Genomic DNA, 72089 nt, shown 5'->3' with positions numbered 1-72089 from the left:
ACTTCTCATTATTTGTGGGAAAATGTTTGATTGGTCGTGGGAAAGCTGGGTCACTTAGTTCCCCAGATCTTGCGGTCTTGCGCGAAGCCCTTTATAACGATAAAACTTATAGCTTGGGCGCTAGAGTAGCTCAACGGTTGAACCTGAACAGTTCTAAAGGTGTTGTCTATGGAGGTGTCTATGCTACTTGTCTTGCTAGACAGTTTGAGATACCTATTAGACTCGATGAGGAAGAAGAGATTCTTCTTCCCGAGAGATATCTAGATTACGATAGCATGGTTCGCCATGACTTTCTTGATAGAGATATAAATAGAAGGATGATTTATAATCTGGTATTTAGTCAGGGTACTCGTGAGACTATTACTTTGCCTGCTCCTTCTTTCTTCAATCTTCATGCAGGCAAGTACATTATTATGCCCTCGGACATCTATGCATATTGGGGCTTGGCCCAACCACAGGTGCCCGTGCCCGAGCCACCAGTCGAGTACCAGACGCCAGTTTATCAGTGGGAGTCAGAGGAGCTCACACAGCAGTGGCATCCTTAGTCCACTCCGGAGTACCCCGGAGCTGGTTATTTCCCTCCTTGGGAATAGACCAACTTAGGCCAAAAGCCTAAGCTTGGGGGAGTACGTGTTCTCACCAACTTTACATTCTTGATTATGCTTTCACTTTGTTCGTCGGTGTTCACACTTTGCCACTGTATCATCCATGCTAGTTTATTCTCTTTTTCTAGTTTTCTTTTCGTGTGTCTGTCTAGTTTGAGAAAAACCAAAAAGATTTTATTTTCTTCTTTTGCTTGTTGGGAGCTTTCCGTGTAGACAGTTTTATTTTTCTTCGGGTCAAGGTAGAATATAACGGTTACAATGTTTAGTGGCTTTTGTATGCATACCTGTTTAGCTTTCAAAGAGCCATATTACTTTGTCTTCTCCTTTGTGTTTGCCTGTAGATTCCAGATGTAGTCCAATGCACGAGCACGCTTATTATTGTTCACATCATTCGGTCGTGCAAGTGAGAGGCAATAATGACGATATATGATGAAGTGACTCAGCCTGGAAAAGCTGGTATGAACTCGATCTGTTTTGTTTTTGTAAATATGACTAGCTCATCATGCCTGATTCAGCTTTGTTGTGAGAGAAACATGTTTGCAATGACAACTTAGAGATCATAGTTGCTTATGCCATGCTTACTTAGCTAGGAGCTTATAATGGTTTGTCTTGGTTGCCAACATGAATGTTGAGACGACTATGATTTAGTATGATAGGATGGTATCCTCCTTTGAATGTTTCAAGTGGCTTGACTTGGCGCATGTTCACACATGTAGTTGAAACAAAATCAACATAGCCTCTATGATGTTCATGTTCATGGTGATTTATGTCCTACTCATGCTTGCACTCAATGTTAGTTATTCTCAATGCATTTTGATGACTGTTGTCGCTCTCTAGTTGGTCGCTTCCCAGTCTTTTGCTAGCCTTCACTTGTACTAAGCGGGAATAATGCTTGTGCATCCACTTCCATAAACCCAAAGTTGTTCCATATGAGTCCACCATACCTACCTATGTGCGGTATCTACCTGCCGTTCCAAGTAAATTTGCATGTGCCACTCTCTAAACCTTCAAGAAATAATCTTTTTTGCATGCCCGAACCGCTCATGTGGTGACAGGGGGCTATTGGTATCTTCCATGCTAGGCATGTTATCCTCGATATGTGTTTATTCACTATCATTCACGATAAAGGGGCCGGTAATTGGAATTCCCAGTTCCATGCTCAAATCGAAAAGATAATTGCAAACAAAACTCCCCCAGGATTGATGTTGGTATGGATGGTACCCGAGGATTCGGCTAGCCTTGGAGTGTGATTGATTGGTGGTGGGGGTCAAAACTTTACTTTTCTGTTTGGGAACCGCCTATAGCATGTGTAGCGTGGAAGATGTTGAGAACTCTTAGTCATTGCTTTGACAATGAAAGCATGCCACACAAAATTATTATCTCTGTTTTCAAAGCTTGAGCTCTGGCACCTCTGCAAATCAATGCTTCCCTCTGCGAAGGGCCTGTCTATTTATGTTCCTGTTGAGTCATCCTCCTCTTATAAAAGCACAAATTAAAGAGCACCTCTGTCATTTTTATGCTTTGCTTTTAACTGTGTTGAGTATGACTATGACTGGATCTTCATTGCCTTGAATTACAATGTTTAGTCAGCCCTTGGTCATTGAAGGTGCTCTGCATTTATGTTTTGCGGTCTCAGAAAGAGCTAGCGAGATACCATCTATTCGTACTGCTTCATGTTGTTTCGATTGAAGTGTTGACACTTGAGGCTTATTATTATTTGCTTGCTAGTTGATTATGCCATTGATATGAGTTTACCGTGAGACCTAGATGTCATTTGCTTTTGTGGTTTGCTTGTGATCTTGTTGAAACTCTGGATATGAGTTAGAGATAGTTGCAACAACAAGATCAAATAGAGTTCGTGAAAGTTTTTCTTTTGTCTCTTTTAGTTTGTCAACTGAATTGCTTGAGGACAAGCAAGGCTTTAAGCTTGGGGGAGTTGATACGTCTCCGTCATATCTACTTTTCCAAACTCTTTTGCCCTTGTTTTGGACTCTAATTTGCATGATTTGAATGGAACTAACCCGGACTGACGCTGTTTTCAACAAAATTGCCATGGTGTTGTTTTTGTGCAGAAATAAAAGTTCACGGAATGTCCTGAAAATTTACGGAGATTTTTTCCGGAATAAAAGAAAAATACCTAGGCAAAGATCCACCGGAGGGGGCGTGCCAGTGGGCCACAAGCCCACAGGCCGCGGCCACCCCCCTAGGTCGCGCCGTGAGGGCTTGTGGGGCCCACGTGGCACCACCGCCCCCAAACTCAGCTATATATCCGTCTCGCTCGGAAAAAAATCGGAGAGAAGGTTTCATCGCGTTTTACGATACGGAGGCGCCGCCACCTCCTGTTCTTCATCTGGAGGGCGGATCTGGAGTCCGTTTCGGGCTCCGGAGAGGGGAAATTGTCGCCATCATCATCATCAACCTTCCTCCATCGAAAATTCCATGATGATCTTCACCGTTTGTGAGTAATCTCATCGTAGGCTTGCTAGACGGTGATGAGTTGGATGAGATCTATCATGTAATCGAGTTAGTTTTTGACGGGGATTGATCCGTAGTATCCACTATGTTCTAGATTGATGTTTCTACTACTTGGCTATGCTTAATGCTTGTCACTAGGGCCCGAGTGCCATGGTTTCAGATTTGAACCTATTATGTTGTCGCCAATATATGTGTGTTTTAGATCCTATCTTGCAAGTTGTAGTCACCTACTATGTGTTATGACCCGGCAACCCCGGAGGGACAATAGCCGGAACCACTCCTGGAGATGACCATAGTATGAGGAGTTCATGTATTCACCGCATGTTAATGCATTGGTCCAGTTCTTTATTAAAAGGAGAACCTTATTATCCCGTAGTTTCCATTAAGACCCCGCTGCCACAGGAGGGATGGACAATAGATGTCATGCAAGTTCTTTTCCCTAAGCACGTATGACTACATAAGGAATACATGCCTACATTAGATTGACGAACGGGAGCTAGTTACATATCTCTCCGTGTTATAGTTGTTACATGATGAATCACATCTGTCATGTTCATCCATCACCGATCCACTGCCTACGAGTATTTTACTACTGGTCCTTGCTATGTTACTTTGTCTAGGCTTGTCCCTTGCTACAAAAGGGATTGGGCCACTTTGCTACTACTGTTGCCACTGCTGTTACTTTGCTGCTGCTGCTGCTACTGGTGTTCCTTGCTACTTCATTGTTACTTGTTGCAAGATCCTTTTCCGACACTGTTGTCGGGGAAGAATAGTTAGCCGCTCACGTGCAACCTACAGGCGCCTTTGATACAACAGTTAGGAATAGTCTGCAGTCAACAGATCGTTTCTAGCACCGTTGCCATCATACTATTTTGCTACTGATACTTTGCTTGCAGACAGTGATCTTTCAGGTGTGGTTGAATCTGACAAACTCAGCTGCTAATACTTGAGAATATTCTTTCGCTTCCCCTTTGGCGAACCAACAAATTTGGGTTGAATACTCTACCCTCGAAAACTGTTGTGATACCCTACACTTGTGGGTTATCATACCCCAAGGGCTCAAATCTTCACCTCGTTGGATATTCTGATTCTGATTATGCTAGTGACCGTGTGGAACGCAATTCAACGTCATGCACATGCCATTTCCTCGGAATATCATTAGTCTACTGGTCCTCAAAGAAGCAGAACTGTGTATCACTCTCCACTGCTGAAGCTGGATACATATTTGTTGGATCTTGCTGTGCTCAACTGCTATAGATGAAGCAAACCCTCACAGACTACGTCATCAACATGAAGAATGTGCCCCTCTACTAGGACAATGAGAGTGCAATCAAGATCGCCTACAACCCAGTACAACACTCGAAGACCAAGCACATCCAGATTCGTCATCATTTTCTTCGAGACCATGTCATCAAGGGCAATATCATCATCGACCATGTGAGGACTGATGATCAGCTAGCAGATATCTTCACAAAGCCCTTGGATGAGAGAAGGTTTTGCAAGTTTTGGTGTGAGCTAAATATCATAAAATCTTCAAATGTCTTGTAAACATGCACACAATCTAACACTTATGCAAAATTGATGACTTAGATGTGCAACACACAAAGTAACAATTTTCGTCAGTCAATGAAGAATATCACTCTAAGTGTGAAGAAATCAATAAAGAATTTGGTTCTCAGGGCCCTACGACAATTGTACGCGGCACGTGAAATCATCATTCTTATAAGGTGGGTCACGCCACCACCCAACTTGGCAATTCTTCAATCTAAGACTTTTTCAAAAATTCCTCAAAATTTTCAAAGTCTTCAAAATTTCCAAATTCTTCAAAACTTTATGTGATGATCTTTATTTGACTATATATATATATATATATATATATATTAATGAGCTTTCAATGTCCTCAACATCATTCACTTATTGCTCAGTCCTCAAGTTGGTATTCTTCTAAGTGAATGTGATCGGACCCGACTCCCCTCTATGCTAAGCTCAACCCAGTCTATTCTCAATTCTTCATATGCGTTCTGTTTGACACGTGTTCAAAATACTCACTGAGTCCTAGTCATTCGAGGACTTTGAAACAAAAATCCTCAAAATTCAAAAATTATTTTTAACGTTACCACAGTAACCTCACCCACTACTCACGAACGTATAACCACGATCTCCACCACTTCGATCGTGGGTAGCACGTGTCATGCGGAGACGAAGGGGCAAGGGCAGTTCCGTCCGAAGTTTTTGCTTCAGACCGTTTTCACCTAAGCTAAAAATAGCCCCTTACCCCACTGAGTCAAAAACTCTTCCTCCCTCTCATATTCTCCGCTCGAGCTCAAAACCTAGCGCCACCGCTAGCATCTTCGTTGTCGGTTAGTAAAAGCTTCACCGCCTTGACCTCGTCGTCGCCGGACTCACGTCGGCTGCGGAACATCTTCCTCCACCGCCGCTGTAGCTGTCTTCGGTCGCCGAGTTAGGGCACTAAAGATGTGGACTGAAGAACTTTTACTTTTACTTCCCCAGTTCATCGTGTTCTTCGCACAGGGTAATTAAAATCATATTTTACTGCCCCTGTTGATCTCTTTATTCTCTTCAAATTTGTGAAATCAGTTTTTCCTTCTCACCTGTGCACACCCATGTATAGAACACTTGATGAATTTCACTAAGATGCTAAATTCTTCACGAGATTCCTCAATTGTCTAAATTTTTGAATCTGCACAACTCTGGAACCGAAGATCAGAATGCTTAGTCAAATTCCTCAACTCACTGGTCAAATTCCTCAACTTAAGAAATTTTTCAATTTCCTCAAATATGAGAACACATATGACCTCACCAAATTCTTCGCACCTATACTCTGTTCACAGGTACAAAATGTCACGTGATGAATCACTAGGTTCTCATCAACTTAACTCATTTGCAGCATTTCTAGAAGAAACATCACCTATGCTATCAGAATCATCAAGAATACAAATTCCTGAGCAAAAACCTCAGCTAAAGAAAATGGAGGAAGACAGAAAATAGAAGGGTGGCAAGAAGCTGGAATAGAACACTGCCTTTGAAATACCTGAAGAGATATATGTTGAGTACTGCACGCCAGATGAAGAAATTCATGGCAAAGAGACTATGGCTAAACTCAAGATAAGGCTTCAAAAGATTGAACACAGATGGGTGAAGGAGTGGAAGGAATATAGATATGTCACTCCAAAATATGCCAAGAAGTTTCCCCTCAAACCTCCGTGCAAAAGGTTGCCACAGGGAGATCAACAAGCAGCACATCCCTCAAGTGTAGCCACAATGGAGGATTATCCTAATGAAAAAGACAACTACTTGTCAAAGCTGAAGAAAAAGGCTAAAGCCGTTGTCACAAAATTCAATGAGGACTCTCCTGCTGCAGCTATAGCTGCCACTTCTTCTATTGTTGAGGCTTCTGCTACAGAAAAACCTCAGAAGAAGGCTCTGTTGAAGAAACAAAGTCTCAAACCAAAAGCCTCATCAGCAGTATCATAAGACCAAATTCCTCAGAAAATTGCAATAACTGCCAAGTCTTCACCTCCTCTGCAGTCACATCAGACTGAGAATCTAGGTTTCTCTGTACCATCAGCCACAGGCTCAGCTTCAAAATCTTCACCTGGGCTGTTGAAGACTAAGATGACTACTGGTAGAGGTACCAGGCCAAGTCCAAGCAAAGTCGTCAACATTCCTTCTCCATCAGAACAAAGTGAAGAATATGATGGTGAAACTCTTCAAGCCATCATCAAGAACAAGCAAGAAAGAGTTGCACAAGCTACTGGGAGCACCATTCCCCTCGCACTGGATCCTAAAGTACTACTGAACTTCATCCATCTTTGGTATGAGGATCCAAACACTCCAATTGATGACTTGAAGCTTCCTCCTGGAGTAAGTCATATGGTTGCTTCATTCATCAATGAAGCGAAATGGATGGATCAGCAAGCCAAACAAGCTAGGCTTGCAAAGATTAAAAAAGAGAAATACTTGAAGCAAAACCTCCTTAACATGTCACCTGAAAAACTTGTGTCTACTCACGCAGAGCTGAAAACCCTCACTGACAGATACACAAGTCTTCATGCTAATCAAAAGGGTGTCAAAATGCAATTTCTCAAAGCCACAACTGTTGCAATTGATGAATACAACAGAAGGATTGCCGCTCCAAAGCAGCCAAAAAATCCTCAGCCAAGCTATACTGTGCAAATGGCTAAGGATGATGAAAATGAAGAACCATCTGCTCATGAAATTACTCAGAATATTTTAGCTAAAGAATCTGCCAGGCCAGACACTGCCAACGCAATGCCTGATGAAAATGTTCCTTCACCTAAGTCTTCAAAGGTGAAGAAAATGACTCCTCTGTCTGCAGCTGACGTGAAGAAAACAAAAGCTGCTGAAAAAGAAGCTAAAAGAGAAAAGCTTCAACTACTTCAGAGTCTTCAGAAGCAAAACGCCCGAAGACTATTACTACCTCATCATCAGCCCCAGTGGCTGCTACTCCCATCAATGTAGCACCATCATATATGATCGTTCCATTCAGTGAAGAATACATCATTCCAGAAGAGGATGAGGAAATGGATGACAATCGCTCTGCTGTATCCACACCAATGGATGAGGAAATTCAAGGAGGTCAAATTCCTCAAGTCACAACACCTCCAATGACTGCTGAAGAAAAGGAGGGTGATGAAGACATTGGATGCAGCACACCTGTTATCCATGATGAGTTCTGGGAAGAGGTTCACCCAAACTCGCCAAGAACAACTCCAATTCCTCAAAATCCTGTAGCCACTGAGATTCTGACTGGCTCTAAAGAAAAGAGCTCACATGTGGAATCAGCACAAGACCAAGAATCAGCTACATGAGTTGAAGAAATTAAAAAGGAAACTGCAGCACCAAAAACTGCAACTGCTCCCTCGGATCAGCAAATTCCTCAAGCTGAAGAACATGCTCCTGCTCAAAATGTTGAAACCGCAATTGTAGTGGTGAATCCTGAAACTGCAATTGTGGTGGCCACAACTCCTCAAAATGGATAACATCATAATCTTCAACCAAAGCCTCATCAGCCCAACTCCAAAAGGCCAAAGTTTCAGAAGAACGACTTCTATGATGAACGCCATTACTTCACAGGAGAACATCCTTGTGATAGGCTTCGCATCAGGCACAGAAAGTTCTGGACCAGAACTCAACTCAACTACTATGTTGTTGTGCTTTGTGGGAGAAGGAAGATATTTCTTCACACCCATATTCCTAATTGTGACATGGAGGAAATTCCTTGCTTCACCCCAGTACTCAGTGTTCGTCACGATGCAGGGCTATTGCCATTCTACACATCTATTGGTCATTGGAATACTGACATCATTCTTTAGTTCTATGCCACACTGCACATCTCTAGTGACCCCAAAGACGTCAACTCATGGGTTCTGGACTGGATAACACAACACACTCACTACAAAGCTTCAGCCACAGAATTGCTTCGAGCTACTCCACTCCCAATTCCTTCAAATGAAGCAATTAGACTCTATGATGAAAGAGAACTGCCAAATCATCTAATGGGAGTCCTCATGAAACCTTTGGCTCCAGTTCAACCTCCGAGGACAAGATTCCTGGTGAAAGAATTGCAGTATGTGCCCATGACAGTTTACAGAATACCATCATATTCCATCGCACCAATCAAGGGGCATGATAAGGAAGAAGATGTTGTTGGGATCATGAAGAATATCATGTTTCACGTTGTTCATGGCAACAAAATGAATCTTCACGATTTCTTATTGAGGACTTTGGCGGACAATGCTTTGTCACCATTTGAGCTGAAGATTTATGCACCTTGGATCATGAGATTCATCAGAAACAGATCTGCCATCAACTACCAAGCTGACTTTCAGAATCACCTCGGCTATTTGCCGCTTCTCAAAGTCATCAAGAGCACTTTTTAACGTGTTGAAGGCAAAGGCAAGTCTATGATTGATGAAGGAAATCGACCCCTAGATGGACAATTTCGCAAGGCCGCCTCTTATTCCTCATACGATGACACTGCCACTCAAGAATCTGATGGCACAACAAAACCTCCAAGCCCAACTGCCCCAAGGGTGATGACTAACGGGGAGCTTCTCCTCAGTCCTCAGCAGGAAGTCGATCGCAATCACAAGTGGGTAGAACATCAGTTTTGGCTCCATTGTGAAAACCCTCAACGAGACTCAAAATGTTGTGAAGAAAAACCACTATTATGTTCGTGAGGTATTTGATCGCACTTGGGCCATATTGTCTCACCTGAAGAGACCTAAGGAACTTGATGAAATGGAATTTACTCAAGACTTTGACTGGTCGTGGCCTCCAAAGAAGAAATTCAAGCCTATTCCAGTTCTTGACTTGGTGGACAGCTCATTTTCTTAAGCCCGATGGTGTTCTTACTCTATTGAATGTTCTTCCTCGCATGCTTATTCCTCAAAGTTTATTAATGCAGGCATGCTGAAATTCGTCAGACATCATTTTTCATCATGTGTTTCTAATTCCTCATACTATATGTCAAATGCATGCATGAATTGCAAGATACACGGGAGATCTCCATGATATAAATCATCAATGTGCATCTACTATTCAAAGCAGATTCCTCAAAACATGCACATCTTCAGGGGGAGTCTCTATGTATCTTGACTTCAAATTCCTCAAACTCTGTACTTACATACCATGTTATTATTCCCGTTGAAAACTTAACCTAATTGTCATCAACCACCAAAAAGGGGGATATTGTAAGTGCATCTAGTGCCCCTTAGTTATTTTTGTGGTTTGAAGACTTATAGGTTGAGAGACTGATATGTTTGTGAGTGTACACATGCCCTATAAATCGCTGAGGAGTTTGAGTTATTTGATGAATATCGACCCCTAAAATGTATGTCTTCGGGTGAAGACTTTGGTCATTCCTTGAAGACTTTGATCGCGGAGAAATTGCGAAGAAATTGATATTCCTCATGAAGATATTGAAGATGAGGAATTCGGTGTGTCCTGAAGAAAACACTCTAAAGACTTTGACGCGTGAAGATTTACTCTTTCTGTTTCATTTTATTTACACTTGAGTCATAGGAACACCGTACTATTAAAGGGGGTCGAGGTAAAACTACGGAACAAATTTCCTCATGATGCTCAACCCTAGCCTAAATCTACAAAAGCCCCAAAGTGAGGAATATGAGAGACATGAGGACTTTAATAGTTGAAAGTTCCAACCGTTGTCGCGCCACGCGCCACCTCACAAATCTTATCCACCCAACGGTCATATTATTTAAGGGCATTTATGTCAAATCATGTCGGGATGCTCTCAGGCTATAAATAGCCGCCCCCACAACCACTTGCTGGTTGGCTGCTCCGAGACAAACTGACGCTAGTCATTTAGAGCAACCCAAATTCCTCAGAGCTTTCAAGAAAATCATCAAGTGAGGAAATACCCCAGACACCCAAATCCAAACCAAAACCCAAGTGATTGAGCATCACTGAAGAAGTTGTTCATGTGTGGAACCGACGCTTTTTACCTTTGAGGAATGTCTATCCTCCAGACGGTTAGGCGTCACGGTCTAGAGCATCCATCACTCAATTGTGGATCGCCGGGTGACCGAGTTTGTGAGGGTTTGGAAGTCTATCCTGAAGACTTACCACGAGTGTTGGGCGAGGATTGTGTGTACTTATCTCAAGGAGAATGTGGTAGGGACTGTGTTTCCTTTGGTTTCAATACCAAGCCGCTCCGAACGAGACATACAACTATCACACAAGTTGGAACTTGTTCATCAACAACTGTCTTCATCAAGCTACGGGTTCTATTTCTTCAACCTTCTCATTTCCTCAATTGTATGTTGAAGACTTTCATCTCTACTGTTTGAAGAATTTGTCTGAAGACTTTCTCTGAATTTCCTGAACCTCAAATTCTTCACTTGAGTTAATCTTCACCTACTTACTGTGTACTTGCGAACTGTGCAATCCGAATCTCTGAAATCTCATCGAGTACTTTGTTGTAGACGTTTTTGCACACTTGATCATGTACTATTTCCGCTGCACTCAGTTCATGACTGGGGACTTTCCTCACAAGGAATTTCCTCGGTGATGAAATTATAAAAATCTCCTATTCACCCCCCTCTAGTCGATATAATGCACTTTCAGTTGACCACCACAACCTTACATGTGCGACCATGATACCCCTCATGGGACGGGGCTTTGTTGGTTACTTTGGTCGATGCTAGCGCAGAGCCCACATTACTAGTGGCGAGAGTGGTGTGGTCACTCTCGAGACCGGGTCGTGCCAGGTAGGGGGGCCATGTGTTGTTTTAACATGCACCGAGCACATCGTTGGTCCCTTCAGGGATGGTACGATCTAGAGCAAGGCTCATATGATGTGCATCATGAGGGCTGGGAACCAATCGAGTGGACTCTTTGTTTAGTGTCGCTGGGGAAAGGCATTGTTTGGGTGCTTACCTCGGGTATGTAATATCGCGAGTCGTGGGTGACATGGAAGCTCCCCGAGTCTCTAGGGTACAACGCGCAACCTTTGTAGAGTGTAAAACTATTCAAATAGTTGTGTCCACGGTCAAGGACAGTTGGGTAATCCTACGTAAACTACGTCCAGAAGTTTTCGCATAAACCAAGTGTGCGTGTGTGAAAAATGTAATGGTATGAGAAAGATGATACTTGAGCTAAGTCCGACGACTTGTTATGGGGAATGAACGTGGGATGTTCAACCCCTGCTTATGATGATAGTCATAACTTGTTCATATGGATTTCTGCAACATGTTGATGCATGCTTTTAACAAGATTGATCATGTCATTGCATGCAAAACTAGCTCTCCGCAAACTTACCTACTTAGTGCTATATCATGCATTGTTATTGCCTTGTTCCACATCATGGGTTGCTTGCAACTACATCCAAAGTATTCATTGGCTTGCCACTAGTTATTTAATTGGCCAGGCATGGAAGAGCAGGAATGTGGAGAAGAGTTCGTTGAAGACGAACACGAGAACTAGGACGCTTCCCAGTCAGAATGCCTGTAGGTTAAGGCAGATGGCTCGGGATCACGTTTCGATGAAGATTTCTGCTCCTAGTATGTTTGGTGTGTCGGCCTTCGAGGCCCTACCTATGTAAAACTTGACCTTAATGGTCTCTATTTGTATCAGACGGTATGCATGGATGTAAGACTCTTGTTATTCAGCTTTTGTGTGTTCAGTGAGCATTGATCTCTGGGATCACTATACACATGCATTCGATGATCGTGACTTATAAGTCGGGTCCCGAGAGAGCTGGTATGAGAGCCATCCTAACTGTAGGAAACCTTAGTTATCATGGACATCAGGTAGGATGAACCCCTTGCCAAACTATACCTAGTGTCTATACTCTGGTGTTTCTGTACTTCTTACCTCTTCCACTCTATTTCAAAGCATTACTGACACCCTGCCCTTGAACCTTGTAGATGGTCGTCGTACCCGGAAACCTCCTAGCATCCGACTTTCCCCTACTCCTTGAGGACAGCCTCGAGAAGTGCCAGTTCCACCAATCAACCATTTTCCTCTACCACGAGCACTCGGTTGATGCTACCACGAAGGAGTACCACGTTGATGTGGTCGTGAAGGAAAACGACTCCCGACGATTTGGTTCTTTGAAGGACCATGGATGCAGACCTTGGCGCTAGCAGTTGAGACAGCTGCACATAAGGCACTCGTCCACCTTCAAGATATCATTCCAGAGATGGCTGGTGAGCCCGCTACTCGCCACTTTTTGTTCACGAAGGATGGTATTGGCGAGAGATGGACATTGACCCCATCCGCGAAGGATGGAACACCACTCAGATTCCAGACCTATTTCAGCCTCTCCGCTGACAGTCTAGATCACAACCTGATTAAGGAGTTTGTGAGGCTCCGCGAGGAACTTCACCGCACTCATGAGCTGCTCCGACTGGCCAAGGCGAAGCCAGACAAGATCAAGAAGGATGGATCCCCCGAGGGACGACCAGCTATGACATATCGAGGAGGATACACCCAGCCACACATGCACCCACACGGCATCATCACATGTGTGCGAAGGAGTATCATGAGCTCTTCACCGTTCCATCGGCGAAGCATCGTCGGGATGAACCTCTTCATGCTCCGACCCCCTCGACAGGAGATGATGCCCGTACAGCCGATGACCAGGAAGAAGACCCAGAGGAACGTGAGTAGGAGATCGAGCACTCCACCACTTAAATTCGAGAACCCCTAGGGTAGGATAAGCCATGCGAAGTCGAGTCCGTGTAACAGTTCATATGAAACCATGTGTACTTGTTGTTTGTTTTATTATTTGTGTTTCGATGCAAGCCGCGCTTTTGCCTTAGGCAACATGTAAGCGACTACATCGTCTATCTTATCTTAATGTTATTTGTTGGGTCTTTTCTACCTTTGGTAGTCACACTTGCACCTTACCAACCCCCTTAGGCACGCATTTTCTCTTGTTGCTTTATCTTGCATGTATCAGTGGTTTGACTTGGCTGCTCCAAATAGGATGGCGACTGTGACTCGTGCCAACACTTTTGGCAACCCTAGCACCGGCAACTCTAGCCAGTAGCTGGGGACCGGTGGGTCTGTTCAAGCTGGAGGTCACCAGGAGCGGCCACAAGGTGACATTCCCCCGCCACCACCTCCACCGGTGAACATGACCATAGCTCAGTTTCTCCAAGTCATTCAGGAGGAGCGCCAAGCCAACGCTACCACTATGCAACAGTTGGCCCAAACCCTTGTGAACAACTAGCAGCAGGGCAGGAATGGCAATGGTTGCTCCACTCTGTCAGAGTTCATGAGGAAATCGCTACCAACCTTCACTAAGAATGTTGAACCTTTGGATGATTATGACTGGATCCGCACCATCGACGACCTCCTTGTGTTGGTAAACTACAATGCGGATCGGGAGAAGGTTCTTTATGCTTCTCACTGCCTCGGAGGCACCACTAGAGCTTGGTGGGATGGTTTCAAGGTCATGCAAGGCGACCGTGTGATCGCCTGGACTGATTTCAAGCAAGGGTTCCACACCGCTCACACACCTTCCGGGATTATGGCTATTAAGAAACAGGAATTTTGAGCGCTAAAGCAAGGAAGTGTCTTTATCAAGGAGTACCTGCAGAAGTTCAACCTTCTGTCAAGATATGCATGTGAAGATGTCAACACTAAGGCATCCAAGATAGAATGCTTCATGGAAGGGATCGAGCAAGCCCTGCAGTATCAACTCGTTGTGTGTGACTCCCGGACTTTCTTCAAGCTGATGAACAAGGCTCTTATGCTAAAAGACAATTGTCATGCCATGGAGGACACTCGCAAGTGCAAGATGATCAACAAGGGCAGTTCCAGCAACGAGAAGCCTCGCCCCTGGCGGCCCGCCCCAACAAAACCAACTTATTAGCCTGAGCAAGTCAAGCCCCCTGCACCTCTTCGAGCTAGTAGACTCAGCAGTATGCCAACCCTAGGCTGACATACAACAATCCTAACAACATTGGTGCCAACAACAACAACTCAGGTCAAGTCACTTCTTTCGGTTGTGGTCAGCCTGGGCACTTATCGAGGGCGTGCCTCAGGAAGAAGCCCGATGCACCGCGCCCAATGCGCAAAATCAAGGACAAGGCCGTGGGGCGCCACCCAAGAACCACGCTCCCTACAACCAGCCCAACTATGGCAAAGCTCGTATGAACCATGTCACCGCCGAGGAAGCCCAGGAAGACCGGGATGTTAGAGTGGGTACGTTTCTTGTCAACTCAACCCCATCAACCGTTATGTTTGATTGTGGTGCTTCACATTCTTTTGTTACTCACAAGGTTGCACAAAAGAGTGGTATGGAGCCCACACCTTTGGGTAGTCTGGTGATGGTACAAACCCGGGGTGCATTATTAAGGTCTTAGATAGGATGTAAAGGAGTTGGGATTAATATCAACGGGCTAGACTTCCTGGTAGATCTTACCATCCTGAAGTCGCAAGGCTTGGATGTGATCCTTGGCATGGATTGGTTGACCAAGCACCAAGGCTTGTTGGACTGTGCCAAGAGGACTGTTACCATGACCAACAACCAGGGATTTGAAGTTAAGTATGTTCACAACCCCGCCTCCACTCAAGCCCCTCAGGTTAATTGCCTCTCTGGAATTGAGTTGGACCAAGTGCTAGTGGTATGTGAGTACCCGAATGTCTTTCATGATGAACCGCCCGGAATTCCTCCTAACCATGACATCGAGTTCATTATTGAGCTAATGCCCGGAGCAAGACCCATCTATAAGAATCCCTATAGAATGGGGTCCGAAGAATTGGCTGAGCTAAAAAGGCAAATGGCTGAGCAGCTCAGGAAAGGATTTATTCGCCCTAGCGCTTCTCCTTGGGGATCGCTTGTTCTATTTGTGTCCAAGAGGGACGGAACTATCAGACTCTATATTGATTACTGCTCCCTCAATGAAGTCACGATAAAGAACAAGCATCCACTCTCCAAGACTGAAGACCTGTTCGATCAGTTGAATGGTTCCAAAATGTTCTCCAAGATGAATCTCAGGTCCGGGTACTACCAATTGAAGATCAGACGAGAAGATATTATGAAGACGACATTTGTAACTAGGTATGGCCTGTACGAGTGCACAGTCATGTCATTTGGGTTAACCAATGCCCCGACCTACTTCATGTACCTCATGAACAAAGTCTTCATGGAGTACTTGGACAAGTTTTTTGTTGTCTTCATTGACGACATACTTGTCTTCTCCAAGTCTGAAGAAGAACATGAGCAACACTTGAGGATGGTCCTAGACAAGCTTCGAGAGCACCAACTTTATGACAAGTTCAGCAAGTGTGAATTCTGGCTGCATGAAGTTGGATTCTTGGGTCATGTGATGACAGGAGGAGGATGTTGGAATTATGCCCTAGAGGCAATAATAAATATAGTTATTATTATAATTCCTGTATCAAGATAATCGTTTATTATCCATGCTATAATTGTATTGAATGAAGACTCATTTACATGTGTGGATACATAGACAAAACACCGTCCCTAGCAAGCCTCTACTTGGCTAGCCAGTTGATCAAAGATAGTCAGTGTCTTCTGATTATGAACAAAGTGTTGTTGCTTGATAACTGGATCACGTCATTAGGAGAATCACGTGATGGACTAGACCCAAACTAATAGACGTAGCATGTTGATCGTGTCATTTTGTTGCTACTGTTTTCTGCGTGTCAAGTATTTATTCCTATGACCATGAGATCATATAACTCACTGACACCGGAGGAATGCTTTGTATGTATCAAACGTCGCAACATAACTGGGTGACTATAAAGATGCTCTACAGGTATCTCCGAAGGTGTTAGTTGAGTTAGTATGGATCAAGACTGGGATTTGTCACTCCGTGTGACGAACAGGTATCTCGGGGCCCACTCAGTAATACAACATCACACACAAGCCTTGCAAGCAATGTGACTTAGTGTAAGTTGCGGGATCTTGTATTACGGAACGAGTAAAGAGACTTGCGAGTAAACGAGATTGAAATAGGTATGCGGATACTGACGATCGAATCTCGGGCAAGTAACATACCGAAGGACAAAGGGAATGACATACGGGATTATATGAATCCTTGGCACTGAGGTTCAAACGATAAGATCTTCGTAGAATATGTAGGATCCAATATGGGCATCCAGGTCCCGCTATTGGATATTGACCGAGGAGTCTCTCGGGTCATGTCTACATAGTTCTCGAACCCGCAGGGTCTGCACACTTAAGGTCCGACGTTGTTTTATGCGTATTTGAGTTATATGGTTGGTTACCGAATGTTGTTCGGAGTCCCGGATGAGATCACGGACGTCACGAGGGTTTCCGGAATGGTCCGGAAACGAAGATTGATATATAGGATGACCTCATTTGATTACCGGAAGGTTTTGGAGTTACCAGGAATGTACCATGAATGACGAATGGGTTCCGGGAGTTCACCGGGAGGGGCAACCCACCCCGGGGAAGCCCATAGGCCTTGAGGGTGGCACACCAGCCCTTAGTGGGCTGGTGGGACAGCCCAAAAGGGCCCTATGCGCCTAGGAAAGAAAATCAAAGAGAAAAGAAAAAAAAGGAGGAGGTGGGAAGGGAAGGAAGGACTCCCACCCACCAAACCAAGTCCAACTCGGTTTGGGGGGCGGAGCCTTCCCCCTTGGACTCGGCCGACCCCCTTGGGGCTCCTTGAGCCCCAAGGCAAGGTCCCCTCCCTCCCACCTATATATACAGAGGTTTTAGGGCTGATTTGAGACGACTTTTCCACGGCAGCCCGACCACATACCTCCACGGTTTTTCCTCTAGATCGCGTTTCTGCGGAGCTCGGGCGGAGCCCTACTGAGACAAGGTCATCACCAACCTCCGGAGCGCCATCACGCTGCCGGAGAACTCTTCTACCTCTCCGTCTCTCTTGCTGGATCAAGAAGGCCGAGATCATCGTCGAGTTGTACGTGTGCTGAACGCGGAGGTGCCGTCCGTTCGGTACTAGATCGTGGGACTGATCGCGGGATTGTTCGCGGGGCGGATCGAGGGACGTGAGGACGTTCCACTACATCAACCACGTTCACTAACGCTTCTGTTGTACGGTCTACAAGGGTACGTAGATCACTCATCCCCTCTCGTAGATGGACATCACCATGATAGGTCTTCGTGCGCGTAGGAAATTTTTTGTTTCCCATGCGACGTTCCCCAACAGTGGCATCATGAGCTAGGTTCATGCGTAGATGTCTTCTCGAGTAGAACACAAAAGTTTTTGTGGGCGGTGATGTGCGTTTTGCTACCCTCCTTAGTCTTTTCTTGATTCCGCGGTATTGTTGGATTGAAGCGGCTTGGACCGACATTACTCGTACGCTTACGAGAGACTGGTTTCATCGCTACGAGTAACCCCGTTGCTCAAAGATGACTGGCAAGTGTCGGTTTCTCCAACTTTAGTTGAATAGGATTTGACCGAGGAGGTCCTTGGATGAGGTTAAATAGCAACTCATATATCTCCATTGTGGTGTTTGCGTAAGTAAGATGCGATCCTACTAGATACCCATGGTCACCACGTAAAACATGCAACAACAAAATTAGAGGACGTCTAACTTGTTTTTGCAGGGTATGCTTGTGATGTGATATGGCCAACGATGTGATGTGATATATTGGATGTATGAGATGATCATGTTGTAATAGAAAATATCGACTTGCACGTCGATGGTACGGCAACCGGCAGGAGCCATAGGGTTGTCTTTATACTAACGTTTGTGCTTGCAGATGCGTTTACTATTTTGCTAGGATGTAGCTTTAGTAGTAATAGCATGAGTAGCACGACAACCCCGATGGCAACACGTTGATGGAGATCATGGTGTGGCGCCGGTGACAAGAAGATCGTGCCGGTGCTTTGGTGATGGAGATCAAGAAGCACGTGATGATGGCCATATCATGTCACTTATGAATTGCATGTGATGTTAATCCTTTTATGCACCTTATTTTGCTTAGAACGACGGTAGCATTATGAGGTGATCTCTCACTAAAATTTCAAGATGAAATTGTGTTCTCCCCGACTGTGCACCGTTGCTACAGTTCGTCGTTTTGAGACACCACGTGATGATCGGGTGTGATAGACTCAACGTTCACATACAACGGGTGCAAAAAAGTTGCGCACGCGGAACACTCAGGTTAAGCTTGACGAGCCTAGCATGTGTAGACATGGCCTCGGAACACATGAGACCGAAAGGTCGATCATGAATCATATAGATGATATGATTAGCATAGGGATGCTTACCACTGAAACTATACTCAACTCACGTGATGATCAGACTTGAGCTAGTGTAAGTGGATCATGAACCACTCAAATGACTAGAGAGATGTACTTTTGAGTGGGAGTTTAGCGAATAATTTGATTAAAGTTAAACTCTAATTATCTTGAACATAGTCTAAGTCCACTTTGAATATATTTGTGTTGTAGATCATGGCTCACGCTACAGTCATCCTGAATTTTAATACGTACCTAGAGAAAGCTAAGTTGAAAGATGATGGAAGCAACTTTGTAGACTGGGCTCGTAATCTTAAGCTAATCTTACAAGCTGGGAAGAAGGATTATGTCCTTAATGCTGCGCTAGGAGATGAACCACCCGCTACGGTTGGTCAGGATGTTAAGAACGCTTGGTTAGCACGTAAGGAGGACTACTCAATAGTTCAATGTGCAGTCTTGTATGGCTTAGAACCGGGACTTCAACGTCGCTTTGAGCGTCATGGAGCATTTGAGATGTTCCACGAGTTGAAGTTTATCTTTCAGAAGAACGCCCGGATTGAGAGGTATGAGACCTCCGATAAATTCTATGCTTGCAAGATGGAGGAAAACTCGTTTGTCAGTGAACATGTGCTCAAAATGTCTGGGTACTCAAACCGTCTAGCTGAGCTGGGGATTGAACTCCCGCAAGAGGCTATCACTGACAGAATCCTTCAATCAGTGCCGCCAAGCTATAAAGGCTTTGTGTTGAACTACAACATGCAAGGGATGAACAAGTCTCCCGGCGAGTTGTTTGCGATGCTGAAAGTCGCACAGTCTGAACTCCGTAAAGAGCATCAAGAGTTGATGGTGAATAAGACCACTAGTTTCAAGAGAAACGGCAAAGGCAAGAAGGTTAATTCGAAGAAGAGCGGCAAGCATGTTGCCCATTCGACGAAGAAACCCAAAGCTGGACCTAAGCCTGAAACTCAGTGTTACTATTGCAAGGGTATGGGTCACTGGAAGCGCAATTGCCCCAAATATCTGGCAGATAAGAAGGCGGCCAAAGAAAAATCAGGTATATTTGATATACATGTTATTGATGTGTACTTAACCGGCTCTCGTAGTAGTGATTGGGTATTCGATACCGGTTCTGTTGCTCATATTTGCAACTCGAAACAGGAACTGCGGAATAGACGAAGGCTGGCGAAAGATGAAGTGACGATGCGCGTAGGAAATGGTTCCAAGGTTGATGCAATCGCCGTCGGCACAGTTTCACTTCAGTTACCATCAGGATTAGTGATGAACTTAAATCATTGTTATTTAGTGCTTGCGTTGAGCATGAACATTATATCTGGATCTTGTTTATTGCGAGACGGTTACTCTCTTAAGTCAGAGAATAATGGTTGTTCTATTTCTATGAGTAACATCTTTTATGGTCATGCACCTAATGTGAGAGGATTGTTCATATTGAATCTTGATAGAGATACGCATATACATAACATTGAGACCAAAAGAGTTAGAGTTAACAATGATAGCGCCATATTTTTGTGGCACTGCTGCTTAGGTCATATTGGTGTAAAGCGCATGAAGAAACTCCATGTTGATGGACTTTTGGAGTCACTTGACTTTGATTCACTTGACACGTGCGAACCATGCCTCATGGGCAAGATGACTAAGACTCCGTTCTCCGGAACAATGGAGCGTGCAAGTGACTTGTTGGAAATCATACATACCGATGTGTGTGGTCCGATGAGCGTGGAGGCACGCGGCGGATATCGTTATTTTCTCACCTTCACTGACGATTTGAGTAGATATGGTTATGTCTACTTGATGAAGCACAAGTCTGAAACATTTGAAAAGTTCAAGCAATTTCAGAGTGAAGTGGAAAATCATCGTAACAAGAAGATCAAGTTCCTACGGTCTGATCGTGGGGGTGAATATCTGAGTTTCGAGTTTGGTACTCACTTAAGACAATGTGGAATTGTTTCACAGTTAACACCGCCTGGAACACCACAGCGTAATGGTGTGTCCGAACGTCGTACTCTATTAGAGATGGTGCGATCTATGATGTCTCTTACTGATTTGCCGTTATCGTTTTGGGGTTATGCATTAGAAACAGCTGGATTCACTTTAAATAGGGCACCATCAAAATCCGTTGAGACGACACCATACGAACTGTGGTATGGCAAAAGGCCAAAGTTGTCGTTTCTTAAAGTTTGGGGATGTGATGCTTATGTCAAAAAGCTTCAGGCTGAAAAGCTGGAACCCAAAGCGGAAAAGTGCGTCTTCATAGGTTACCCAAAAGAGACAGTTCGGTACACCTTCTATCTCAAATCCGAAGGCAAAGTGTTTGTTGCTAAAAACGGAGCTTTTCTCGAGAAGGAGTTTCTCTCGAGAGAATTGAATGGGAGGAATATAGAACTTGATGAGGTTGTCGAACCTCTCATCCCTCTGGATGGTGGCGCAGGGCAAGGGGAAACCTCTGTCGTTGCGACGCCGGTTGAGGAGGAAGTTAATGATGATGATCATGAAACTCCAGTTCAAGTTTCTGTCGAACCACGCAGGTCGACGAGGCCACGTGCTGCTCCAGAGTGGTACGGTAATCCCGTCTTATCAATCATGTTGTTAGAGAACAATGAACCTGCAAATTATGAAGAAGCAATGGTGGGCCCAGATTCCAAAAAATGGATAGAAGCCATGAAGTCCGAGATAGGATCCATGTATGAGAACAAAGTGTGGACTTTGGAGGTACTACCTGAGGGCCGCAAGGCTATTCAGAACAAATGGATCTTTAAGAGGAAGACGGACGCTGACGGCAATGTGACCGTTTATAAAGCTCGACTTGTGGCAAAGGGTTTTTCACAAGTTCAAGGAGTTGACTACGATGAGACATTCTCACCCGTAGCGATGCTTAAGTCCGTCAGAATCATGTTAGCAATAGCTGCATTTTTCGATTATGAAATCTGGCAGATGGATGTCAAAACGGCGTTCCTTAACGGTTTCCTTAAGGAAGAATTGTATATGATACAACCCGAAGGTTTTGTCGATCCTAAGAATGCTAACAAGGTGTGCAAGCTCCAGCGATCCATTTATGGGCTGGTGCAAGCATCTCGGAGTTGGAACAAACGCTTTGATGAGGTGATCAAAGCATTTGGGTTTATACAAGTGGTTGGAGAATCTTGTATTTACAAGAAAGTGAGTGGGAGCTCTGTGGCATTTCTAATATTATATGTGGATGACATATTGCTGATTGGAAACAACGTGGAGTTTTTAGAGAGCATAAAGGATTACTTGGATAAGAGTTTCTCTATGAAGGACACAGCAGAAGCTGCTTACATTCTAGGCATTAAGATTTATAGGGATAGATCAAAACGCCTGATAGGACTTTCACAAAGCACATACCTTGATAAAGTTTTGAAGAGGTTCAAAATGGAACAGTCCAAGAAAGGGTTCTTGCCAGTTTTACAAGGTACGAGATTGAGTAGGACTCAGTGCCCAGCAACTGATGAAGATAGAGAGCATATGCGCTCCGTCCCCTATGCTTCAGCCATAGGTTCTATCATGTATGCAATGCTGTGTACTAGACCGGATGTTAGCCTGGCCATAAGTATGGCAGGTAGGTTCCAGAGTAATCCAGGAGTGGATCACTGGACAGCGGTCAAGAATATCCTGAAGTACCTGAAAAGGACTAAGGAGATGTTTCTCGTGTATGGAGGTGACGAAGAGCTCGCCGTAAAAGGTTACGTCGATGCAAGCTTTGACACAGATCCGGACGACTCTAAGTCGCAAACCGGATACGTATTTATTCTTAATGGGGGTGCGGTAAGCTGGTGCAGTTCCAAGCAAAGCGTCGTAGCGGATTCTACATGTGAAGCGGAGTACATGGCTGCCTCGGAGGCGGTTAAGGAGGGTGTCTGGATGAAGCAGTTCATGACGGATCTTGGAGTGGTGCCAAGCGCACTGAATCCAATAACCTTGTTCTGTGACAACACGGGTGCCATTGCCTTAGCAAAGGAACCGCGGTTTCACAAGAAGACCAGACACATCAAACGACGCTTCAACCTCATCCGCGACTACATCGAGGGAGAGGACGTAAATAATTGCAAAATGCACACGGATCTGAATGTAGCAGACCCGCTGACTAAACCTCTTCCACGGCCAAAGCATGATCAACACCAGAACTGTATGGGTGTTAGATTTATTACAATGTAATTCACATGATGATGTGAGGGCTAGATTATTGACTCTAGTGCAAGTGGGAGACTATTGGAATTATGCCCTAGAGGCAATAATAAATATAGTTATTATTATAATTCCTATATCAAGATAATCGTTTATTATCCATGCTATAATTGTATTGAATGAAGACTCATTTACATGTGTGGATACATAGACAAAACACCGTCCCTAGCAAGCCTCTAGTTGGCTAGCCAGTTGATCAAAGATAGTCAGTGTCTTCTGATTATGAACAAAGTGTTGTTGCTTGATAACTGGATCACGTCATTAGGAGAATCACGTGATGGACTAGACCCAAACTAATAGACGTAGCATGTTGATCGTGTCATTTTGTTGCTACTGTTTTCTGCGTGTCAAGTATTTATTCCTATGACCATGAGATCATATAACTCACTGACACCGGAGGAATGCTTTGTGTGTATCAAACGTCGCAACGTAACTGGGTGACTATAAAGATGCTCTACAGGTATCTCCGAAGGTGTTAGTTGAGTTAGTATGGATCAAGACTGGGATTTGTCACTCCGTGTGACGGAGAGGTATCTCGGGGCCCACTCGGTAATACAACATCACACACAAGCCTTGCAAGCAATGTGACTTAGTGTAAGTTGCGGGATCTTGTATTACAGAACGAGTAAAGAGACTTGCCAGTAAACGATATTGAAATAGGTATGCGGATACTGACGATCGAATCTCGGGCAAGTAACATACCGAAGGACAAAGGGAATGACATACGGGATTATATGAATCCTTGGCACTGAGGTTCAAACGATAAGATCTTCGTAGAATATGTAGGATCCAATATGGGCATCCAGGTACCGCTATTGGATATTGACCGAGGAGTCTCTCGGGTCATGTCTACATAGTTCTCGAACCCGCAGGGTCTGCACACTTAAGGTCCGACGTTGTTTTATGCGTATTTGAGTTATATGGTTGGTTACCGAATGTTGTTCGGAGTCCCGGATGAGATCACGGACGTCACGAGGGTTTCCGGAATGGTCCGGAAACGAAGATTGATATATAGGATGACCTCATTTGATTACCGGAAGGTTTTCGGAGTTACTGGAAATGTACCAGGAATGACGAATGGGTTCCGGGAGTTCACCGGGGGGGGCAACCCACCCCGGGGAAGCCCATAGGCCTTGAGGGTGGCACACCAGCCCTTAGTGGGCTGGTGGGACAGCCCAAAAGGGCCCTATGCGCCTAGGAAAGAAAATCAAAGAGAAAAAAAAGGAGGAGGTGGGAAGGGAAGGAAGGACTCCCACCCACCAAACCAAGTCGAACTCGGTTTGGGGGGGGAGCCTTCCCCCTTGGACTCGGCTGACCCCCTTGGGGCTCCTTGAGCCCCAAGGCAAGGTCCCCTCCCTCCCACCTATATATACGGAGGTTTTAGGGCTGATTTGAGACGACTTTTCCACGGCAGCCCGACCACATACCTCCACGGTTTTTCCTCTAGATCGCGTTTCTGCGGAGCTCGGGCGGAGCCCTGCTGAGACAAGGTCATCACCAACCTCCGGAGCACCGTCACGCTGCCGGAGAACTCTTCTACCTCTCCGTCTCTCTTGCTGGATCAAGAAGGCCGAGATCATCGTCGAGCTGTACGTGTGCTGAACGCGGAGGTGCCGTCCGTTTGGTACTAGATCGTGGGACTGATCGCGGGATTGTTCGTGGGGCGGATCGAGGGACGTGAGGACGTTCCACTACATCAACCGCGTTCACTAACGCTTCTGTTGTACGGTCTACAAGGGTACGTAGATCACTCATCCCCTCTCGTAGATGGACATCACCATGATAGGTCTTCGTGCGCGTAGGAAATTTTTTGTTTCCCATGCGATGTTCCCCAACAGAGGATTGTCGGTCGATCGTGTCAAGATTGAAGCTGTGACGAAGTGGCAATCTCTGGCCAATGTGAAGGAAGTGAGGAGCTTCCTCGGACTTGCGGGGTATTACCGCAAGTCCGTTGAAGGATTCTCAGGCATCGCTCGACCAATACTCTTGAAGAAGGACAAGAAGTTCGAATGGACGTCGAAGTGTGAAGAGAACTTCGAGGAGCTCAAGAAGAGATTGACAATGGCCCCAGTTTTGGCCACCCCCGATATTCACAAGGAATTCGTGATATACTGTGATGCATCCGAGGACCGGGCTTGGTGGTGTCCTGCTGTAAGAAGGCAGAGTCGTAGCATATTTCTCGAGACAGCTACGCCCTCATGAAGAGAACTACACCACTCGTGATGTGGAGCTGGCAGCAGTACTTCATGCCTTGAAGACATGGCGACATTACCTTCTTGGTAAGCGATGTTAGATATACAAAGACCACAAGAGTTTGAAGTATATTTTCACTCAAAAGGAATTGAACATGAGGAAACAAAGATGGTTGGAGTTGGTCAAAGATTACGACCTTAGTGCCCAATACCACCCCGGGAAGGCCAATGTGGTAGCTGATGCCTTGAGCAGAAAGGCTTGTTCCTTGAATGCTATGGTCAAGGAAAGGCTACCCGCCTTGTGTGAAGAGCTTGAAAGCTTCAGACTGGAGCTAGTCGCACAAAGATTTCTGGCCAACCTCGAAGCAAGGCCTACGTTGATGGATGATATCAAGGAAGCTCACAAGGGACACGAGAGCATTGAAGGCATCAATAAGAAGACCAAGAAAGGCAAGGCCCCAGGATCCTTAGTGGATGAACATGGAGTTGTATAGTTTGGGAATCGCATTTGCGTACCCAACAAGGTTGGGCTCAAGAACCCGATCTTACAAGAAGCCCATGACACTCTCTATTCCATCCATCCTCGTGGAACCAACATGTACCAAGACCTCAAGACAAGATTCTGGTGGAATGGCATGAAGAGAGACATAGCTTCTTATGTCGCTAAGTGTGACTTATGCCAGAGGGTCAAAGCTGAGCATCAGCGACCCGATAAACTATTACAACCCCTCAAAGTGCCAGAATGGAAGTGGGGCAAGGTTGGGATGGACTTCATCATCGGTTTTCCTAGGTCCAATAAAGGACAGAACTCCATTTGGGTCATTGTCGATCACCTCACTAAGGTGGCCCGCTTCATTCCTGTCAAGACCTCCTACGATGGGCACAAGCTAGCTAGTATCTACATCGAGCGTATCGTGAGCCTCCATGGAGTTCCTAAGGAGATCGTGTCAGATCGAGGTACATAGTTTACCTCGAGATTTTGGAAGCAGTTCCAAGGAGCCATAGGAACCAAGCTTTCTTTCAGCACTGCTTTCACCCTCAGACGGGCGGACAAACAGAACGAGTAAATCAGATACTCGAGGACATGCTCCGTGCCTGTGTTTTGGCATATAGAGCCAAGTGGGAGGATTCTTTGCCCTTTGCCGAGTTCTCCTGCAACAACAGCTGCGAGTCCAGTCCGCAGATGGCACCATTTCAGGTGGTTTATGGACGCAAGTGCTGCACTCCCCTCAACTGGTCTGAGACCGGAGAGGACTGATCTTTGGACCACATATTCTTCGTGAAGCCGAAGATCAAGTCCAACTTGTCAAGGAACATCTAGATACCACCAAGTCAAAGCAGAAGAGCTACGCCAACTCACACCACCCATAAGTGGACCTCAACACCGGAGACTATGTCTATCTTCGAGTCACGCCTCTCAAGGGAACGAAGAGCTTCCATGTGAAGGGAAAGCTCACACCAAGATACATCGGCCCCTTAAAGATCACCGAAAGGCGAGGAGAAGTTGCTTACTAGTTGGATCTAGCATCCAAGCTTTTGGATGTGCACAACGTCTTCCACGTGTCACAACTCCGAAAGTGCCTCCAAGTTCCCAATCGTCCGGAGCTCTACAAGAACATCGACCATCACGCCATCGACCTTCAGCCAGACCTCACTTATCGTGAGAGACCAATCCGCATCTTGGAAGAAGCCGAGCGTTGCACCCGAAGCCACAACATCAAGTACTTCAATGTCTAGTGGAACAACCGCACCGAAGCAGAAGCAACATGGGAGCATGAAGACTACCTTAGATCCGAGTTCCCTTATATTTTCGCGCTTAGCCTAGGAATCTCAGGGACGAGATTCTTCTAAGGAGGTAGGTCTGTCACACCCTGTGTTTGTAACACTTTGCCACATTATGTTTTACAAAATTTGGACCCAATTAAAACTTTTGAGTGCTTGCGATAATTGATTTGATTGCAACATGCTTGTGTGATTGATTGTGTTTTAAATCACCAAAATTATTCTTCTCTCTATAACTCCTGTCCTTGACCCAAAAACATTGCCCAATGATCATGTCATGTGTATAAGACCAGAAACTATTTTATAAAATATTATTTCAACAAAAGGGCATTTATTTATTTTAATGTCCAAAACCCCGTGAGTTGGGATTTGTACTACAAGTCCTTAATTTAGGAGGGATGTTTTAATACAAATATTTTATTTGGATTATATTAAAAAAATAATTCTCAAAACCACAAAATAATTATTTTAAAAGTTATTTTCCTAGTTTATTTACATACCTTTTTTAGGCCAGAAATGATCTTTTATGGGTATAAATCATTTTCTTTCTTTCAAAATATTTGAGAAAATTTAGGGAAACTGAGTGGAAATATATTTTCCATGCATATGAGTTTAAACACATGGTCATGTTCAAAATATTTGACAAAACCCCTCAAAAACCCTTGTGCCTATTTCAAGATTTTGAAACATTTCCATAGGAAATATTCTCAATAAATTCCAGGAAAATTCTAACATGTCACACATGATATATGTGGCAACCTTGCAAAATTTCATCTCAATCCAAATTGATTTGATTCACCTAAGGACCCCAAAACCCTCCCTTTCCAGAACCAAATTTGAGCAACTTTACATTGCCAAGTTTATCCAATTGATCTCAAATTTTACATAAGTGATCTAGACCCCAAGTAAGGATGATCATCAATTTATGCATTTGTGGGACTTTATTTGGTCACCAAAGTCAACAAGAATCTAATTCTATCTATTTTTAAGGATTTTCATGTTTACATTGCCAAGTTTCCTCAGATGAGCTCAAACTTGGTGATTACTCTTGATTTTTACCACAATTCAATCCTGTTAACTTTCACAGCAATTGGGTAAAGGTAACTTCCCAAATGATCATGAAACACCTTGTGGTAGTTTGGTAAAGTTGTTGCTTTCACCACTTTTTCTCACCCCTTCACTTCAAATTTCTACCACAACTTCTTATGGTGCTCTTCTAACTCCACTAAGTCTCCAACGGCCACATCTCAATCATTGATGGGGTAAAACCCCCATTTCCCCTTCTGGACAACATGATTCTACCTCTCTGTCCTCTCACCTCTCTATTTGATAGCCTCTATAGTAGCCCATGCTCCTTTCCCCATTGTTTACCTCTCGCTCAGCTTTTAGACACGAGAGGCCCCGCCAGAGCGTGTCAGTGACGCAATGATGTCGGGCCAAACCGCGCTCTGGAGCGTGATAGAGGGTATGCGAGGTTTGACCTCGCTCTCCTGCCCGATTCCGACCGCCTCGAGCCACTACCTCACAGTAGTCAAGGCGCATGGTCATCCACGATAATCTCCCCTGTTGGCCCCCTCCCCTCTCTTTCTCCAACGGCCATCCCCGGCGCGTGCCCGACACCGCCCGAGCCGACCAACGCGGGAGCTCGCACGCGCGCGTCTCTCTCCCCCTCTTGCTTCCCTTGGTTGTGGACCTCGTCCTCGAGCACCCCTCGACCCATTTTGCCTCCTCTCGCGGTTCCTCGCCTCGGCCACGAGCCCGCCGGTACACCAGCGCATAGTAAACCGGCGCCACCGCTATAAAAGGGGCCCTGTGCCTCCTCCTCCTTCCCTTCCACCACCCCCACAACCCTAAACGAACCCCCGTTCCACTCCCTCTCCATTTTCCTCTCTCAGTGCTCGGAATAGAGCCGACCGTCGCCGCTTTTGATCGCCACTGTTCGGGAGGTACAGAGCCCCATTCCCCCTCTCTTCACATCCTCCGTGTTTTCCTGAGGCCTATGGTGCTAACCCCGTCATCCCTTGGATGTATTGCAGACGGAGTCGGGCCCTTCCTCCTTGTGTACTTCGGCCGCCGCTCGGGCTCGACGCCGACGACATTCCCGTCACCGCCGGCGGCCTAGCTCATTCCTCGGCGCCCTCAGCATGCTCCTGCCCTCGGTGCCCCGAGCCGCTGCGCACATCGCCGCAGGTGAGTTCCTCTCGCCCAGGTCGATAGGTGGAAGACAATCGCGGGGTGGGACCCACGCGTCAGCCTCTCCCCTCCTCCCTCTCCCGCTGCTAGGAGGGGCCCGCGTGCAGGTTTGAATTAAAACCTGCCGCACGCACCCCCTTCTCCCCGGGCCGATTGCTGTGGGCTAGCCCAGTTGCTCGCGTCTGTGGCCATGTTGTGAGGCCCCCTCCTTTTTCTTTTTCCAACTCTTTCTGTTTTGCAAGAAATCCATGGAAGCAAATATGCATCCAAATCTAATTATTATTTCACCACAAATATTGTAATATTGTGTAGTATTTGATAATACCACTTGTGTAATTTTTACAAAAACTTTTATGCATTGATTTATTTTAAAACCTAGTTTTAAACATTTTAACCTTCTGTTAAAACGTTTTTTCACAAATTTTTGCACTTCAAAAATAAAACCTAGCAATTTTTACAGTACCTACACTCACCCTAGTATTTTACAAAAATAGGGTGAAATTTTTCTGAGCAAATTACTTTCCCTGTTTTGTGGCATTCTTATTTTTGCCCGTTAATATTGCGACGATAGATTGCATTACTAGCAAGGGATTTGTACCAGAAGACTTTAAAGACCCTGAGACTTTGTTGAGCAAGGCAAGCAGCCCTTTGACCATGTCTAAGAAACCATTTATTTTGCATGCCATATAACACTATATTATATTGGATTTGATTCATGATGAGACGGTGACCACCCTGGTGGGTTATCTCGGAGAAACCTCTCGTTGATACTTGAACTTAAGCATGACCCTACCACCTATGAGTGTTGTGCGGGTGGGAAGTAGTTAAGTCACTAGTAGCTGCTACGCAGATGGAATGGGACTATGCATGGTGATGATGAAATGAATGATTTCAAAGGATTTCAAAAACCCCGTCGGGTGCTACTAATGCGCGAGGGAGATGGGTGACCACTTGGAAAGAAATGGTGTACCGAAAAGGTTTCATGTGTGTGGTTTCGAAGACGGGATTAGATTTAAGAATTACTGACCACCCCAACCTTGCATGTGCGACCACAATACCCCTTATGGGACGGGGCTTTACTGATTACTTTGGCCGATGATAGCAGAGAGCCCACATTATTAGTGGCGAGAGTGGCGTGGTCACTCTCGAGACGGGGTCGTGCCACGTAGGACGACCATGAGTTGTTTTCACACGCACGGGGCACATCGTTTGACCACCGTAAGTTTCTCCTTCATTCTTATCTCGGGTTATTTTTCTCACAAATCTATGCCGTCATCAAGCTCGTCCAAGGACAAGTTCTAAGAGAAGGTAATTGATAATCCACAAGTATAGGGGACCACAATAGTCTTCACAGTTTGTATTACACCCTGATTTATTGATTTGACATAAGGGGCCAAATCATATTTTTTGGTCTTACCAGTTAAGTTGCCAATTCAACCATACATGGAATAAGTTTTCAAAAAGTGTTCATCAAATTTGAAAAATGTTTGTAGAATTGAAAAAAGTTCATCACTTTTGGAAAAAGTTAATCAGTTTTGAAAGAAGGCCATAAAAATTGAAAACGCAAAGTTCATTGATTTGAAAAACATTCTACGAATTTGAAAGAAGTCATCAATTTGTAAGTAAGGTCATCAAATTGGAAAAGAAGTTCATTGAATTTGAAAATAAGTTCTTCAAATTTTTAAAAAGTTTATTCAAGTTGAAAAAAGTTAATTGAATTTGGAAAAAGGGTCCGTCGATTTAAAGAAAAGTTCACGAATTATAAAAAATCAACAAGCCAGGAAGAAGAAAAAACATCAACGAAAAACAAAAAAAGAAACAAAAAAACGAAAAACAAAAAAAACAAAAAATAAATAGGGGAGCGCTACGCGTCTACCAATATATGTCTCCTAAACATCCGTCACCAAGATAATCGTTGGATCTCCGCGCTCAGCCATATGCGTCCGTTCGATCTTATTCAAACAACAAACGAGATGTCGTAATTTTTGCAACATGTCATAATTTTTGCAATATGGGTAAGAAGTTGTCGTGATTTTTGCAAGGGTCAGAAGATGTCGTAATATTTGTAACATGTCGTAATTTTTGTTACATAGGTCAAAAGATGTCATAATTATTGCAAACATGGGTTAGAAAATAAAAAAGGAAGTTTCTCCAACATGGTTGTTGTTTCTGCAACACATCCGTTGTTTCAGAAATTGTTTCTGTAATGCGGTAGTTGTGTTTTGCAACTGTTTTGCTGTTTCAAAAGTTAATGTTAAAGAAAAAAATCAAATCCAGACGCTTGCCCTTCGAGCGAGTCGAACCCCGAAACATCCCTATTGTTACGGAGTATCAGGAATGTCTGTCGTGAAACAACATATAAGTTGCAAGAAAACGAAAGCGGCTTCGATGGATGCGGGGACGCTGTCGACCGTATGATCAACACACGATCAAACGGCCATGAAACTGGCTGACGGGCGCTCGTGATCGGCAGGTGGAAGGTAATCTTTTCCAAAAAAATGAGAAAAGATGCAAAAAGAAAAATGTTAGTCATCAAGTCGGACGAGGTGGCGCGGTGGTTAGTGCTTGTGAACTCCAAGTGAAGATCGGTATTTCTATTCCCCGCGACGCTGTTTTTCTTTTTGCCTTTTCAAAATAAAAGGGAAAATCTCAAAAAATAAAACGGAAAGGAAAAAGGATAAGATGGGCCAGCCCAATGCGAGACGCTGCAGGCGTCCGCTTGCGGAACACACATTAACGGGCGCCTGCAGCGCCAAATAGGGTTCGCCGTCGTCTCCTCGTTCGCGCCAGAAAAAGGAAAGAAACGCAATCGTTTGAAGACTTCAATTCGTTGGCGCGCGCCAGCCCGCCATTGCTTCACTCGTTTTCTTTCCCTCCACCGTCTCACTCCAATTCCATTCGTTTTCCCTCCCCCCTCCTCCAAATTCACCAACAAAAACTGCCGAGACGCACACAGAGGGAGAGAGATATAGAAACACGAAAAAGGAGAGATCGAGATCTAGGATTCTACGGTACCGTTGCTAGCCATGGCGCCGCCGAAGCCGAGCTCTCCTCCCAACCCCAACCCCTACCCCAGCCCCGCCTCCGACGCCGACAAGGCCAAGGGCAAGATGAAGGTGACGCCCCTGCAGGTCGCCTTCCTCGTCGAGCGCTACCTCGCCGACAATGGCTTCGCGGCCTCCCTCGCCGCCTTCCGCTCCGACGCCGCCCACCTCTTCGCCAAGACCAGCAACAACATAGTCCCCCCCAAGGGCCTCCTCCCTCTCGCCGACATCCTCCACGACTACATCTCCCTCAAGGAGTCACGCCTCGCCGTCGACTCCGCCATGCAGGCCATGCAGACCCTCGTCTCCACCTACTACCATCCCGGCTCATCCACACATCTCGCGGCGGCGCCCTCCTCACCACCGCTCGTCCCGCCCTTCTTCGTCGGCCCCACCACCTCTTCTCCTCCACACCCACCTATGGTGGCCATCCCCCCGCCTCCTACAGGTACCTTCACTATTTCACTCCGTGCCCCCCACTTGTTCGACGTTATGCGTGCTAGTCTATGCGATCCCTTTGGTTACTTATACACGTCAGTACTAGACTAGATTCCAATCCCTTGTTTGCTTGCGTCTGATTTAACTTTTAGGGGATAATTTTGAACTGCCCCGTGACTTGTAAACCTTTGGTTTGGAAAGTGTGTACTGTCATAAATTTGTAATTCTTGCCTAAATTTTTGTTCAGTTTCTGAACTGCACTGTTAGATATATTTTGGGCCACAAGCACACCAGTTACATGGATAGTAGATGGCTTGTCAATTGGTTATGTTTTTTAGAATTGGACTGTGTGCATTGGTATTTTTTTCTTCCTGAATACGCGTGATAGAGTCGAGAAAATACCGATGCCAATAACCAACTCCCAAATATGACAAGGCAAACACATTGTATTTCCATTTGAAAAACTGGCACATGCTGCATTTCTCCTCCAATTGCCTTCCACATGCAGCCTAGTCATGTCCTATTACGTGCAGCTTTTGCCATCCATACACTGTGTATTCGATTTCAGTCTATCACCTGGTGGCTGGTGCTATTATTCATCGTGAAATTAACAAGGTCCCTTTTCTGTTGTTATTGCAGGCTCCTCTGGATATGTTACGCCTATGATACACTACACCCAGTCCTCCTCCTCGGTTGTTGTTCAGAATTCTTCAAATGCCAACAGCATGTCCACCCCAGCAGCCAGTTCTTTGCCTACAAAAAAAAGAAAGGCAGCCAAGCCTGCTGCAAAAACCACTTCAGCCTCCAAGAGAATGTGTGCTGCACCGTCTACAAGCTTGAACACAAAAGGTACACTTTTGAAAATACTAGCATAACTTGACCGTCATTTCCTGCAGCATCACCAGTTATTGACGTACTGTTCTAATGCCAGGTAAAAGTGCAGCTTCTCAACTGCAAACTGCACATCCCAGTTCAGCTGAACATTCAGTGGTTGCAAAACTGCCGGCCCAAGCCTCATCAGTTGCAAAAAGCTTATTCACTCCACTCCAGTCTCAAGTCAGTTCTTCTCCTTGTACAGCTCAACTAAGCTATCCCATGGGAAAAGAACCTGCTTCTTGTCAATCACAAAGGCCGTCATCTGTGGTTCCAAATGCTCATTCCCAACAGGAGATTGCTTCCTCTCAATACTCTATAGTTTCTTCCAAGAGACTAATAGTCAGTCCTATGAAAGGGGGCACCTACTATTCTGTCGAGAGGAGTTGCCATGTCAGCTCGCCCTTAAAATCAAGCACCCAGAGATCGTCAAAAAGGGAACATGTGAAAGGGAGGTTAGATTTTGACAGTTCAGATGCAAGGCCAGTTTCAACTGAACATGTTTCTGAGAAGCCCTCTAGCTCTACCAGTAATGGAGAGAAGCAAGATGACTTTGACATTGATTTCGCAAATTTTGATCTATTTGATGGTGACTTTTCATTTTCGGAACTTCTGCTGGACTTTGATCTTGACAATGAAGGCCTTCAATGTGAGAATCCTTCCACAAATGCTGAACTTCAAAGGTATGCTACGGTGCTCTTATTAGATGCCTTTGTTTTTTTGTCCTTGATGATTCTATGAATGCTAAGATGGTTCTGTTGTGTAAATTGAATGATTACAGACTACAGCCCACTGTGAAGAGTAACAACATGACTGCTGACCCAGCTTTTCCAGAATCAATGAAGCCAATGTCAGCAGATCCCACTGAAGATATCAATTCGCAAGGTTAGAGAAAGCTCTAATAAGATGCTGCACTGTCTTGATTTTGTTCATCCTATCATCACTTTTTTGTAACAAATCTTCTATGCATACCTGTCTGTGCAGGAGCTACATCTGTTACTTCTGTCAGAGCTATTACTAAGAGGATAAAGATTGTTAGCCCTGGTATGCATATAACCTCTACCTATCATGCTTCTCATGTCCAACAGGTTTTGAAGTTATCTAATATGCCAGATGTATTTGTTTGCAGTTAAGGGCCGCACAGTTTCTTAGCATGGTGAATAGAACTGAACATCACGAAGAGCAGATGTCTTCTGGATATGACTACTAACTGAGATGATCTAGATGGCTAGCTAATTTGTTGCTACATGCTGTTTTGACCAACTGTGCTGCACATCGGAGTTCTTTCAGCATTACACATGGCTTTCTGATGGCAAGCTTGTGCTGTTTTGTTCCTTTTTTTGCATTTAGTATTTAACTGCCTTCATGTATAGCTGATATTAAATTGCAAGTGTTTCTCTTGACATTAATGTTATCGTGTCAGAAGTTTGCTATATTAAATCTGTGATGGTATTTTCCATGGTTTGCCTTGAGATTTTGGTCCCCATAAAATGTATGTTTGCTTGAGTGAATTAGAGCATAAAGTGCATTACTGATGCATCAGTCATATCTAATGCAGATGTGATGTTCTTGAGCAAATATAGAAGTGCGCAGAATTGTAGGTATTTGTGCTGGCCAGTCCTATAAAAAAAGTTGCTAAATATATGGGTTATTACTACTCCCTCCGTTCCTAAATATAAGTCTTTTTAGGGGTTTTACTAATGGACTACATATGGATGTATATAGACATACTTTAGAGTATAGATTCACTCATTTTGCTCCGTATGTAGACATCTAGTGAAATATCTTAAAAAATTTATATTTAGGTACGGAGGGAGTACTTTGGAAGACTAATACACACACATTGTTGTGATGCCATTACACAGATTTGATAAATTTGTTTTCCTTCTTTGTTCCGGCCCTTCTCTCGCATCATGTAAATTTCCATGGTTTCCACACTCTCCTTATGTGGACGGTTCCCTCTGTTGGTCATGTTGGGGTTCAAATTACTGGCTTCATAGATACTTCCGGTTTCCAGCTGAGAGTATGAGAGGCTGATGCACTACTGAGATGAGAATTTTCAACCAGGCAAACTTAAACTAGAAAACAGACGTCCAGACGAAAGCATATAGGGTGAGGAGAGACACGTACGGATTGGTTACATCAGAATATCATACTCCCTCCAAGCTTAGTACAACTTTGTACTAGAGCTAGTACAAAGTTTAGACACTTATTTTAGGACGGAGGGAGTACATGATTGATATTTTGATAAATGGAAATCCCACAGAATTATCTGTTAAAGTGAATAGAGAAGATAAACAGCGCAAAAATACCAGCGGTACCATCGCTGAGCCAGCTCCAGAATGTCAAACGGAAGAATATGTCTTCGAGAAAATGGCTTGAGTAGACATCCTGAAGGATCACATGATCCTTTCTTAATGGTATGGCCGAGGAAGAACGGATCAATGTGATCCCTCTGGATGCATTCTTGAGCCACTTATGCAGAAAGGAGGTGGAGTCTGGAACCTTTGTCATCAGATAATGGAGATCCCCCGTGCAAAAAAAGAGATAAATGAGACGGATGGTACTTATAGATTCCCTCCCTCCCATGGGCACTTGGGCATGTGTTTACATGCGTCCAACTGGTGGTGATAGTTCTTAGTGTGAAAATATGAAGCCCAAGGTATTTTCTGTGAGTATTTGAGTGCCAAAAATATAGGAAATAACTACACAGTACTACCTCTGATCTATAATAAGTGTCACAGTTCTGAACTAACCCAGTTCAAAACTACGACACTTATTTTGGACCGGAGGGAGTAGCTTTCTGTTTTCACTCTTGTTTTGGCTACTTCATCCCGTCAACACACTTAATTCCTTTCACATGTTCTTAATTATTGACTGATCTTTTCTACATTGATTTGTTTTAGAAGATGTTGATTTCATGTTTGTCCTGTCATCAACACATGTTGAGGGATATTTTTAAGCTCTGCACCACAATAAGGAAATCCTAACCTGTTTTCAAAGTAACGATGTTTCTGTGGCTGATAGGATCCATTACTACTGTTTCTTGCTTCCTGAATTTCCACCGAGGCGGGAAATTATTTGGTGTAGAGTAGAATCTTCCAGGACAGGGACCTCTCTGCTCTGCTTTGCTATTTTCATCGTGCACATTTAATTTTGTGGACACATTGAAGTAGAATAAACAGTATGATTTGAAGGGAAGGATTCATGATACACTTATCAAGAGTGCACATCTCTAAAAGCTTTGCCGCCACTTTTAGCAGACATTTATGTTGCTTCCTGCCCCACCCATGTCACCCAACATATACTTTACCACGTTTGATCCTACTTGTGCATTAGCTCAAAGCCTTTTTAGGTCACCCATTGTGAGGGTGAAACAATCAGTTTTCTTTGATGAACATCACACGAGGGCATTAGCTACGGATCTACACCCCCGCGTTGTCCCCGCGTCGTCCCCACTAGGGCGACTAGGGCGGCGCCCAAACCCTAGCCGCCGGGGGGCGACACTCCCTCCTCCTCCCCCCCCCCCCCCGTCGCCGTCGGGGGACGCCGCTGGGCTAAGCCTGGGGGTTGACGACGGCGGCAGGGGACTCCCTCTCTCCCGCATCTCAGGGGTGGTGTGGGCCCCCTGCATGCATGGAGGCGCGACCGATCTAGCGAAGCGGCGACAATGGAGGTGTCGAGCGCTGCCTCGGACGACGATGGCTGCAGGTGCGCCAGACAACCCGGTTATAGGCGACGACGTGGGGGTGGTTGGCTCGGTTCAGACGGCGGCGACTGGCTATGCCATGGCGGCGCACGGTCCGGCTTCTAATCGACGACGGCGTGGAGGGCCCGGTGGACTGCTCGACGACACTTTCGGCCAGATCTGTTCTGGTCATTATATATTACAAGCCATGGCCACGAGGGCTTGAATACATCAGTCGACGAAAGCAACATTATCAGAGTACATACATTAGGTAAACAAGTTTTGCCTAGGAAGGCCAACACAAAAGATACATCGATCGAAAAGGCAAGGCCTCCTGTTTGGGAGCCTCCAAACTACTTCTGGTCGTTAGCGGCCTCCATGTAGTAGTAGGCTCCTGGGATCCTCCATGTGATCGCGACAATTGGGTAGAAGAACATAGGGGGAAAAAGGTAGCAAAAGCGGTTGTGAGTACTCATGCAAAGTACTCGTGAGACTTACATCAGGTCTAAACTACATATGCATTGGTATCAAATGAAAGGGGTAGTATTTGTGGACTAAACTACAGAATGCCAGAATAGGGGGGGGGAGCTAGTCCTGTCGAAGACTATGCTTCTGGCAGCCATCATCTTGCAGTATGAGAAGAGAACATATTTTATAGTAACAAGTATCACCGTATAGCAATAATCCTAACCTGGAGATCCTCTCCTCGTCTCCCTGAGAGAGAGAGATCGTCGAGTTGTATCTGTTACTTATCTGGGTGTATTTTATTAAGTATCCAATTTTAGTTGTAAGAGGTCGGAATACAACTCCAAGTCGTATTGTTAACGTGGACACGACTACTCGAATAGTTAATTCATCCCTGCAGGGGTGCACCACATTTCCCAACACGCTTGATAATCTCTGGCCAGACACACTTTCATGGGTCATGACCGACCTCGGGAGATCAACACGTCCTAGCCCTACCTAGGCTCAACAGAGAGGCCAACTGTAGGATCAAAAGTATGTCTAGAGGGGGGGGGGGTGATTAGACTACCTGACAAGATTTTTTTTGCCTTTTCCCAATTTTAGTTGAGAGGCAGCTATGGCAGTTATAGCAAGTCAAGTACACCCTACACATGCAATTCTAAGAGTGTAGCAACGAAGAGTAAAACATGCGAGTGTAAAGTAAAAGAGTAAGGTAGGGAGATCAAACGCATGAGGTTGACACGACGATTTTTGGCATGGTTCCGATAGGTGGCGCTATCATACGTCCATGTTAGTGGAGACTTCAACCCACGGAGGGTAACGGGTGTGAGAGTCCATGGAGGGCTCCACCCACGGAGGGTCCACAAAGAAACGTTCATGTCTATTCCACCACGGCTTTCGTCCACAGAGGACTAGCCTTACTCACGGTAGATCTTAACGAAGTAGGCGATCTCCTTGCCCTTACAAACATCTTGGTTCAACTCCACAACATGAAGTAGGAGGCTCCCAAGCGACACCTAACCAATCTAGGAGGCACAACCCTCCAAAAGGTAATAGATGTGGTCATACTCATCGTTAAGCACAAGTGGGGTTACCACTTTTACATAAGCATTATTGTGTTCATATCCTTAGGTGATGCTTGTACTCAAGATTTAGAGTAAAGCTTCCCCTTGATATGACATCCCCCCTTAAGAGGGACAAACTAACCTTGGGTTTTGTTGTAGAAGACTTCAAGTAGGTGAAGTAGTGGTGGATGCTCAATGTTGATGAAGATCATCTTGAGTTGGGAGCAATCCTTGTTGTTTCTTACTCTTCTCACCTAGATGGGTTAGTCCCAAAGCAAAAGCAACATATGCAGGAATATCTATGGACATGGAGTGAGACACAAATGGAATGATGTCCAAAGATGCATTAATTACCTTGTCCTTTGCTTACCTTTGAGGGAATGTGTGACTCCTTGAACTAATGCATATGGTTGAGGTTGATTGCATATAATTTTTATCAAAATGAATAAGAGTGAATTTCATTTGCAGAGTAACCCCTCAAGAACTCTCTAGTTCTTCCTCTTGGGAATCCACATCAACTTGATGGGGATCCTTGGAGTTGTGGTAGCACTAGATGAGCCAGTGCTAGAAGTGTCTTTGGGAATCCACTTGACCTTGAATTGGGGTTCTTCTTCATATAGGTCAATGTCTTCTTGAAGCTTTCCCTTGCCTTTGTGGTCTTGTGGTGAAAGGTCATCTTGTGAGCTTGTTCCCTTGGGAGGAGTAGGATCATACTTCTCCTCTTGAAGAACAAACTTAGTGAAAGGACGTGGACGTCGCCTAGAGGGGGAGGGGGTGAATAGGCGCTTTAAAATAATTACGGTTTAGGCTTGAACAAATGCGGAATAAAACTAACGTTTAATTTGTCAAGCACAAAACCTACAACAACTAGGCTCACCTATGTGCACCAACAACTTATGCTAAGTAAGATAAACAACTAAGTGATAGCAAGATATATGACAATAAACAATATGGCTATCACAAAGTAAAGGGCATAAGTAAAGGGTTTGGGTAAGAGATAACCGAGGCACGCGGAGACGATGATGTATCCCTAAGTTCACACCCTTGCGGATGCTAATCTCCGTTGGAGCGGTGTGGAGGCACAATGCTCCCCAAGATGCCACTAAGGCCACCGTAATCTCCTCACGCTCTCGCACAATGTAAGATGCCGTGATTCCACTAAGGGACCCTTGAGGGCGGTCACCGAACCCGTACAAATGGCAAACCTTGGGGGCGGTCACCGATACCCTACAAATTTCTCGGGGCAATCTCCACAACCTAATTGGAGACCCCGATGCTTGCCCGGAGCTTTACACCACAATGATTGAGCTCCGAGACACCACCAAGCTTCTAGGACGCAAAAGCATCCATGAAGAACAATATCTAGGGTACTAAGTACCAAAGGTAATAAGCTTCTCAAACTTCACTTCCACGTATCACCGTGGAGAACTCAAACGATGCAACTAATGCAATGGTAAGGGCACACAGAGTGCCCAAGTCCTTCTCTCCCAAATCCCACCGAAGCAACTAATGCTAGGGAGGAAAATGAGAGGAAGAACGAAGAAGAACACGAAGAACTCCAAGATATAGACCCAAGGGGTTCCCCTCACTTAGAGGAGAAAGTGATTGGTGGAAATGTGGATCTAGGTCTCCTCTCTCTTTTCCCTCAAGAACTATCAAGAATCATTGGAGGGATTGAGAGTAAGCAAGCTCGAAGAAGGTCAACAATGGGGGAAGAACACGAGCTAAAAAGATAAGGTTCAATGGGGAAGAAGACCCCCTTTTATAGGTGGGGAAAAATCTAACCGTTAAGCCTCACAGCCCGCACAGAGCGGTACTACCGCTCATGGAGCGGTACTACCGCTCGGTAGGTTCACCAACCATGCTGAGGCCAAAAAGTATGCAAAAAACAGTCCGGCGGAGCGGTACTACCGCTCCTGGAGCGGTAGTAAAATATTACTACCACTCCGGGGGTGGTACTACCTCTCCGGGGGTGGTACTACCTCTCCGGGGGCAGTACTACCGCTACAGGAGCGGTACTACCGTTCGCACCAGGAGCGGTACTACCGCTCGATACTGAAACTGCTGTAACTTTCGCATACGGACTCCGAATTCAACGAAACCAAGTTTGTTGGAAAGCTAATGACATGGGCTAACACAATCTTGATAGAAATATATCAATAAGAAGTAAGTGAGAAAATTCCCATAAGAAAATGGTGAGAACCCTTATTCGAATAAGACCGATAAAAACTCCCAACATCAAAAACATCATAGAAGATGCATATGGACTCCGTTTTCGATGAACTCGAGCTTGTCATGAAGATTAACATAAGATATAAAACTCACAAATAGAAACACCAAATAAGAACCAAGAAGTATGATGCAAGGATGCAAATGGTTTGAGCTCTCAACGAACGATACGATCAAGCTACTCACTTGAGATCCCCCCTTGACAGTACGACAATCTATCCTAAAACAGAAAACCTATCAAGGGCAAACCTATACCTTGCACCTCGTCCTCTTGAGCTAGATGACGATGATCTTGGCTTCCTCAATATGGACCATCTTTCTTGATTGCGTTGGCTTGATGAAGACTAGTTGATTGCTCCCCATACACACTATGGGTGAGCCGCTCTTCAGCATATCTTCACAAGTCCATTGCCACCACAATGGACGTCAAGCATCAAGCATGATATATTCGTGCTGATCCACTTAAACTTGCACACCGCAATCTTGATGACGATCACCACTTGACGTCATCCTTCATGGGTTGTATGAGATCTTCCTTTTGACGCAAGACCATGGAAGCACACCTAACCCCCACATAGAACTCTCACAAAGACCATGGGTTAGTACGCAAACACGTAATGGACAATGCTTACCATACCATGGGATCACTTGATCCCTCTCGGTACATCTTGTATGCTTTGTGTGTTGATCATCTTGATTTACTCTTTGTCTGAGATCTTGATCAACCTTGTGTCTCTATGACCATTCTTTGGATAATACCTTGAATACCATCTTGGTCATCATATAAACTCCTTGAATCCAACAGATGGACTTCAAGAAGTGCCTATGGACAAATCCTATAAGTATAACTTAAGGCAACCATTAGTCCATAGGAATTGTCATCAATTACCAAAACCACATATGGAGATATATGCTCTAACACTTAGGAATGGGATATGGACATTCTTCCCTATCATCTATGTTGACGTTGAAGTAGCCAACAACTTATTTCTTCCGATGTCCTCCTTGCTTGCGTACAATTTCCTCAAATTGTTTACTTCCGACAAGACTCTTGAAGACACGTCTCTCTATAATCCCTTTCAATAAATCATTTTCTTGATCAAGTGTAACTTGGCTAAGATAATCATTAGTGGAATCAAGAGAGATACTAGCAACAATATTAGGTTTAGCTTTAGCATTTTTGTTACTAGATGAAGAAACTTTCTTGCCTTTGTTACTAGTGTTCCTAGGTTTAACTTGTGGAACAAAAGTAGACAAGAGTAATCGCTTGGCTACATAAGAAGAACTCTTCTTTCGAAGATCATCATTGATTGCTTTTAGGAACTCATGCTCTTGCTCCAAATTAAGCTTCTCGAAGCGTAGCTTCTCATGAGTTCTTGCAAGCTCTCTATGATCTTCTAGAGTAGTTTCATGAGCTAACTTAAGAGTGTTTAATTCTTGAGTTAGCCGTTCAATCTCTTTCTTATCGTCATCATTCCATTTCTCTTGACTAGCATGATAATTGGCAAGTTCATTTTCAGTGCAATCACTAGTTTTATCAAAGAGCAAGTCATCTTCTCCTAACAAGTCATCCTCATCACTATTGAAATCAGGATACTCAGGGTGTGATACCTTGGGGTCTTTAGCCATGAAGAAGTTCCCGACTCCCTCATTTGGTGAATCAAATAAGTCATAGGAGTGGGAGGAAACGAGTGCAACGCCGACAACACCTTCATCTTGACTATAGTCAGAGTTGGAGTGATAGCTACTTTTGGAGTGGTGATCAGACTCGGAGCCAGAGACCCATTCACCAACATGAGCTTGATGTCTTCTTCTTGAGATGCTCTTGGTGCATTTGTCCTTCTTCTCCGATTTCTTGCCTCCCCGTGAGTGTCTTCGTTCATGACGATCTTCTCTACTCCTTCTCTCTCTGTGATGTGAATCATCTCTTGAGCTTCGTCTTCAAGGTGACTCTTATCTTCGCTTGTAGGGAGTTGAGCACTCATTGGAGTAGTGTCCAGGCTTCCCACAATTGTAGCAGTTTCGGTCACGATTCGACGAACGCTTCTCATCATGTCTTGAGCTTGAGCTCTTCTTTTTGCCTCTACTCGTGTAGAACTTGTTGAATTTTCTAACCATGAGGCTTATCTCTTCATTAGTGACAAGATTGTCCTTTGAAGTACCGGGAGCATCACATGAAGCTTTGTAAGCACCGCTTGACTTGTTGTGCAGCTCATCTTTGTCCTTGAGTGACATCTCATGAGCGACAATCCTACCAAGGACTTGAGTTGGCTTGAGATCTTTGTAGTTTGGCATCATTTGAATCAATGTGCACACTGTGTCATACTTTCCATCAAGATCTCTAAGTATCTTCTTGATGATGAATTTGTCGGTCATCTCTTCGCTTCCTAAACCGACAATCTCATTGGTGATGAGAGCTAGCCTAGAGTACATTTCAGCGACACCTTCACCATCCTTCATCTTGAACTTGTCAAGCTGACTTTGAAGCACATCCAACTTAGATTCTCTGAGAGGATCAGTACCTTCGTGCATATCGATCAAAGTATCCCAATTTTTTTTTGCATTCTCAAGGCGGCTGGTTTTGTTGAATTCTTCGGGGCAGAGACGGTTGAAGATGATGCGCAGGGTTGTGCCTTAAGTTGCAACATCTTCAGTTCATCAGCTGTCGCATCATGATTCGGTTCACGCCCTTCTCCAAAGAAATCACCTTGCACACCAACACGAATAACAACCCAAACATGAGGATTAAAGCCAAGTTTATGCATTTTCATCTTATGCTTCCAACTAGCAAAATTAGTGCCATCGAAGTAAGGACTTCTACGGTGATAATTTCCCTCACTAGATGCCATACTCTCCTAGGTTGTTAAACCAATGCAATGGAGACCAAAGCTCCAATACCACTTGTAGGATCGAAAGTATGTCTAGAGGGGGGGGAGGGTAATTAGAATACTTGACAATATTTTTTTTTCTTTTCCCAATTTTAGTTGAGAGGCATCTATGACAGTTATAGCAAGTCAAGTACACCCTACACATGTAGTTCTAAGAGTGTAGCAGCGGGAAGAAATATGCAAGTGTAAAGTAAAAGAGTATGGTAGGGAGATCAAACACATGAGGTTGACATGTGATTTTTGGCATGGTTCCGATAGGTGGCGCTATCGTACGTCCATGTTAGTGGAGACTTCAACCCATAGAGGGTAACGTCTGTGAGAGTCCATGGAGGGCTCCACCCATGGAGGGTCCACAAAGAAGCGCCCTTGTCTATTCCACTACGGCTTCCGTCCACGGAGGACTAGCCTTACTCACGGTAGATCTTATGAAGTAGGCGATCTTCTTGACATGACAAACATCTTAGTTCAACTCCACAACACGAAGTAGGAGGCTACCAAGCGACACGTAACCAATATAGGAGGCACCACCCTCCAAAAGGTAATAGATGTGGTAGATCAATGAACTCCTTGCTCTTGTGCTTCTAAAGATAGTCTCCTCAACACAAAATCACTCTCTCATAGAATATGCATGGGTAGGAGGGATTGATTTGGTGGAAAGCAGTTTGGGGAGGATAGAGATCAAGATTCAAATGAATTAAGTGGAATATCTTGGTCTTAACATATCAGTAGGTGGTTCTCTCTCAGAAAATGAATTTGGCAATGAAGTGTGTGTTCTGAGTGCTTCTCCCACGAATGAGAGGTGGGTGAAGGGGTATATATAGGCAGCAGCCAAAATCAAACCGTTACACACAAAGTGGCAAACTCGGTGACACCGAAGTTGAAAACTCGTTGGTACCGATTAGCACAAAGGTGTGAACTTTTGAATCTCGGTGAGACCGATATATGAAACTCGGTGGCACCGAAAAAGTGGCTAAAGGTCAGATGGTAAAAGTCGGTGGCATCGATACGCAAACTCAGAAATTCTGATTTTGTGTATCGAGGCACCCGAAAGTTGGTCACGCATACTCGGTAGCACTGATACGGATTCGGTTGCACCGATTTGGTGGCAGTGGCTAGGGTTTCTGTTTGAGGTCAAACTCGGTGGGTGCGAAATATGAAAGTTGGTGACACCGGATTTGTGTATGTGGAATTCGACATAACGGTTTTGTGGGAAAAATGACTAAGTATTTTGGTGGCTAACTTAGAGCACTTTGAGCAATCAGTTCATTTTACTACCTCACCCCCTTTTAATAGTATTGGCTTTCAAATGGACTCAAATGTGAATTATCACAAAATAGAAAATAAAGATCCTTCTAGCTTGAAGCTTGAGCCAATATTATCCCTTTCTTGCATCAAGGGGCATCTCCACATAAACCTTTAGCCATATCATCCTTTGAACTTTTCTGAAATATACTTGGAAAACATATTAGTCCAATGATGCACATGTTGTGATCAATTATCAAAACCACTCTAGGGAGCAATTGTGGTTTCACTAGCCCGCCGGACTAAATCCTATGCGCACGGGTCTTGGGCCCATCCCCATTTGTGCTCCCGCATATTGCATGGGTGGTCGAGATTAGTCATGGCAACCTCCTTTACAAGGTAGGTGATTACACGGAGCACTCGGGTGCACGCCGCTCCAATGCTGATGTCCAAAGAGCTTCAGCTGATACAACGACGCCGATATACCCATAACTGCTCCCGCGTGAAGGTTAGTGCGTATAGGTTAATCGAATAACTGAGATCAAATACCCAAACTCATTAAGCATGTTATTATGAAACAACCGCGGACAACGACCAGGGACCAGGCTCACCTCTCTCCTAGGTGGTCTCAACCTGCCCTGTCACTCCGCCACAAGAATCAATCGAGGGCCATCGGGAAATCAGGCCCACCACCACCTAGATGGAACCACGTGTCCTTTCAGCCCTTACTCCGTGAATCACTTGCGGGTGCTCCACGAGCCGACCCTTCTTTGGTCACATCAGGCGTCACATATATTATGTATATATTTATATACCTATGATCACCTCCCTCAGGGGATCACAACCCGATAGTATAACATAGCAGACGGACAAGGATGTAGGGCCACTAATGGAATACTAGCAACCCACACTAAGCATATATGATAACAAGTAGAGTATCAACAAGAGTAGCAAGGATAGACTATGCAGCAATATGGGATCAAATCGACAAGCAGTAATAGCTACACTACTCTAATGCAAGCAGTAGAGATAAAAGAGTAGGCGATATGGGAATGATCAAGGAGGGGGGGAATGCTCGTCTGCAAGCTCGATCGAGAAGGAGTGGTCGTCGACACCATAGTCGTACTGGGCGGTAGTGGCGTCAACCTCGAGGTCTACCGACGAGAAGGGGGGGGGGCAGAAGAACAATAAATACATATCAAACAAATGCATGGGGATGCGTGACACGGGGATGCATGGATTTGACCTCGGTTGTGATAACCCACAAGTATAGGGGATCGCAATAGTTTTCGAGGGTAGAGTATTCAACCCAAATTTGTTGATTCGACACAAGGGGAAGCCAAAGAATATTCTCGAGTATTAGCAGTTGTGTTGTCAATTCAACCACACCTGAAAGACTTAGTATCTGCAACAAAGTTTCAGTAGCAAAATAGTGTGATAGTAACGGTAGCAGCGGTAACAGTAACAGTAGTGACAATAGTAGCGGTAACAGTAGCAGCAGTGACAACAGTAGCGGTAAAGTAACGTAGCAAGGACCAATAGTAAAAGACTCGTAGGCATTGGATCGGTGATGGATAATTATGTCGGATGACATTCATCATGTAATAGTTACAACATGGAGAGATATGTAACTAGCTCCAGTTCGTCAATGTAATGTAGGCATGTATTCCGTATTTAGTCATACGTGCTTATGGAAAAGAACTTTCATGACATCTATTGTCCATCCCTCCCGTGGCAGCGGGGTCCTAATGGAAACTAAGGTATATTAAGGTCTCCTTTTAATAGAGAACCGGAACAAAGCATTAGCACATAGTGAATACATGAACTCCTCATACTATGGTCATCTCCGGGAGTGGTTCCGGCTATTGCCACTCTGGGGTTGCCGGGTCATAACACATAGTAGGTGACTACAACTTGCAATAGGATCAAGAACACACATATATTGATGAAAACATAATAGATTCAGATCTGAAATCATGGCACTCGGGCCCTAGTGACAAGCATTAAGCATAGCAAAGTAGTAGCAACATCAATCTCAGAACAAAGTGGATACTAGGGATCAAACCCCATCAAAACTAACTCGATTACATGATAGATCTCATCCAACCCATCACCGTCCAGCAAGCCTACAATGATATTACTCACGAACGGTGAAGAGCATCATGGTATTGGCGATGAAGGATGGTTGGTGATGACGACGACGACAATTTCCCCTCTCCGGAGCCCAGAACGGACTCCAGATCTGCTCTCCAGAGGAAGAACAGGTGGTGGCGGCGGCTCCATATCGTGAAACGCGATGAACTCTTCTCTCTGTTTTTTTGGGCGAGAGAGAATATATAGAGCTGGAATTGGAGGCCGCGGAGCCACGAGGGGCTCACAAGCCTGCCAGGCCCGGCCAGGGGGGGGGCTCCTGGGCTTGTGAGCTCTTGGTTCCGTGTCTCCAGGTGATTCTTGCGCCAGTATTTTTTATATATTCCAAAAAAATCCTTGTAAATTTCCAGGTCATTCCGAGAACTTTTATTTCTGCACAAAAACAATACCATGGCAATTCTGCTGAAAACAGCGTCAGTCCAGGTTAGTTCCATTCAAATCATGCAAATTAGAGTCCAAAACAAGGGCAAAAGAGTTTGGAAAAGTAGATATGACGGAGACGTATCAACTCCCCCAAGCTTAAAGCCTTGCTTGTCCTCAAGCAATTCAGTTGACAAACTAAAAGAGACAAAAGAAAAACTTTGACGAACTCTATTTGATCATGTTGTTGCAACTATCTCTAACTCATATCCAGAGTTTCAGCAAGATCACAAGCAAACCACAAAAGCAAATGACATGTAGGTCTCACGGTAAACTCATATCAATGGCATAATCGACTAGCGAGCAATAATAATAAGTTTCAAATGTCCACACTTCAATCAAAGCAATCATGAAACAATATGAACAGATGGTATCTCGCTAGCCCTTTCTGAGACCGCAAAACATAAATGCAGAGCACCTTCAAAGACCAAGGGCTGACTGAACATTGTAATTCATGGCAAAGAAGATCTAGTCACAGTCATACTCAATATAAAATAAAAGCAAAGCATAAAAACGACGGAGGTGCTCTCTAACTGGTGCCTTTTGATAAGGAGAGGATGACTCAACAGAAACATAAATAGATAGACGCTTCGTAGAGGGAAGCATTGATTTGCAGAGGTGCTAGAGCTCAAGCTTTTAAAACAAAGATAAATAATTTTGAGTGGTATGCTCTCATTGTCAACGCGATGACCAAGAGTTTTCACCATCTTCCATGCTACACATACTATAGGCGGTTCCCAAATAGAAAAGTAAAGTTTTGACTCCCCCACCACCGATCAATCACACTCCATGACTAGCCGAATCCTCGGGTGCCGTCCATACCAACAACAATCCAGGGGGAGTTTTGTTTGCAATTATATTTTTGATTTGAGCATGGAACTGGGCATTCCGATTACCGACCCCTTTCTCATGAGTGATAGTGAATAAACATGCATCAAGGATAACACGCCTAGCATGGAAGATACTGACCGCCTCTTGTCACCACATGAGCGGTTCGGGCATACAAAACAAATTATTACTTGAAGATTTAGAGAGTAGCACATGCAAATTTACTTGGAACGGCAGGTAGATACCGCATATAGGTAGGTATGGTAGACGCATATGGAACAACTTTGGGTTTATGGAAGTGGATGCACAAGCAGAATTCCCACTTAGTACAGGTGAAGGCTAGCACAATACTGGGAAGCGACCAACTAGAGAGCGACAACAGTCATCAATATGCATTGAAATTAACCAACATTGAGTGCAAGCATGAGTAGGACATAAATCACCATAAACATGAATATCATAGAGGCTATGTTGATTTTGTTTCAACTACATGCGTGAACATGTGACAAGTCAAGCCACTTGAATCATTCAAAGGAGGATACCATCCTATCATACTACATCATAATCATCTTGAAATTCATGTTGGCATCCAAGACAAACCATTATAAGCTCCTAGCTAATTAAGCATGGCATCAGAAACTATGATCTCTAAGTTGTCATTGTAAACATGTTTCCCTCATAACAATGCTGAATTAGGAACAATGAGCTAGTCATATTTACAAAAACAAAATAGGTCGAGTTCATACCAGCTTTTCCAGGCTCAGTCACTTCATCATATATTGTCATTATTGCCTTTCACTTGCACGACCGAATGATGCGAATAATAATGAGAGTGTTCGTGCATTGGACTAAGCTAGAATCTGCAAGCAAACTCAGAAGAGAAGACAAAGTAATATGTCTCTTTAACGGATAAACAAATAAGCATGTGAGAGCCACTAAACATTTTAACCATGGTCTTCTACCTTGACCCAAAGAAAAAGAAAACTATTTACACGAGAAAGCTCCCAACAAACAAAAGAAGAACGGGAAATATTTTTGGGTTTTCCTTTTAAATACCCCTAAGCAAGTAGAAAAGTAAACTTACAACTATTTTGTTTTTGTTTTTCTCAAATCAAGCAAACACACGAGAAGAAAGCGAGAAAAAGAAATAAACTAGCATGAATGATACAATGGGAAGGTGTGAACACCGACTATCAAAGTGAAAGTGTGAGCAAGAATACAAAGTCGGTGAGAAACACTTACTCCCCCAAGCTTAGGCTTTTGGCCTAAGTTGGTCTACTCCCACGGGTGGTCCGGGCGATATCCAAAATCATGATGGGGGTTGTACGGGATCACGGCAGCTACCGCCTGAATAGCTGCCTCACGGAGGCGAGCATCCTTCGCCTCCCTCTCATACTCCTCTGCCTCTCCTCTGGTTATGTAATATCTCCGTTTTACCTAAAAGTCAAAGAAGGCAGGAGTAGGAAGGGTGATATGGAAAACACGCTGTCGATTAAATATTAACCGGTATAGGAGGGATTCATTATCCCTCTCAAGGAACTGATAACGTGTCATAGCGGCGCGATCAAGGAAAGCTGTATGGAGCGGGGGATCTCCTGTGCGGATGGGTATTCCAAGAAAATTCGCTATACGAGTGGCATAGATCCCACCAAAGAAATCCCCTTCATTAGCATTATTATTTAGCCTCCTCGCGATTATAGCTCCCATGTTGAAACTTCTATCACCCGTTACTGCGCTCTTAAGAATACTAAGGTCAGGTGCGCAGAGGTGACAATGATCAATCTTGCCGTTAATGCATCTGCCTATGAAGAGGGCAAAATAATGGAAGGCAGGGAAATGAATGCTCCCCATGGTAGCCTGCATAATATCTCTAGTTTCTCCAACAGTTATACTAGAGAAAAAATCTCTAACCGAAGACTTAGGAGGATCATTGGGACTAACCCAATCAGGTATCGTGCAAATTCTATTAAAATCCTCTAAATCCATGGTATACGATTTGCCATAAAGATCAAACAGTATGGATGAGTCACGACCAACTGAAAATCTGAATCTACGAACAAAAGAGGCAGTGAGTGTAGTATACTGTTCGCATTTGTTGGAGATGAATTTTTCGAGCCCGGCATTGTGAACAAATGTACCAAACTCGTCCTTGAAACCTGCATCAATCATGAATTCATCTGAAGGCCATTCACATGGTTGTACCTATGCGTTCCTCAGCTGATAAGGATCGGGTTCCCGAATCGAGAGACGGGGACCCCTTTTGCTTGAGGAACCACCATGATAGTTTCACCTGAACATCTTCTTTTTTCTGAAATTTTTAGTGACTCATAAGAAAAGTGAACGAGGCTCAAGAAAACTCATAGCAACTACTCCTACAAGTGCCTAGAGGCAACATCAATCATCAAAACTACTTGGGACCAACTAAAATGAACATGCAAAGCTCAAGAACAGGGTCGCCAAGACAACAAAAATACGCAACGAAGAAAGCAGTAGAGCAAAAACTAATTGGACGAATGGAGGAGTCACATACCAAGGAACAACTCCCCAAAATAGTTTGGTGAATGGGGCTTTGCACAAGGAGATCAAAAAATGCAGCAAGAGGAGCAAGAACACGGGTTTGAGCTGTGGAATGATTTTTTCTAGAGGTAGAAGAAGGAGATGGGAGCTGGAATAAGTGGAGGGGGGCCACATGGGGCCCGCAAGCCTGCCAGGCCCGATCAGGGGGGGGGGGGGGGGTGGCCGGGCCTCCTGGGCTTGTGGCCCACTCGTGCATCCCTCTGACTAGCTTCCTATCTTAGAGATTTTCAAAAATTCCAGAAAAAATCATACTTGAATTTCAGGGCATTTGAAGAACTTTTATTTCCGGGACACTTTTCTAAGGGACGGAGAAAGCAGAAAATAGAAAAATAAAGCTAAATTTATCATTTATCTTCTAAACAACAGAAAGTAAAAGTTGGGAACAGAGGGTTGTGACTCCTAGATTCATCCATCTCATGGTCATCAAAAGAAATCCGTCAATGAGGTTGGTCAAGTCTCCTTGACAAACTTTTTTCGAATCACATAGAACCGGAGAATTTTCGAATAATCACTAGGTTACCTCAACGGGGATGTGCATATCCCCAACAAGTAAATCATACTTCATCTTGACAGTAGGTATAGGGCATTCAAAGGTTCCAATAAGAATTGATGAATATTTTTCAATAGCATTGATGCAATGTACTCGATATTGTTTCTTCGGAAAGTGCACCGTGTGCTCATTACCATTAACATGTAAAGTGACATTGCCTTCGTTGCAATCAATAACATCCCCTGCAGTGTTTAAAAAGGGTCTTCCAAGGATGACCACCATGGCATCATCCTCGGGAATATCCTGAATAACAAAGTCTGTTAAGATAGTAACGTTAGCAACCACAACAGGCACATCCTCGCAAATGCCGATAGGAAAAGTAGTTGATTTGTCAGCCATTTGCAACGGCATTTCAGTAGGTGTCAACTTATCCAATTCAAGTCTACGATAAAGAGAGAGAGGCATAACACTAACACCGGCTCCAAGATCGCATAAAGCAGTTCTAACATAATTTCCTTTAATGGAGCAAGGTATAATGGGCATTCCGGGATCACCTAGTTTCTTAGGAGTCCCACCCTCGAAAGTGTAGTTGGCAAGCATGGTAGAAATCTCAACCTGAGGTATCTTCCTTTTATTAGTCACAATATCTTTCATGTACTTAGCATAAGGAGACATTTTGAGCATATCTGTCAAACGCATTTGCAGAAAGACATGTCTAATCATTTCAACGAAGCGCTCAAAATCCTCATCATCCTTTTTCTTGGATGGTTTGGGAGGAAAGGGCATGGGTTTTGAACCCATGGTTCTCTTTCTTTACCATGCTTCCTAGCAATAAAGTCGTTCTTATCGTATCTCTTGTTCTTAGGTTGTGGGTTATCAAGATCAACATCAGGTTCAATCTCCACATCCTTTTCATTACTAGGTTGAGCATCATCATGAACACCACTATCAATATTATCACTAGGATCATGTTCATCACCAGATTGTGTTTTGGCATCAGAAACAGAGACATCATTTGGACTCTCAGGTGTAACAGCAACAAGTTTGCTAGCATGCAAGTTCCTATCATCTTTCTTTTTCTTCCTATTACCAGGATGACTAGGTGCATCAGTGCTAACTCCTTGAGAATCTTGTTCAATTCTCTAAGGATGGCCCTTAGGATACAAAGGTTCCTGAGTCATTCTACCACCTCTAGTGACAACTCTAATAGAATTGTCATTCAACTCATTGACCAAGTCATTTTGAGCCTTAAGTACTTGTTCTACTTTAGTAGTGACCATAGAGGCATGTTTACTCAAAAGCTTAAGATCATTGACATTTCTATCCACACAAGCACTTATATGACTAAGCATACGAGCATTCTGTTCCAATTGTCTGCTAACATAATCATTGAAACTTTGTTGTTTGGCAACGAAGTTATCAAATTCATCTAAGCATAAGCTAGCAGGTTTATCATAAGGAATATCACTCTCATTGAATCTACGAAGAGAATTTACCTCTACTACCTGTGTCGGGTTATCAAGACCATGTATTTCTTCAATAGGTGGTAGATTCTTAACATCTTCAGATTTAATACCTTTCTCTTGCATAGATTTCTTGGCTTCTTGGATATCTTCAGGACTGAGGAATAGAATACCTCTTTTCTTCGGAGTTGGCTTAGGAGGTGGTGCTGGAATGGTCCAAGCATTATCATTGCTCAAGATATTATTCAATAGAATTTCTGCTTGTTCCACAGTACTTTCCCTGAAAACACAATTAGCACAACTATCTAGGTGGTCCCTAGAAGCATCAGTTAGTCCATTATAAAAGATATCAAGTATTTCATTTTTCTCAAGATGGTGATCAGGCAAAGCATTCAGTAACTTGACAAGCCTCCCCCAAGCTTGTGGGAGTCTCTCTTCTTCAACTTTCACAAAGTTATATATATCCTGCAAGGCAGCTTGTTTCTTATGGGCAGGAAAATATTTCTGAGAGAAGTAGTATATCATATCCTGGGGACTACGCACACAACCAGGAGCAAGAGAAGTAAACCAAGTCTTAGCATCACCCTTTAGCGAGAAAGAAAACAACTTAAGGATATAGTAATGGCGAATTTTTTCCTCACTCGTGAATAGGGTGGCTATATCATTCAGCTTAGTAAGGTGTGCTACAATCATTTCAGACTCATAACCGTGAAAAGGATCATATTCTACCAAAGTGATTAACTCAGGATGAACAGAGAATTCATAATCCTTATCGGTAATAAAGATGGGCGAAGTAGAAAACTTAGGATCGTATTTCATTCTAGCATTCAGAGATTTTTCTTTCCACTTGCGCAATAAATTCTCAAGATCATAGCTATCCTTACAAGCAATAAATTCATATCTAGTAGGTTCCACTTCAATAATTTCATCAGTTTTAGAAGTATCATCACATTCAGCAGCAACTCTAGCAATTTGTGCATCAAGAAATCCACCCAGGGGCAAAGCAGTATCAAGCAAAGCATCATGGATAGCAGAAGTAGCATCATAAAGCACAACCGACATATCATAATTTCTAGCAGGTGGTGGTGTCGCAAACTTACTCATAACTGAAGGTGAATCAAGTGCAGAGCTACATGACAGTTCCTTACCTGTCCTCGTAGTTGAGGGCAAGACTTTAGTTTTTGGATCTCTAGATTCCTCATAGTGATCAACAGACGTAAATCCCAAGTGACTCAGATAATAGAGCTATGCCTCCCCGGCAACGGTGCCAGAAAGTAGTCTTGATAACACACAAGTGTAGGGGATCACAACAGTTTTCGAGGGTAGAGTATTCAACCCAAATTTGTTGATTCGACACAAGGGGAAGCCAAAGAATATTCTCGGGTATTAGCAGTTGAGTTTTCAATTCAACCACATCTGAAAGACTTAGTATCTGCAGCAAAGTTTCAGTAGCAAAGTAGTGTGATAGTAACCATATCAGCGGTTATAGTGACAGTTGTGACAGCAGTAGCGGTAACAGTAGCAGCAGTGATAGCAGTAGCAGTAAAGTAACATAGCAAGAACCAATAGTAAAAGACTCGTAGGCATTGGATCGGTGATGGATAATTATGTCGGATGACATTCATCATGTAACAGTTACAACATGGAGAGATATGTAACTAGCTCCAGTTCGTCAATGTAATGTAGGCATGTATTCCGTATTTAGTCATACGTGCTTATGGAAAAGAACTTTCATGACATGTATTGTCCATCCCTCCCGTGGCAGCGGGGTCCTAATGGAAACTAAGGTATATTAAGGTCTCCTTTTAATAGAGAACCGGAACAAAGCATTAGCACATAGTGAATACATGAACTCCTCGTACTATGGTCATCTCCGGGAGTGGTTCCGGCTATTGTCACTCCGGGGTTGCCAGGTCATAACACATAGTAGGTGACTACAACTTGCAAGATAGGATCAAGAACACACATATATTGATGAAAATATAATAGGTTCAGATCTGAAATCATGGCACTCGGGCCCTAGTAACAAGCATTAAGCATAGCAAAGTAGTAGCAACATCAATCTAAGAACAAAGTGGATACTAGGGATCAAACCCCATCAAAACTAACTCGATTACATGATAGATCTCATCCAACCCATCACCGTCCAGCAAGCCTACGATGAGATTACTCACGAACGGTGAAGAGCATCATGGAATTGGCGATGAAGGATGGTTGGTGATGACGAGGTGACGATTTCCCCTCTCCGGAGCCCATAATAGACTCCAGATCTGCCCTCCAGAGGAAGAACAGGTGGTGGTGGCTGCTCCGTATCGTGAAATGCGATGAACTCTTCTCTCTGTTTTTTCTAGGCGAGAGTGTATATATAGAGCTGGAATTGGAGGCTGCGGAGCCACGAGGGGCTCACAAGCCTGCCAGGCCCGGCCAGGGGGGGGGGGCTCCTGGGTCTCGAGGTGATTCCTGCACCAGTATTTTTTATATATTCCACAAAAAATCCTTGTAAATTTCCAAGTCATTACGAGAACTTTTATTTCTGCGCAAAAACAACACCATGGCAATTGTGCTGAAAACAGCGTCAGTCCGGGTTAGTTCCATTCAAATCATGCAAATTAGAGTCCAAAACAAGGGCAAAAGAGTTTGGAAAAGTAGATACGATGGAGACGTATCAGGTTGCCGTAGAATATTTAAGTGAGGAATAGACTCATTTAAATCCTCTCGGAGATGTGCTCGCACCCATGGCCTCGGGTAAATCCACAACCCGATCCCCGTCGTTAACCATACTCTTTGGGTGGTGAAACCCTTAACAAAGAGACGTAGCCCTGTTACCAATTGAAAGGATTGATATGGTTGATTAGGGAGGGGGGGTGGTTGAATAGGGAACTATCCATTTTTAGATTTTATTCAACAAATTTAGTTTAGCAACAAATAGGTTATCTAGGTATCCAACTAGGTGAGCAACCTATATGATGCTAACAATGGCAAAAACAAGCAAGTAACAAATATAAAGTAAAGGTAAGAAGTAACCACAAGTGGAACCGATGAAGACGAGGATGTGTTACGAAGTTCCTTCCCTTTGAGGGGAAGTACGTCTCTGTTGGAGCGGTGTGGAGAATGCTCCCTAAGATGTCACTAAGGCCATCGTATTCTCCTCACGCCCTCACACAATGCGAGATGCCGTGATTCCACTAGTGGTACCCTTGAAGGCGGCAGCCGAACCTTTACAAACAAGGTTGGGGCAATCTCCACAACTTAATTGGAGGCTCCCAACGAAACCCCGAAGCTTCACCACAGTGGAATTTGGCTTCGAGGTGACCTCAACCGTCTAGGGTGCTCAAATACCCAAGAGTAACAAGATCCGCAAGGGATTAGTGGGGGGAATCAAATATCTCTTGGTGAAAGTGTATATCAAGGCCCTCTCAGGCAAACCCTAGAGTATCAACAAGTTTTGTTGTCTAGGGAGAGAGATCGGGCGAAAATGAAGCTTGGAGCAACAATGGAGCTTAGGGTTGGGAAAGGTGGGCTTCTTGGGGAAGAATACCTCATTTATATAGTGGGGCGAGAATTTCAACTATTACCCACTCACACAACCTGCACATGAGCAGTACTACCACTCCACGGAGCGGTACTACCGCCCATTAGAGGTAGTACCGCTCATGGGGGGCGGTACTATCGCTGCGGCTGTGGATTAGAAGATCAAGAGGGAGGCAGAGGGAGGTAGTACTACCGGGGCAGTACTACCACCCATAAGGGGTAGTATCGCCTCCTATATCCGCTCTAGATTCGGTGAGAGTCCAGGCCAAGAAAAACTGGGAGGAACTCGTGTGGTAGTAATAAGCGGTACTATTGCTCTTTGAGCGGTACTACCTCCCAGAACTACCTCTCCAGAAACCGCTCAGTCCAACATGAAAAGTGTCGACACCCCGAGGCAGCGGCACAAGCCAACGACACTAGCCAAGGCACTACCGCTCACCAGGGCGGTACTATCGCGGATAAGAGGTAGTATAGCTCCTGGGAGGGGTACTACCGCTTGGGTCTTTTCAGGCATAACACAGGTAAGGTTGGGGCTCCATCGAGGCGGGAAAGAGAAAATGGTGCGATAAAATGTGTACGTGATGATTCCACCGAAACCTTTCGGATGCGGACCCCCTCTTGATAGTACAACTTATCCTACGACTCAAGTCCAACTAAAGTGAAACATAAGAAAGAAAACCATCTTCTCTTTAATACACCGAGGGGCATGAATCATATTGTGCCATATGATGAAATACCTGAAAGGCTTAGTTCACATGATTAGCCCGCAATTGCATTGTCATCAATCACCAAAACAACTAGGGTAGAAATATGCCCTAACAATCTTGATCACACCGGGCTGAGTGGATCGCCTTCCTTCAGCTCACAATCCATCAAGGATCACGAGACGTTAAATCTTTCGGTCCTATCCTGCACCTGAAACATGATCTTGAAATCTTGATCGTATTGAAAGCCGCAATATCTTTCAAATTCTGTTGCAAATTAGGCTCCATACAAGCCAACATGATGCGACTGATCTCATTTGATTCATCAACGAGTTTCTGGTAGGCATTCTTGGTTGTGGTATTAGCATTATCAACATGCACCTCTGGAAGTGGATCCTCTAGAACATGTTCCTTTTTATCGTGCTTGAGAACAATTCTCAAATTTCTATACTAGGTGGTAAAGTTTGTTCCATTCAGTTTATCATTTTCTAGAATTGACTTCAGCGCAAAGTTTTGAGTAGGTGGTGCCATTTATCTACAACAGAAAATATGCAATCACTAAGCAATGCTTTTATGCAGAGTAATTCAAGGTTTAAACATAACTACTCCCATTGAAGTCGGTATCCCTCCACAAACTCTTAGTGGTTCAGGATCCGACTAGCGCAAGTGACTAGTGAGCTTTTAGCATGACTGCTATCCAACTTGCCTATTTGGTAAGCAACTCCTTGCTAATCGTATCTCTATACGACTCCTGTCGGTTGGGTAGGTATCTTATAGCCTAGCTCCCAACCTTCTTTTCCACAAGTCTCGAAACCATTTTGATAGACTTTTCAAGTTAACCTGATGCAGTGCATGTCCGTGTCTAACACGAACCTTGCAGTTCAAGGACACCTAGTAGCACCTCAATTTTATGAGACCACTACGAGATGTACATGACGTGCGAAGGTGCAACATCCGTAACGACAATATGCTTGATACTAATGAGGGATCTTACTACCATTTTAGCAGCATAGAAACAACAATCAATATCAATCACATACAAACATAAATATGTGAAATAGTATGGCTCCTTCATGGACGTCCTTCCAGGATGACTCCAACTCGAATGACCAGGAGGGAACTCCATCTTGATCGTCAAGCCAGGACACCGAAGCCTTGAACTTGATCTCTGTCCTCCAAGTACTACAACTAGTAATGAATTTTACAGATAATCACAAGTCGACACGCAGGTTGCTATACAATATAATGACAACACTTTGGCTCTTGACCACTGACAATCATGACACACATGTCATGTTAAATTATGCACATGCATCACATACATATGAGCCATACTATTCGCATAAAACCTTCAAACAAAGTTATGCATAGAATCACATTCTACCGGTTTGTGTAATCTTGTATGAAATATACGGTGCTACACACACGATGGTCCCACTAGCCGGTTAGAGGGCGGGGTTCGAAGGGGCAGCGTCCCTTGTGTGTGCTGGCAGCGCCCGATATTTTCGGAAATCACAGATCGAATCTATATTCCGATCACACCAAATTTTCTGATATGACCGATCTCATTGATCATCGCGAACCCGATTCAGATTTATATTTCACTGTTAACCCCGATGGCGGAAACCGACCAGTAGGGATAGGTTGTGTGACGACCTCGTCAATTCCGATTGATAGAAAACATATCCTCAACAACATCAATTTGAAGTTGATCTCATCAATCGTGCACATAGTCACTCCCATAAACGATGACATATCTCATCTACCGCCTCCACCTATCAAATATGCATTCGATCTAAAACCAAAACCAATATTAGAGGATCTGATATGATTGCTGAGTTGTACCGTAGGTGTATCGCATGCAAATTAATTTTTTCCTACACATAGAACAACCAAGAACATGCTATGGAGATGGATCATAGATCGTTACCACTAGACGCGCAATGTCGTGCAATGGAAGTATAATTGTGACAGCGCATCCGCGAGGTCCGTATCCTCCTTTTCGGATCTCCCTCGAACAACCGGTCACCGGATCTCACGTACAGGTTCGCTGGAGCTGCGCAAGTGCACCACCTATAACGGTATCCACGCGTGCAGGAGGAACACCATGTGGCGGACGACTAGGTCCGATCACACAATCGACGACGAGTGGAGGTGGCTAGTTGCAACACATGCAAATCCCTAATGACGACGCTGAAGTGATCCATTGAGTAAGTGTGCCGCACGTCCACTATTTATAGGCATACGCACGGATCCTAAAGCCCATGTGTTCCTTCCCTTAAGCGTGTGACCCCTTAGGTTCTCGTTTACTTGGTCGCGGGTCACATCATATCCGGCTCAACTAGTCGGTAGAGGCCTCTAGCGAAGCATGCAGACTCCAAGTGTTCGATGAAGCTAGTTAGGCAAACATGTACTTCACACTTCTATTCCCTTTGCCACACGATATATGTTGTCGTTCTCACGGCGACACGGTCATCCTTGTTGTAGCACGACCTCTTTCTCGTTCTGGTGAATCCGATCAACACTTCAGATTATTTCATAATCCTCATCGCATGACCATGTTTATCTAGGTCGGATCACCTAAGGGGCCGGGAGTATATCTCTCCTGATCGGAGGAGCAAATCCCATCTTATTCGACCATGTCTCGCAGCATTGGTCTTGACAAGCCCAAAACCTACCTTTGTGACTACCCAGTTATGAAGTAGCGTTTGGTCGGCCCAAAGCATGTTTGTCACCATACCGAGTACATCCCCCAGCTCAGATCTTCGGACATAGAACTTATGTTGTACTAGAGACTCACAGATGACCGATCGTTGCGTTTCATAGTTGGGTCTGTCCAACTGAGACCTTATCTCGACTCGGATCGACCATGTGGAATTCGATTAGATCTTTCTGAGTCCATATTATTCGGCTAGCATCCAATTCTACATGGTTAGTGAGATCGGACCATCCACCGTGTCATATACTTGTCTAATTGGTTGCACGTCCACACAACTCTTTCGACTAGGTACCATTTAGGCAGTCATCATACAATGCATAGTCTCACAAACAAGTCACATACTTGTTAATACACATCACTGATAACATCCAAGTACTATCTTTATTCATAAACACATATGAAATATCATCATAAATGATTTCCTCTAGGGCATATCTCCAACAGATGAAGGCATCATCGTGTAACTATTGTCGACCCACTCGTGCTGCTCCAGGGAAACCATAGGATCTGGTTTTCCATATCACACGATGGCGGCAGTACCGTGTCGTTTCTCTCTCGGGAGGAATTTTTGTGGAGCAGCGCTGGAAGACACGAGCATAAGGTGGAGCGGCTTCGTCTTGAACGGAGCTTCGGTGGAGATATCAAGTCATTCCTGGTGGACAGGGGCTACACTATGTCATGCATGTTCGGCAGGTGCTACGCATGACAATTCTTCGAGAGTCTCCGCCTCCTAATGGACGAGCGCAGTGCGATGGTGCTGTTGAGCACCATGTTGGCGTTGACAGATGGTCGGACTGGCAAGGATGATGCGAATATCTCTCCTGAAGATGGGACAGTGGCTCGATGATTACGGTGGCTTCTAAAACGTGTGCATGTGCTGTACACTTTAGATTTGCTGCACCGGTGGTTGGTTCCGATAGGTTATGTGGATGGATCAGCGACGCCATCGGCTTTAGATATGGCGAGTGAAAGCACTCCACATTATCGAGTTTGTAGGTGTGAGTGATAACTTCGGGTGGCTTGATGTATGTTCTTGTCAGACCTTTGTTGAATAATTAATAAACGTGGACGTATGCATCGATTGATGCAGAGGTGTGGGGTCTTAACCTTCATTTCCAAAAAGATAAATAAATAATCACATGAGACTATGAGTATGAGAGAAGAAAGGAATACTAGTAAATCCCTCGTTGAGAAACAATATGCAAAATGCCTAATATGTACATTTTTTTGAGAGGACCAGTGGGCATTTCTCCCTACTTTATGTTTTTATAAATTTTAAAAAGGTTATAATACAAAAATAGAAAGAGATGGAAAGTTATAAGCAGCTGAGATAGGTGACCTAGAAAAAACAAAGAAACATACAAATAAGAAGAACTAAGCTATCAAATGAAAGGCCTTTACCCAATTCTCAAAAGCATGGTACTTCTTTTTCTTGGCTCTGTGGGTGAGCACAATACTATGTCACATGTAATCTCTATAGTGCTTATATGAGTAGATTACTACCATCACCTCCCCACCATGACACATGAATGTAGACTGATGATGCTATTGGTGCTTGTTAGCACATATTAGATGCTAATGGAAGTGAGTGGTAAAGAGGAATGGTACGTTCTGATTTGTGTGTATCATCCTTTCATTTCCAATGGTGTGAAACAAGTTATTTTTCCATTTCCATCACAATAATTTGGAAAGTTTTTTTCCATCCAGAAATTTATGCTTGAAGCTATTCAAATGGCCACAAATTTTCGAATCATGTTCCAAATGTGGTATTTTGTTTAGTTGAAATATATGTCCTCTGATGCATTAGCTGAAATGTTTAGGAGTTATTAACACAAACTAGTGATGCTTGGGAACATTATGCCCACGCTTAACATATATAGTGATCAATCTGTATGACCACATGTTCCTTGTTTGCTTTGCATGTCCACTATTCTGTATGACATACCTCTTCTGGGTACAATATTGTTATGTCTGTATTTGCTGAGAAGTTTCCTTGTTAGCTTATTTGCCATGGTTTGTGGTTTTACACACATGTATTATGAAAAATTAGATGATTGATGGGCATCATTGGTTTCACTTGTCACATCCTGACTAATTTCTTCATGGATTGTTGCCTTGTAATCATTTGATGGGCCATGGCTAGTGCTTGATGTTGGCAAAGCACTAATAAAATAAAATTGTGCATTATAATTTAGGTTTTTAAGTTTATGTTTCTGTCCATTTTGCTGTCTTATTTATTCTATTAGCTTTAAGTAGTTCATACTGTATTGGTGAAGATAGACATTAAACGAGACCTATAACGTATCATGTTTCATCATCATCGTTGCTACTGTTGTTGATTTTCATCCCAAGAAGAATTAGATTTACAAAGTTAAATATTTCATGTAAGGCAGCTTATTTCTTATGAGTAGGAAAATATATTTCATAAAAGTAATAAATCATATACTGGGAACTATGCATACAACTAGGAGCCAGAGAAAGGAACCATTCCTTGGCCTCACCTTTTAGCGAGAAAGGAAAAAGCTTAAGGATATAATAGTAGCGTACCTTTCCATCATTAGCAAACAAAGCAACAATATCATTTAACTTCATGAGATGTTCGACAACAGTTTCATTTTCATAACCATGGAAATGACCAGACTCTACTATAGGAATCAATTTAGGGTCTATAGAGAATTCATAGTCCTTATCACTCACAAATATAGGAGAAGTGGCAAATTTAGGATCATGTTCCATTTTCTCCATTATAGATTTTTCTTTTAGTTTTGCATAGTAGTTTCTTCAAATCGTCATAGGTTTTCCAGATCAGACGATGACGACACTACAATGTCATTTCTTTCTTGGGAGCAACTTTTGTGGAGCAGCGCTGGAAGACACAAGCACAAGATGGAGCGGCTTCGTCTTGAACGGAGGTTTGGTGGAGATGTCAAGTCATGCGTGGTGGACACGTGCTACACTATGTCATGCCTATTCGACAGGTGCTACGCATGACAAATCTTCGAGAGTCTCCGCATCAGGATGGACGAGCACAGTGTGGTGGCGCTATTGAGCACCGTGTTTGCATCGACGGATGGTCAAACTGGCAAGGATGATGCGAATATCTCTCCTAAAGATGGGACAGTGGCTCGATGATGATGGCGGTTTCTAAAACATGTGCATGTGGTGTACGCTTTAGATTTGCTGCACCGGTGGTTGGTTCCAATACGTTATATGGATGGATTGGTGACACCATCGGCTTTAGATATGGGGAGTGAGAGCACTCCACATTATCGAGTTCGTAGGTGTGAGTGATGGCTTCAGGTGGCTTGATGTATGTTCTTGTCAGACCTTTGTTGAATAATTAATAAACATGGCCATATGCATCAATTGATGCAGAGGTCGGGGGTCTCAACCTTCATTTCCAAAAAGATAAATAAATAATCACATGATACTATGACTATGAGAGAAGAAAGGAATACTAGTAGATCCCTCGTTGAGAGACAATATGCAAAATAGCTACCATGATACATTTTTTGAGAGAACTAGTGGGGATTTCTCCCTACTTTATGTTTTTATAAATTTTGAAAAGGTTATAATACAAAAATCAAAAGAGATGGAAATTTATAAGCAGCTGAGATAGCTGACCTAGAAAAAACAAAGAAATATACAAATGAGAAGAACTAAGCTATCAAATGAAAGGCCTTGACCCAATTCTCAGAAGCAGGGTACTTCTTTTTCTTGGCTGTGTGGGTGAGCAGAGTACTATGTTACATGTAATCTCTATAGTGCTTATATAAGTAGATTACTACCATTATCGCCCCACCATGACACATGGATGTAGACCGATGATGCTATTGGTGCTTGTCAGCACATATTAGATGCTAATGGAAGTGAGTGGTAAAGATGAATGGCCCCTTCAAGTGGCCACAAATTTTCGAATCGTGTTCCATATGTGGTATTTTGTTCAGTTGAAATATATGTCTTGTGATGCATTAGCTGATATGTTTCTAAGTTATTAACATAACCTAGTGATGCTTGGGAACATTATGCCCACGCTTAACATATATAGTGATCAACCAGTATGACCACAAGTTCCTTGTTTACTTTGCATGTCCACTGTTCTGTATGGCATTCCTCTTCTGGGTACAATATTGTTATGTGTGTATTTGCTGAGAAGTTTCCTTGTTACCTTATTTTCCATGGTTTTTGGTTTTACACACACGTATTATGAAAAATTAGATGATTGATGGGCATCACTGATTTCACTTGTCACATCCTTAGTAATTTGTTCATGGACCGTTGCCTTGTAATGATTTGATGGGCCATGGCCAGTGCTTGATGTTGGGAAAGCACAAATGAAATAAAATTGTGCATTATAACTTAAGTTTTCAAGTTTATGTTTGTGTCCCTTTTGCTGTCTTATTTCTACTATTAGCTTTAAGTAGTTCATATTGTATTGGTGAAGATAGACATTAAACAAGACCTATAACATATCATATTTCATCATTATCGTTGCTACTATTGTTGCTTTTCATCCCAAGAAGAATTAGATTTACAAAGTTAAATATTTCAGGTAAGGCAGCTTGTTTCTTATGAGAAGGAAAATATCTTTCAGAAAAGTAATAAAGCATATCCTGGGGACTATGCATACAACTAGGAGCCAGAGAAAGGAACCATTCCTTGGCCTCGCCTTTTAGCAAGAAAGTAAAAAGCTTAAGAATATAATAGTAGCATATCTTTTCATCATTAGTAAACAAAGCAACAATATCATTTACCTTCATGAGATGTTCGACAACAGTTTCATTTTCATAACCGTAGAAAGGATCAGACTATACTATAGGAATCCATTTAGGGTCTTGATACGTCTCCGTCGTATCTACTTTTCCAAACTCTTTTGACCTTGTTTTGGACCCTAATTTGCATGATTTGAATGGAACTAACCCGAACTAACGCTGTTTTTAGCAGAATTGCCATGGTGTTGTTTTTGCGCAGAAATAAAAGATCTCGGAATGACCTGAAAATTTACGGAGAATTTTTGTGGAATATATAAAAAATACTGGCGCAAGAATCAGCGGAGGAGGTGGAGCATGGAGTCCACAAGCCCACCAGGCGCGGGCCCCCTGGCCGCGCCTGGCAGGCTTGTGGGCCCCACAAAACTCCACCGCCTCCAATCTCAGCTCTATTTAGTCCCTTTCGTCCAGAAAAAAATCAGAGAGAAGAGTTCATCATGTTTTACGATACAGAGGCGCGGCCACCTCCTGTTCTTCCTCTAGAGGGCAGATCTGGAGTCCGTTCTCGGCTCCGGAGAGGGGAGATCGTCGCCATCGTCATCACCAACCTTCCTTCATCACCAATTCCATGATGCTCTTCACCGTTCGTGAGTAATCTCATCGTAGGCTTGCTGGACGGTGATGGGTTGGATGAGATCTTTCATGTAATCGAGTTAGTTTTGACGGGGATTGATCCCTAGTATCCACTATGTTCTGAGATTGATGTTGCTACTACTTTGCCATGCTTAATGCTTGTCACTAGGGCTCGAGTGCCATGATTTCAGATCTGAACCTATTATGTTGTCGCCAATATATGTGTGTTATTGATCCTATCTTGCAAGTTGTAGTCACCTACTATGTGTTATGACCCGGCAACCCCGGAGTGACAATAGCCGGAACCACTCCCGGAGATGACCATAGTATGAGGAGTTCATGTATTCACCAAGTGTTAATGCGTTGGTCCGGTTCTTTATTATAAGGAGAACCTTAATATCCCGTAGTTTCCATTAGGACCCCGCTGCCACGGGAGGGATGGACAATAGATGTCATGCAAGTTCTTTTCTCTAAGCACGTATGACTACATATGGAATACATGCCTACATTAGATTAACGAACTGGAGCTAGTTACATATCTCTCCGTGTTATAATTGTTGCATGATGAATAACATCCGGCATAATCATCCATCACCGATCCAATGCCTACGAGTTTTTCCTACTGGTCCTTGCTACGTTACTTTGCCGCTACTGCTGTCACTGCTGCTACTGTTATTCTGTTGCTACTGCTGTTACTTTGCTACTACTCGTGTCACTTTGCTGCTACTGGTTACTGTTGCTACTGCTGCTATCATACTACCTTGCTACTGATACTTTGCTGCAGATACTAAATCTTTCAGGCGTGGTTGAATTGACAACTCAACTGCTAATATTTGAGAATATTCTTTGGCTTCTCCTTGAGTTGAATCAATAAATTTTGGTTGAATACTCCACCCTCGAAAACTGTTGCGATCCCCTATACTTGTGGGTTATCAAGACTATTTTCTGGCGCCGTTGCCGGGGAAGCACAACTATATTCTCTGAGTCACTTGGGATTTACGTCTGCTGGTCACTATGAGGAATCCGATAGATCCAAGAACTAAAGTCTTGCCCTCAACTACGAGGACAGGTAAGGAACTGCCATCTAGCTCTGCACTTGATTCAACTTCAGTTATGAGTAAGTTTGCGACACCACCTCCTGCTAGAAATCTTGATATGTCGCCTGTGCTTGATGATGCTACTTCTATTGCCCATGATGCTTATGATGATGCTATGCTTGATACTGCTTTGACACTAGGTGCCCTTGATGCACAAATTGATAGAGTTGCTCCTAGATGTGATGATACTTCTGAAACTGCTGATACTATTTAAGTAAAACCTGCTTTTCTGCCTGTTAGAACTAGCTCTCCTAGATATGAATTGCCTGATATGCTTGAGTGTTATGTTATGGAGGGAGAGATAGCTGAGGACTTTCTTGCTTGTAAGGATAGCTATGATGTTGAGAAATTTCTGCTCAAGTGGAAAGAAAAATCTCTGAACGCTAGGATGAAATACGACCCAAAGTTTGCTACTTCGCCTATCTTTGTGACCGATAAGGATTATGAATTCTCTGTCGACCCTGAGTTAATCACTCTGGTCGAATCTGATCCTTTTCACGATTATGAGTCTGAAACGGTTGTAGCCCATCTTACCAAACTGCACGATATAGCCACCCTATTCACGAGTGAGGAAAAGATCCGCCACTACTATATCCTCAAGCTGTTTCATTTCTTGCTAAAGGATGATGCTAAGACTTGGTTGACTTCTCTTGCTCCTAGTTGTGTGCGTAGCCCCCATGATATGGTCTACTACTTCTCTGAAAAATATTTCCCTCCCATAAGAAGCAAGCTGCCTTGTAGGAAATATACAACTTTGCTCAAGCTGAAGAAGAGAGTCTCCCACAAGCTTGGGGGAGGCTCGTCCAGCTACTGAATGCTTTGCCTGATCACCCTCTTGAGAAGAATGAAATACTTGATATCTTCTATAATGGACTTACCGATGCTTCTAGAGACCACCTAGATAGTTGTACTGGTTGTGTTTTTAGGGAACGAACTATAGAACAAGCTGAGATCCTATTGAATAATATCTTGTGCAATGAGAATGCTTGGACTATTCCCGAACCACCTCCTAAGCCAACTCTGAAGAAAAGAGGTATTCTATTCCTCAGTCTTGAAGATATGCAAGAAGCTAAGAAATCTATGAACGAGAAAGGCATTAAATCGGAAGATGTCAAAAATCTACCACCTATCGAAGAGATCCATGGTCTTGATAACCCGATACAGGTAGTAGAAGTAAATTCTCTTCGTAGATTCAATGAGAGTGATATTTCTTTTGATAAACCTGCTAGCCTATTCCTGGATGAATTTGATAACTTTGTTGCCAAACAACAAAGTTTCAATGATTATGTTAGCAGACAATTGGAACATAATGCTCGTATGCTTAATCATTTAAGTGCTTGTGTGGACAGAAACGTCAATGATCTTAAACTCCTGAGTAAACATGCCTCTATGGTTACTACTCAAGTAGAACAAGTACTTAAACCTCAAAATTACTTGCTCAATGAGTTGAATGACAATTCTGTCAGAGTCGTCACTAGAGGCGGTAGAATGACCCAGGAACCTTTGTATCCTGAGGGTCATCCTAAGAGAATTGAACAAGATTCTCAAGGAGTTAGCACTGAAGCACCTAGTCATCCTAGAAAGAAGAAGAAAGATGATATGAACCTGCACGCTAGCAACCCAGATGTTGATACACCTGAGAGTCCAAACGATGTCTCTGTTTCTGATGCCAAGACACAATCTGGTCATGAACATGAGCCTAATGATAATATCAATAGTGATGTTCATGTAGACGCTCCACCTAGCAATGATAAGGATGTGGAGATTGAACCTGTTGATCTTGACAACCCACAGCCTAAGAATAGAAGATACGATAAGAATGACTTCACTGCTAGGAAGCATGGTAAAGAAAGGGAACCATGGGTTCAGAAACCCATGCCCTTTCCTCCCAAACCATCCAACAAAAAGGATGATGAGGATTTTGAGCGATTTATTGAAATGATTAGACATGTCTTTCTGCAAATGCGTTTGACAGATATGCTCAAAATGTCTCCGTATGCTAAGTACATGAAAGATATTGTGACTAATAAGAGGAGGATACCTCAGGTTGAGACTTCCACCATGCTTTCCAATTATACCTTCAAGGGTGGAACTCCTAAGAAACTAGGTGATCCCGGAGTGCCCACTATACCTTGCTCCATTGAAGGCAACTATATTAGAACTTCTTTATGCGATCTTGGAGCTGGTGTTAGTGTTATGCCTCTCTCTCTCTTTATCGTAGACCTGAACTGGATAAGTTGACACCCTCTGAAATCTCTCTGCATATGGCCGACAAATCAACTGCTTTCCCTATCGGCATTTGCGAGGATGTGCCTGTTGTGGTTGCTAACGTCACTATCTTAACAGACTTTGTTATTCTGGATATTCCCGAGGACGATGCCATGGCGGTCATCCTCGGAAGACCCTTTTTAAACACTGCAGGGGCTGTTATAGATTGCAACAAAGGCAATGTCACTTTCCATGTCAACGGTAATAAGCATACAATGCACTTTCCGAAGAAACAATATGGAGTACATTGCATCAATGCCATCGAAAAAACTTCATCGATTCTTATTGGGAGCTTTGAATGCCCTATACCTCCTGTCAAGATGAAGTATGATTTGCTTGTTGGGGATATCCACATCCCCATTGAGGTGACCTAGTGATTATTCGAAAATTCTCCGTCTCATTTTGCGATTCGAAAAAGTTTTTCAAGGAGACTTGATCAACCTCATTGACAGATTTCTTTCGATGACCATGAGATGGATGAATCGAGGAGTCACAAACCTCTGTTCCAAGCTTTCACCTTCGGTTGCTTAGAAGAAAAATGATAGGTTTAGTTTAGTTTTCCCTGTTTTCTGTTTTAGCGTCCCGTAGAAAAGTACCCCGAAAATAAAAGTTCTCCGAACGTCCTGAAAATGAAGTATGATTTTTTCTGGAATTTTTGAAAAATACTGAGACGAAGAGCTAGCCTGGGGGCTGCACCAGTGGTCCGCAAGCCCTGGAGGCGCAGGCACCCCCTGGCCACGCCACCCAGGCTTATGGGGCCCACGTGCACCCCTCCATTCATTCTAGCTCCCATCTGCTTCTCGTACCTCCAGAAAAAATCATTTCGCTACTCAAACCCGTGTTCTTGCTCTTCTTGCTGGGATTTTTGATCTCCTTGTGCAAAGCCCCATTTACCGAACTGTTTTGGGGAAATTGCTCCTTTGTAAGTGACTCCTCCATTGGTCCAATTAGTTTTTGCTCTAGTGCCTTATACATCGCATATTTTTGCTGCCTTGGTGACCCTGTTCTTGAACTTTGCATGCTAATTTTAGCTGGCCCCAAGTAGTTTTGATGGGTAATATGGCCTCTAGGCACTTGTGGGAGTAGTTGCTACGAGTTTAGTAGAGCCTTGTTCACTTTTCCTTTGGGTCACTGAAAATTTCAAAAAAGGAAGATGTTCAGGACAAACTATCATGGTGGTTCCTCAAGCAAGAGAGGTCCCCGTCTTGCGATTCGGGAGCCTGATCCTTACCAACCGAGGAATGCACAGGTAGAACCATGTGAATGGCCTTCTGATGAATTCATGATTGAGGCAGGTTTCAAAGACGAGTTTGATACACTTGTTCACAACGTCGGACTTGAAGAATTCATCTCCGATAAATGTGAACAATATGTTACCCTCACTGCCTCTTTTGTTCGTAGATTCTAATTTTCAGTTGGCCGTGATACATCTGTACTGTTTGATCTCTATGACAAATCGTATACCATGGATATAGAGGATTTCAATAGAATTTGCAAGATATCCATTTGGGGTAGTCTCAATGATCCTCCTAAATCTTCGGTTAGAGATTTTTTCTCTAGTATAACAGTTGGAGAAACTAGAGATATTACGCAGGCTACCATGGGGAGCATTCATTTTCCTGCCTTGCATTACTTTGCCCTCTTCATAGGTAGATGCATTAATGGCAAGATTGAGCATTGTCACCTCTGTGTGCCCGACCTTAGTATTCTTAAGCGCGTAGTAACAGGTGATAGAAGTTTCAACATGGGAGCTATAGTAGCAAGGAGGCGGAATAATAATGCTAATGAAGGGGATTTCTTTGGTGGGATCTATGCCACTCGCATAGCAAATTTTCTTGGAGTACCCATCCGTGAAGGAGATACCCCGCTCCATACAGCTTTCCTTGATCGCACCGCTTTGACACGCTACCAGTTCCTTGAGAGGGATGATGAATCCCTCCTATACCGTTTAATATTTAACCGGCAGCGTGTTTTCATATTACCCTTCCTGCTCGTGCCTTCTTTGACTTTCAGGTAAAACGGAGATATTACATAACCAGAGGAGAGGCAGAGAAGTATGAGAGGGAGGCAAAGGCTGCTCGTCTCCGCGAGGCAGCTATTCAGGCAGTGGCCGTAGCGCTCCCGTATAACCCCCATTATGATTTTGGGTATCGCCCGGACCATCCATGGGAATAGACCAACTTAGGACAAAAGCCTAAGCTTGGGGGAGTACGTGTTTCTCACCGACTTTATATTCTTGCTTATGCTTTCACTTTGTTTGTCGGTGTTCACACTTTGCCACTGTATCATCCATGCTAGTTTATTTATTTTTCTTGTTTTCTTTTCGTGTGTCTGTCTAGTTTGAGAAAACCCAAAAAGATTTTCTTGTTCTTCTTTTGCTTGTTGGGAGCTTTCCCGTGTAAATAGTTTTCTTTTTCTTTGGGTCAAGGTAGAAGATCATGGTTACAAATGTTTAGTGGCTCTCGCATGCATATCTGTTTATCTTTTAAAGAGCCATATTACTTTGTCTTCTCCTTTGTGTTTGCTTGCAGATTCCAGCTTAGTCCAATGCACGAGCACTCTTATTATTGTTCACATCATTCGGTCGTGCAAGTGAAAGGCAATAATGACGATATATGATGAAGTGACTGAGCCTGGAAAAGCTGGTATGAACTCGATCTATTTTGTTTCTGTAACTATGACTAGCTCATCGTTCCCGATTCAGCTTTGTTGTGAGAGAAACATGTTTGCAATGACAACTTAGAGATCATAGTTTCTGATGCCATGCTTAATTATCTAGGAGCTTATAATGGTTTGTCTTGGATGCCAACATGAATTTTGAGATGACTATGATGCAGTATGATAGGATGGTATCCTCCTTTGAATGATCCAAGTGGCTTGACTTGGCGCATGTTCACACATGTAGTTGAAACAAAATCAACATAGCCTCTGTGATATTCATGTTCATGGTGATTTATGTCCTACTCATGCTTGCACTCAATGTTAGTTAATCTCAATGCATTTTGATGACTGTTGTCGCTCTCTAGTTGGTCGCTTCCCAGTCTTTTGCTAGCCTTCACTTGTACTAAGCGGGAATACTGCTTGTGCATCCACTTCCATAAACCCAATGTTGTTCCATATGAGTCCACCATACCTACCTATATGCGGTATCTACCTGCCGTTCCAAGTAAACTTGCATGTGCCACTCTCTAAACCTTCAAGAAATAATCTGTTTTGCATGCCCGAATCGCTCATGTGGTGACAGGGGGCTATCAGTATCTTCCATGCTAGGCGTGTTATCCTCGATATGTGTTTATTCAATATCATTCATGAGAAAGGGGCCGGTAATTGGAATGCCCAGTTCCATGGTAATTGGAATGCCCAGTTCCATGCTCAAAT

General features: G+C 43.8%; 1 protein-coding gene across 1 annotated transcript; it reads left to right on the top strand.

Annotated features, from left to right (window-relative positions):
* Positions 1–32150: 32150 nt before the first annotated feature.
* On the top strand, positions 32151–35017 carry LOC123430147 (SH3 domain-containing protein C23A1.17). Its single transcript, XM_045114047.1, has 6 exons — positions 32151–32682; positions 33312–33521; positions 33604–34228; positions 34327–34430; positions 34530–34589; positions 34675–35017. The coding sequence occupies exons 1-6, from the start codon at positions 32217–32219 to the stop codon at positions 34695–34697; spliced, it is 1488 nt and encodes a 495-aa protein (XP_044969982.1). The 5' UTR covers positions 32151–32216; the 3' UTR covers positions 34698–35017.
* The last annotated feature ends 37072 nt before the right edge of the window (positions 35018–72089 follow it).

Source organism: Hordeum vulgare, chromosome 2H, assembly GCF_904849725.1.
Source record: "Hordeum vulgare subsp. vulgare chromosome 2H, MorexV3_pseudomolecules_assembly, whole genome shotgun sequence".
In the NCBI taxonomy this organism is placed as follows: Eukaryota; Viridiplantae; Streptophyta; class Magnoliopsida; order Poales; family Poaceae; genus Hordeum; species Hordeum vulgare.
The sequence above is the reverse complement of the archived record's forward strand: the minus strand, read 5'-3'. Positions and strand labels throughout refer to the sequence as shown.

What these genes read in the sequence shown, in the direction of transcription:
- LOC123430147 (XM_045114047.1), top strand. Translation starts at nt 32,217, where the DNA reads ATGGCGCCGCCGAAGCCGAGCTCTCCTCCCAACCCCAACCCCTACCCC. An exon ending in TACAAGCTTGAACACAAAAG is followed by an intron (nt 33,522 to 33,603) that starts GTACACTTTTGA and finishes TTCTAATGCCAG; the next exon opens with GTAAAAGTGCAGCTTCTCAA. An exon ending in TGAAGATATCAATTCGCAAG is followed by an intron (nt 34,431 to 34,529) that starts GTTAGAGAAAGC and finishes CTGTCTGTGCAG; the next exon opens with GAGCTACATCTGTTACTTCT.